Source organism: Mytilus galloprovincialis, chromosome 11 (genome assembly GCF_965363235.1).
Source record: "Mytilus galloprovincialis chromosome 11, xbMytGall1.hap1.1, whole genome shotgun sequence".
In the NCBI taxonomy this organism is placed as follows: Eukaryota; Metazoa; Mollusca; class Bivalvia; order Mytilida; family Mytilidae; genus Mytilus; species Mytilus galloprovincialis.
The window spans coordinates 77,055,244-77,121,280 of record NC_134848.1 but is presented as its reverse complement, the minus strand read 5'-3'; the positions used below and the strand labels follow the sequence as shown (position 1 = coordinate 77,121,280).

Genomic DNA, 66,037 nt, shown 5'->3' with positions numbered 1-66,037 from the left:
ATCCGAGTCTGATGTCAGAAGAAGTAACCAAAGAAAATAAACAAAATGACAATAATACATAAATAACAACAGACTACTAGCAGTTAACTGACATGCCAGCTCCAGACTTCAATTAAACTGACTGAAAGATTATGATTTCATCATATGAACATCAGGCACAATCCGTCCCGTTAGGGGATTAGTATCATACCATCATAACATATATGAGAAGAACATAACCCGTGTCATGCCAACAACTGTTTTTAGAATAAATGTGTTTAGTTCCGATGCAAAGACCTTATCAGTGACTCAATATTAACGCCAAAATATGCAATATTTAATGACTTGACAACAGTATCGTAATTATATCCCTTCTTAATAAGTCTATTCAAAGGTTTTGTAAGTTTCTGAGGTGAATACTGACACCTTTGTGCTTTATAAAGAATATTACCATAAAAAATTGGATGTGAAATACCTGAACGTATTAGAAGTCTGCATGTTGAGCTATATTTACGAATGATGTCTTTATACCGATGATAAAATTTAGTAAATATTTTGACTAGTTTGTGATATCGAAAACCCTGGTGTAATAATTTTTCAGTAATACGTAAATTTCTCTCGTTAAAATCTAAAACATTGTTACATACACGTACAAGTTGAGATATATAAACACCAGTAACTATTATAGTAATGCCTTTGTCTGTGAAGTTTGAAGCTCAGTTTGAAATATTTAGTATACAAGAAAAAGAACGCTCCCTCCAACATCCAAAGCACATTTGTTTTATTTATAAATATTTTTGAAAACAAAATAACATGTGTTTTTTTAATAATGCCTATTGATAGATAACAAAAATATGAACAGTAAAGAAACAAAATTAAAGAACATTTACTTTAAATTAATACAATATTGAACTTAAAGTCAATCATGTTTTTTTTGTAATCATACAGGAGATCTCCAAAAAGCAGCTGCATATACATGCACCAGTAACCAGTAATAGCCAGCAGTGAAGACAATTACATATCTGTGTATGTTGATGTAGGAATCAAAATATCGCATAAATCATATGAAAATAGAATGTAGACAATAGAAATGGGGTTTGTCAAAGGAACAGAAATATGAAAATAGATTAAAGAAAATAGAAATGGAATATGTCAAAGAGACACACATATGAAAATAGAAAATAGACAGTCGAAATGGGGTATGTGAAAGAAACAAAAATAAGAAAATAAAATATAAAAAATGGAAATGGATTATGTCAAAGAGACTAACATATCAAAATAGAATATAGACAATAGAAATGGGATATGTCAAAAAGACACACATACGAGAATAAAATATAAACAATAATGATGGGGTAGGTCAAAGAGACAAATATATGAAAATAGAATATAGACAATAGAAATGGGGTATGTCAAAGAGACAAACATATGAAAATAGAAAATAGACAATAGAAATGGGGTATGTGAAAGACACAAAAATATGAAGATAGAATATAGACAATAGAAATGGGGTATGTCGAAGAGACAAACAAACGAAAATAGATTATAGACAATAGAAATGTGGTATACCAAAGAGACAAAAATATGAATATAGAAGAAACAACTTAATAAAAAAAGTTCTACTTGATATAAAAAATATGGAGCACTGGTATTTTTCTGCATAAAGGAATGCCTGTATACAGTTTTTTTTTTTATTTCTTTGAACTTTTGATTTTGGCATGTATTTTCTGTGGAGTTTGGTATTTTGGGTAATTTATTTTTTAAAGCAACAATTTATCATAATGAATTGTTTACACTTAAAATGAGTTCCTGCCAACAACAAAAAAGACAAAGAAAAACCTATTAAAACATAACACTTAAAAACCTATCGCAAAAAAAAAAAAACAACAAACAGAAGGGTACAGTCCAAACCTGTATAGCAGGTTAACTTGATAACCAGTCATTTGGACTGGTCAAGGTTAAACTGTGACCGGATTTAGGACTGCTCTGACCAGTCCTAGGACCAATATCTAGTAAACTTGAAAAGCGGACTTGGTCCTAGGACTGTTTTTATGTCTGCCAAAAAGTTAACTTGGAAACAGGTCCGCTATTGATATAAGTTAACGTCGAACCAGTCCTGTCATAAGTTAACAGAAGTTAACTTAGAAACCAGTTCTGCCGTAAAATTACCATTAGTTAACTTCGAAACAAGTCCTGCCACACAGTTAACATATTTTAACTTTTGCTTTGACAAATCCGATCAAAACCAATCCTGGTCCCAAGTTAACTTTTGACTGGTCTTCTCAACACTGAGTTAACTTGTAGTCAGGACCGCTCTACATCGACTTTTTAAAAATATATATCTTTGTTTCGGAGTACAAACATCGAAAATAAAGTAAAATTAATACTTCCGTTATATAAACAGGATTAAATGTAAATATTCAAAAATAAAGTACACATAAAACGTTGCTTGTTTATACACAAATTAAATTATTTATCTGTGATCTACCAATCTATAAATTAAAAAAAGGCACTGGCTACGGTTACATGGAAATGTAACAATAATAAAAAAATTATTGTTACATTGGTGACTAAATGCCGGAATGCATGGTTGGATAAGGAACCGATTTAGGCCAGGTATGAAAACATATGTAAAACATTTATTTGTAAAAAAATATGATTTTAAAAACATATGTTTTTCATATGTTTTTCATATGTTTTCCTTTATTTTTATAGATGTTCGAAAACATGTTTTTATGTCGGACCTAAACATATGTTTACAACTTTCTACTTAATTGGCTTTATAACTATTTTGATCTGAGTGTCACTGGTGAGTATTATGCAGACGAAACGCGCGTCTTGGGTGTTAAATTATAATCCTGGTAACTTTGATAACTTTCAACATATAATGTTCCTATTTCAGAAAAAAACACCACATACAGCATTCACTATTACTTGTTCTTATTTTCTTTACTTTTGTCAACTAATCACAATATACTTATCTGGTTGGTATATAACACTTACCAGGCCCTGAAAAATAAATCCAAATTAGTTTGAAATATGAGGAGTAACACAAGACAATCATGATACAGCAAAACCAGTTTACGAATTTTACTAATACGTTCAGCATATTGTTTTGAAGTGTATTTTTTTACTTGAATGTGGTTGCTATTAACACGAAGCTTACATAAATTATCAAACAAAGGGTTGAACATGAATATCTCCTTTAAAAAATGTAAATGGCTGTTCAAACCTTATCATTTTGTCTTTTGGAGATAAATTTTTAAAGATGTTTTAATATTTTTGAAAGACAGAATGATAATGGATGCATAATGAATATGCCGAAATTCGTCTCAACATATGTATACAACACACTGGTAGTATGCAATGTAACGTTAAACGCGGATATGTGTTATATTTAATTTCTTAATAGAGGTATATAAGTGTTTATGATCAATAACAACCTAAAATTGCAGGATTTAAAACATTCTTTTGTTATTGAAAAGTGAGAAATGAGAAATTATAAGTGTGTTGTTAGACATACAACATTTGCTTTTAATTAATTGGGTAACATACATATTATCAATATACTATTGTATTGATAATATGAGTCGCTTTTGCTGACCATCTATTGATGTTTAGGTACTGACTGCATAGTCAAAATAAGTACATGCAAGAGTGTGACATAGGGAACACAATTGAATATTTGGGACGTAACTACCACATTTAGGTTTACAACAACCTGCATAAATAAGCACACGCTTATAGCTTTACAAACTATGTCTCGAATATCATAATCGTGTCAGATTATTTCAAAAGCTGGCACAAATGCTGTGAGTTTTTGGCCGAAAAAATATTATGTGTGATTCCATTTAAACCTAAAATAATAGTTATTTAAGGTAGATAATTGTTTTTTCTGTTCTTTTATGTATTTGGTTTTTACATTATTTACATGGGAGAAACATTTTGACTTAAACAAGCGCTTTATGGAAAACAACAAACAAGTTTTTTAGGGTATGCTGTTATTCAGACTAAAGGTATGGGAGGTAGGAATCACACATGCCTCTTTTTATTATTTTCCTCATAATCTTTCCAAAGAGCCATTTAAAAAAAACCACAGATAATGATAATTAACCAATCAATGTTTAAACAATTTTAGAATATTTCTCCCTTAAATAGCATGTTTATCGTTAATCTTTACTACTCTATTAACACCATTTCATAAACATCGTTATATCATAAATTGCATATATAAGTGAACTATGCTATATTTATTTGTTTGTAACTTAACATTTACCGGCCAAAAAGGGAAATAATTAATCATAGAATACAACATACTATTTAGCAATCAAGTATAATGTAGTATAAAAATAACAGTACAATTAATTGAATAAGTAGTAAGGCGATTGTGAAGCATGTTAAGATGTCAGCTTGTTATTTCAGACTAGTGAGTATTATAGTCCTTTATCAATTATTGAAATGTGATAAGGTATAATTTCAAAGTGTCGATTTATAAATTCAAAAACTATAAAGAAATTTAGGTTTCAACACCCTTTAGGAATTTCAGCTTCTCCCATGCAGTGAAATCTAGGAAATAGTGCACGAAATCGTCCCGTTGGTTTTTCGTTATTTTGTTGTTGTGTATATTGTTGTTTGTCTCATTATACTTTTGCCATGTCGTTGCCAGTTTGAATTTGACTGATGAGTTTAAATCTCTCTTTGGCATCTTTAGCCTCTTTTGTAGACGGAACACGCGTCTGAGATAATCTCTCTTTGGCATCTTTAGCCTCTTTTGTAGACGGAACACGCGTCTGAGATAATCTCTCTTTGGCATCCTTAGCCTCTTTTGTAGACGGAACACGCGTCTGAGATAATCTCTCTTTGGCATCCTTAGCCTCTTTTGTAGACGGAACACGCGTCTGAGATAATCTCTCTTTGGCATCTTTAGCCTCTTTTGTAGACGGAACACGCGTCTGAGATAATCTCTCTTTGGCATCCTTAGCCTCTTTTGTAGACAGAACACGCGTCTGAGATAATCATTTAAAAGGTATATTTATTGATTTACTTAAGTATTCTACTACCACCATTATATACAATGAATTGCATATGCATTTGAACGCTATACTTATCTGTTTTGTATTTGACACTTACGAGCTGAAAAAAATCAAACAAACAATTATAAAATAAAGCATACAATTCAGCAATAAATTAAAACCACGTCAATGGAATAAGTTGAATAAGTAGTAATGTGAGAGAAGACTAAAGGTATGGGAGGTAGGAATCACACATGCCTCTTTTTATTATTTTCCTCATAATCTTTCCAAAGAGCCATTTAAAAAAAACCACAGATAATGATAATTAACCAATCAATGTTTAAACAATTTTAGAATATTTCTCCCTTAAATAGCATGTTTATCGTTAATCTTTACTACTCTATTAACACCATTTCATAAACATCGTTATATCATAAATTGCATATATAAGTGAACTATGCTATATTTATTTGTTTGTAACTTAACATTTACCGGCCAAAAAGGGAAATAATTAATCATAGAATACAACATACTATTTAGCAATCAAGTATAATGTAGTATAAAAATAACAGTACAATTAATTGAATAAGTAGTAAGGCGATTGTGAAGCATGTTAAGATGTCAGCTTGTTATTTCAGACTAGTGAGTATTATAGTCCTTTATCAATTATTGAAATGTGATAAGGTATAATTTCAAAGTGTCGATTTATAAATTCAAAAACTATAAAGAAATTTAGGTTTCAACACCCTTTAGGAATTTCAGCTTCTCCCATGCAGTGAAATCTAGGAAATAGTGCACGAAATCGTCCCGTTGGTTTTTCGTTATTTTGTTGTTGTGTATATTGTTGTTTGTCTCATTATACTTTTGCCATGTCGTTGCCAGTTTGAATTTGACTGATGAGTTTAAATCTCTCTTTGGCATCTTTAGCCTCTTTTGTAGACGGAACACGCGTCTGAGATAATCTCTCTTTGGCATCTTTAGCCTCTTTTGTAGACGGAACACGCGTCTGAGATAATCTCTCTTTGGCATCCTTAGCCTCTTTTGTAGACGGAACACGCGTCTGAGATAATCTCTCTTTGGCATCCTTAGCCTCTTTTGTAGACGGAACACGCGTCTGAGATAATCTCTCTTTGGCATCTTTAGCCTCTTTTGTAGACGGAACACGCGTCTGAGATAATCTCTCTTTGGCATCCTTAGCCTCTTTTGTAGACAGAACACGCGTCTGAGATAATCATTTAAAAGGTATATTTATTGATTTACTTAAGTATTCTACTACCACCATTATATACAATGAATTGCATATGCATTTGAACGCTATACTTATCTGTTTTGTATTTGACACTTACAAGCTGAAAAAAATCAAAAAAATAATTATAAAATAAAGCATACAATTCAGCAATAAATTAAAACCACGTCAATGGAATAAGTTGAATAAGTAGTAATGTGAGAGAAGATGAAAGTTTGTTATGTCAGATTATTAAAAAGTATTTATGTCAGTAATGATGCATAATATTGATATGGGAAATTTTTATGATTTTGCGCCTTATGATAAAGAATTTGTAAATCAAATTTGGTTCATCATTCTCAAGAAAGTTGACGTAAAGACGATAAATTCATATTTTTGTATTTGCTCTATGGACATTTATTTCAACAGTTTTTGTTATTATACGTCATAGGTTTTATACATTTGTGCTATGGGTATTTCCTATGAAGGTTAATCTAGAAAACAGCAAATTTCGCCGTGACGTACATTTTTACATATGACTAATTAGTTTGAACGTCTATTTGGTAGCTTCTACATCTTTTGTAAAGGAATGGACGTCTGATATTCATCATTGTAATGTTATGTGTATTGTTTTACTTTACTACACTAACCACACCTTATTTTGTAGTAAATTAATGTAGAAAATCAAGACATGCAAAGTTGGTTCTTTTTAAGACATAACGCGCGTCTAGCATACTTCATATGCATGGTATACTAATGTTCATACTTTACACCTTTGTTTTAGTATCTTCATATAATGAACTTCATATATATATATATGTGTGTATATTCAGAAATTAATCATACCAGCACCAAAGGAATTTACTGAATGAATAGTGAAGGTCAATGTGCAGTAACTTGGCTAAGTACAGCGACATCTTTGACTCGTTGTAATTTAACTGAATATCGAACAAATGCATTTATCTTTTCTCATTTTTGAAATAATACTGATGAAATTAATTCAAAATAGGTAAAAATGTATTAGAAATCACATAGACGAAAAACGTTCCTAATTTTGTTTTTAAATTTTCAAATCTCTAATGTCTATTCCATATTTTTTTTTTTAAAAAGCTATTTGTTGTTGGTACAATAATTTCTGTTTAAATGATTAACAATAATCAAGGGGCCACCGACTTCGTTTGTACGGTTTATATCAAAGTATTGTTCTAGGTTATTACTCAATGTCAAAAAAGAGTAACATCATCACGTTAGAGGCCAAAACATGTCGATTGTCTAGGTTTTTTTTTTAATGTGGAAATGACATTTCCTTATGTGGAAAAATAGCGGATTGAACCTGGTTTTATAGCTAGCAAAACCTCTCACTTGCATGCCCGGAACATTTGGAATTACAACTTACAACTTGTTGTGTCCAATTATTTAATAGTATACACTACAAACAAAACAAACAGTCTGAAATGGCCTAGATCTGTACTCGACTGTACTGCTTTTTACACGACCAGTCTTAATTGGTCTTAATTTTAATCGACATTACTCGACGCCAGTCTGTACTATACTCGAATATTCATTTAAAATATCACACCCGATCAGAGAGTCAATAATTAGGAATAACATACATTCCAAATTGTAACATCCTGTTTAACTTTTGACTCCACTGGATAAGTAAAACACAAGTTTATAAAAAGGGATTCCTTTTTACCTGTAGAGTACACATATACTGAGGTAATTACACTTTATTTAAGTGCTTCTTGTATGTGATGTCCTTAATTTTAACAACAAAATATTTAAATTCAATTGAAATAAATGTGTACTGCAAAATTAGAACGCATGTCCTTATCTAAAAGGTAATAAATGATTACTATAGTGATGTATGTAGAATCTTAAGAAAGATGTCATTTTCTAAATTGATGAAGTTGCTTAATATACTATCTATAATACTAAAATAACGAGGTCCAATTTGAAAGCCGTCATCGGGTTAAAACGACAAATAAAAGAATTCAACTTTATATATAGTTAATATAGGACAATGGTGTTGATTAAAAATTACACCACTCCAGACCCTTTTGTTTTCCACATAATTAATATTGCAAATAATTAACAAGTTCCGGGTCGAATCCGATACCGATACGAATAATATATTTACCTGTTACCTATTACCTTATCTGTACGTTCCGCAACTGGCAGGCGCACCACTAAACGGTGTATTTATGATGCTATAAACACGGGTCATAATCACAGGGTTGACACTACTAAATTCAATCATTGTAAAGTTGTTCCCTATTGTACTATTTTAATCAGTAAGACTTTCTAAGATAACCATGCGAATACTTAAAATCTGCACTCACAAATAAGGCGTATAGGTACAGTTTTCAATTTGTTAGTGGGCATGACGTAAAACAGCGAATCAAAGAGTTCAACTTTATTTATAACTTATATAGGACAATGCTGTTGATTAAAAAATACTCCATTCAAGGAACTTTTGATTTCCAAATAATTATTATGACCAATAATTGATAAGTTCCAGGTTGAAGGATTCAAGCAGAAAGATTTTGAAAGCAGAGAAAACTGTGCATCTTATAATCGGCATGACTATCAGATGACAATACCAATACTAAAATAAGGCTTACGCATAGTTATATACTTTAAATCATTCACGGCCCGCGATATCACGGGTGTGTTCTAGTATATATTTAAGAATAAAAGATTTTCACTGTATTATTAACTTAAATCAACCGACACCATAAGTATATACTAGGCTTAAATTAATAGTGAAAACTGTAACCATAAAATATATCTGAAACATTCATAAAATTTTGAATAAAATAATAAAATATAAGTCACAATTCAGTTTTGAGATGTTTAAATCAGCTTATTTTATTTTTTATTTTAAATGTGATTTATATATATGTAAATGTTGATAATGAGATGTTTAAGTTATATTATGTTTATCGTGAAATGTTCGGTTCAATACTATATTTAATATACATTTGTTCTTTCAAATTGTTATGAAACTTACTCGTCAGGGGAAATAACTGTTGTTAAAACAGTTCCTTAATTGATAAAATACGATAGATAGATACAAAAAATAGGTCTATGTTGGTTAAGATTAGGTCGAGTATTGTTCAGACTAGGTGGAGAATTGATCAGACTAGGTCAAATATGGTTCAGACTAGGTCGACCATGGTTCAGACTAGGTCAAGCAAAATTTAGGCGCGTATAAAATGGTGAAGTTCTTGCCTAGTAAAGGTCGAGTATAAGTTTAGACAGTAAAGATCAGACTACAGTCGAGTATTAAAAAATCCATGTTAGCCTCATTTAGACTGGTCGACTAAAAACCAGTACAGTCGAGAACAGATATAGTCAATTTCAGACTTTTACTGGTATGTCGTGATAGCTCACAATTTGTTATAATCTACATGGTCATATGTTTTGTTTTATAATACGCCTTCAGCTTTAACCGTTTCTGCTTTGAGCGTTTCCCATTAAAGTATACCTACAGAACAGCACATGGAATAATCGTGGGTTGTTTGATTTTGGTATACTGTTATGTGTGTACATAGGTTCATACCATGGCATTGCGAGTTTAGATACGACTTATATGTTTAAGTGTGTTTGGTATCTTTTACCTCTTCTGAAGACGGGACAACTGTTTGCAATCATCATTTCGTTCATATCTTTTTACAATATACTTATTTGGTACACAACACTTACGTGTAACTGAAACAATAAAAATAAAAATGCAATCTTAAATAAGTATAAAGAACCATCACTTTGTAAATATGGCTAACTATTGTTTTGAAGTTTTAATGATTTTTAGATGAAACATTTTAAGATGTGCTTATATCGAGTTACATGTATTTTATTTGTATCAATACAGTCCCAATAAAGGATAGTGTGTGCAAAGCAATACTATAAGGTTTGTACGAGTTTCAGTATTAACAGTTGTTAGAGAAAATTAAATTATTGATGCAAACATCAAATTGTATTTGATATGCTTCTTGTATCTAGATATACAAATACAGGTACACAAAGACCGTCTGGGGTGTCTTTACAATGGCAAAAAATGTTACAGAGTTGAGTTTATTCTATAATTAAATAAGTCCATGCGTTTAATAGTTATTTGATATTTGTTGAATATTTTGATAGAAAAGAGTAGACCATGTAGACTTCTCTTGATTAATTTTCTTTATCAACTATGCTAACTATATCTTGATGGAAACAAGTTTGACTGGTGTATAGCCAGTCAAGGTCGTTAAAAACTTCCATTTGTTGTTGACTGGTGATCAAATCTCATCAGTCCGATAAGGAGAGGCAAATCAACAACAAAATTGAAGAATTACATGGTCTCTTATGGGAGCCCAATCGATGTACGTCAATGGAGTAAATTATTTCTAATGTACATGTTTCACTTGCAATGCAAATCATAATTTTGTCAAAATGACGTCATCTGGAATACGATACGAAGTGTAAATTTGAGAATCAGACAACTGTTATTATAATTAAAGATCCAGGAAAACCTTGACATGTCGTAAGTGAGATAAGACCCATCAGCCGTAATTGTGACTGTAAAGTTATATGATGTCAAATCAGTATGTAAGTGCTGAAAAATGGGAAAATGATAAATGGATAGTTAAAATTGTGTGTCACAGTTACTAGATGGAAGATGTCAATTCTTAAAAAAAAAATAAGAAGCAGAACTTGTTCTTTCGGTTATATCCTTAATTGTAAGTTCACTGTGATATATGAGAGGTTAGCACACATTGACATGTGGTTTATTGATTTACAAGACATCATCGATATACTCAATTGTTATGTAAAAGAACATTGCATTTTTTTATCAATGCCTTTGAGATAATTTTGAAATCAAAGTTATGATTATTTTTTTCCAGTTAGATCAGACATATATAGCAGAAGGTATAGATCCTACACTGTTCAACTGTTTTATACTTAGAAATGTGACATGAACAGCTAAATGACACTTCTATAATCTGTTGCAGTTTGATATTGTATCACCTTTGTTACATAACTATGGCAATGCAATACATTTGCTAATAATATATCTCTGTACGGGCTTTATAAACCAGGTTTTATCACCCAATTTAATTTTAATAAATGCATTTTAGGATTGCTTCATTGAATTTTTATATAATAAGCAAGCATTGGTTTGTTGAAAGTTAATACACGTCGAGGAAATAAATAAAATACGATTTTAAACACTTAATGCCAATGTAAAATACTTGTAAACACATTTTAAAATTATTTAAAAAACAAACAACAAAGGACAACATAACTTCGAAATCATCATCAGTCCCGAATAAACTAAATAAAACAATGTTAAGTTCCACTCGGATTTCACTACTGTAATAATTGTCACTTTAGTATTCCTTTTTCCTTAAGGATTCAAAAATATATTATTACTTTAAACCAACATACAAGACAACAGATAGTTCAAAATGGAAAGTCCTAAACCAAATGGCAAATCAAAACCTTAAACACATCAAACGAATAAAAACATTTGTTATATTCCTGACTTGGTACAATCATTTCCTCATACGGAAATGAGGGAGTAAATTTGATTTTATAACTAACTTAACCACTTAACCTGTAGTCTGTATGATAGTCGCATATAATTCCCTTAAATTGACAACAATGTGTTGGCGAAACAAATATAATATGTTATAAGGTAACCATCTTTTTTAAGTCCAGTATAATAGATATGAATTGAAAATGTTCTCAAAAGACATTTTCAACAAGATACAATGGGCATTCGAAAATCATTAAAACCAATGAAAAAATACAACACCTGGACAAAAAAGACAACAAGCCAAAACAACAATTTTAAAACAATACATAGAAAACTCAGATGTAGCATTCGTTGTGTTGCTCATGTAAAGATCTAGTTTTTTGGGGAGTAAAATAAGACGAATTGTTGTACTATCAAATGTAACATATCCATGTTAATGTGTCATAACAATATTTCCAACGGCCACAACATTGGATTCAATGTCTTCTGCGCAATCAAGAAAATCATGGTTGAAATTAGAAAATAAAATTGTTGAAAACTAACAAACCTAATTAAACACTTCAAAAACTAAATCGAATGACAAGAAAATATCGTAAACATGGTAATATTCAACCATATCCAGCTGATATCATGATGATCCTGTTTAATATTGCAGCATGTATCTAATAGTCAGTGTTTAATATTAATTCTTTTATAACACGTGTAGTATCGGAACGATCAAGTGATTGAGATACACAAAATGTATTTGTAAAACTTGTCTGTAGTAGATGACCGTTTTAAATATTTGTCATTAGCAATAGACGTAGATAATACTTACTAATCAGATCTCTCTTCCTTTCTGAAAGATTAAACAGATCAATGGTGTCAGTTATATATGTATAAGTGAAAGATGTCTAAACAAACAGACCAGTATATTTGCTTCTGTTCAATGTGAAAATGTGATGTGTCGTTCATTATTGAGGACTGAGGCTGTTCAATGTTGTTCTGGAATTTTCAATCAAACAGACATCAATGGTTTATCAAGAACTGAGTATAGTATTGGACGACCTTTTTCTAAATTGTCCTCGCATCATACATGTTTCCCTTTAAGAATGTCATCTATATAAAATTGAGAATGGAAATGATGAATGTGTCAAAGACACAAAAAACAGACTTAAGAGTAGAAAACAGACGACGACCACCAATGGGTCTGTAACACAGCGAGAAAGTACTGCACCTTCTGTGAAAATAGACGTCATACTAATCTCCAATCACATTAATGAACTGAAATAAAATTGAAAAGACAAACAAAGACCAGAGGCTCCTGAATTTAGAAAGACGCAAAAATGCGGCGGCGTTAGAGAAGTTTAGTGAGATCTCAACTTTCCCTATGCTTAAATATCAAAGTATTTACAAGTTGAGAGGTAGAATAATGCTAATAAACGCTCTTTCTGGTTTTGTCATCCATGGGTTTAAAATATTTATGAAACATTGCAATCATCTACAATGTATATGGTTTTAAATAAGAACAAAGGACAGAAGTTGCATTTTCGAAGACCAAACATATTCTGCACTTCATTGAAGTTAAGGAATAAAAAACGTTATGTCTTCATACTTTGGATACGCCATATGATACATAATATTATATACATCTTTGTGTCATGTCCATAGAAACAAGGAACTTACCCACACTCGTTGCATCTGTACAGGTATCTCCCTCGCTCTTTTGGCTTCACTTCCTGTTTGTAATCACTATAATGACCAACACTAAGCTATTAATAACTGGTAGACACATAATCAGTGCAAAAATAGCAAACATCATTTGAAATATATACAAGAGTCATATACCAAGTTAATAAATCTCGAATTAATTGAAAAAATAATCTATAAGAAAGAAAAATATCTGCTCACACCCAGACATATATTGCTTAAATTCAGAGAGGTTTCCTATGGTTCAGTGTAGTACAGAAGCTGTTTACCCAACAAGAGTATCACAATTCACCATTTGTTGTAAGTGGGGGTTGTCGTTACGTAGTGTTTCTAATTCTTTGACAAGACCTTATAATTAATTTCGACTTTTTATTTAGTCTAATTGGTGTATGTCGTTCCTTTAAACCAAATCGGATGACATTATCAACACAATATAAGAGTTTACACCAACAAGGAAACAATACATAAACGTCATTCTTTTTTATATTCCAAATCCTTAAAGAATTATTCCTGATTTGAATACCCTTTTCCCTCCTTTTCCCTGTCTTTCTTACAGACAATAAAAAACTGAATGTAAGACGAACTATTCTAATTTAACCATTCATAAAACAGCATATTTGTAATCTCGTTTCAACTTATTGAACAACTTTATACGATTATTCCAATCATTTTGTAATGACTGATAGTTCTCATATTATACAATCGAAACCCCTTGTACTAACTTCATATGCATTTCGGAAATGTGACTGATAAAATTATTCAACCCATCACGAAAAGTCGATTGTGAAAGTGACTTCTGGATTCGTTAACCTCTTTATCTACAGTCGATTGTGAATGTGAATGCTGAAATGGTAGAACTCTTCATTGACAGTCGATTGCGAATAACTTTGTCATTCGATAATATGTTAAAAAGAGGTGAAAATATCACAAAGAGGGCAATTCCATATGAGGAAAGATATGACATACAAAGACTATTGACAAAAGGACAAACTACACTTAACAAAACAGTATGACTTTGTTATGCTGTTGTAAAACAGTATGGCGTCTTTTGATAATACGTGCCTCAATAGTCCAGATAATAGTGATTAATGACTTTTATATGTTGCTTATATCGTATAAGTTTAAAGAGATTCTTAATATTTCAACTAGACAAGCAACGAAGATAAACGAAAATTAATTGCAACAAAATCTAAACACTATCGAAATATAATTTATGATACTAGTATGCATTTGCATATCATAAGAAGATTTATTTATTCAAATGCAATCGTGATCGAGCCAGTGTGTTCTAACGTACGTAGTGGAAAAAAGGAGATACATAAACCCTAAAGATATTCTATAAGTATAAAGAGGTTTTAAATATTTCAACTAGACAAGTAGGCACATTTTAACGAGCAGTATATTTACGAAAATTAAATGCAACAAAATCTGAACACTATTGAAAATAATTATGCTTCTAGTATGCGTTTGCATATCATAAGAAGATTTATTTACTCAAATACAATCGTGCTCGAGCCATTGTGTTCTAACGTACGTAGTGGAAAAAAGAGGAGAGTCATAAACCAGAGAGACATTCTGATTAATTTATCGAAAATAAAATTAAACGGTAAACTGGTTTACACAATATATAATACTAGTACAAGCTTAATCAGAACCCTTGCAACGTCAAATGGTGAGGTATGCAAGAAGATAATGTTTAATTCACTAAAACATTTGATAACACGTTTACAATGTAAAATACGTAACTTTAAAAACTATATAATATACAAATATATTTCCCTACCTTTTTGGTGAAGGCAATTCTCTTTCTCTGTTCATGCTTTGTTGTGTACGCATTTCACTGATAAAAGAAAAACTGAAATTTTTACATTTTTTTTTCAAAATGTTCTGTCAAGTGTCAGGATTATGACAGTTGTTAACACATAGTCATTTTATTTGTATGTTGGCGTTTTTATTTGTAGCAGTACAGTGTTAATGTTGTTCCGTTGCTTTCCACTTGTAGTTAATGTGTTTCGCGAAGTTTTGTTCGAATTTTTTTCAGTTTAATCGAGTTATGACTATTGTGAAGCGGTATACTTCTATTGTTTTTATTTATATTATAATATTGCATAAAATGCATGAAATTAGAATAAAATTTCTAAATAACGAGAAAAACAGTAATATCTGTACTAGTTTGAAAGCAAGTATTTTTGCATTTTGTACGTATTGTCATGCTTGGTACATGTACAGTTGGGTGCAGACCAAGCATTACATAAAGTAAACGCAAGTTAACGCCGCGTGCACATATTTCGTTAGTTAACTTCAAATCTCCCGTTTACTAGTAAACGCACGTTTACTATAATTACGTTAACGTGGTCAAAATGGAAATTTCTAATGTCTACCCTAGTAAACGGGCGTTTACTATGTGTCCGTTTAGTCAGTAGTAAACGGGCGTTTACTTCAGAATTCTTCAAATTATTTTTACGTGCACTTAAAAGTAAACGGGCGTTTAGTACAGATTTTACAAGTGTATTTTTACGTGCACTTGAAAGTAAACGCACGTTTACTTTTCGCGTTAACTGATTGGATACATTTAGAAATAAACTTCAAGTTCATTTGCACATTTATTTTATAAAAACGACCATTAGTCTTAATATTTTACGTATATGTGTTTCAAACCAGAACATTTCAAAAACTCTTTTAATTCGAAATATTAAATTACACAAAATCACTTTCATTAAGTCCATTAACTTTACTGATTGGCAGATTTTCTATATTTTCCTTTCATTCGGTGTGTGGTGTGTGGTGTGTGGTGGTTGAAGGTGGTGGTTGTGTTATTTATTGAGAGACAGTTTTACAGATTTTACAGATTTTTACAGACTTGATAGTGTTTTAATGTGAACTTTTATTTCCTGTATTGCCAATGAGAACCCTGAATGATGTTTTAGCAAAGTGAAAATACATTTACTGCCATTTTTTCGAAAGAAAATGAGATACACGAGACAAAGAAATAGCCGATTCATAGTCGCCATCTTGGTTTTATGAAGAAATTTTAAAGAAGTTTTTAATTAACAGTCCTTTTGACTTTTAAACATAGAACACTTTTAATATATAGTGAACAGTTTTATGAAAGCCAATTGTTTTACTTAAACATTTTTTCCAAATAGCTGTTTCTGAGTAGATACAACCAACAGTAAATTCAAAATGTCGAGAAGGTCAAGTAGAGAATTAGTTCCAACTAAAATATATACACCCAGCAAGAGTATTCAAACTACTAAGAATTATGTATTAAATGAGAAAAGAACTTTGAATAAAATTAAGGAAGCTGCAAATAGAGACATTGATATTCAAGCAACTTTGAAAATGGGGAATTTAATTATACAGTTTTCATCGGCTGCATTTTTGCAATTCAATACATGCTTCGACCAGTATTTTAGTTCAAACCAAAGTTTAAAACCAACAGTACATGAAAGGTTCGATTTATCAAAGAAATTATCAGAGAGGTCAATTTCATTTGCAGACGTTAGTAATCCGTCAAAGCAGTTGTATAGGGTGAACATTTTTAATACAACATGTCGTATTGAAGTGAATGGGAAACAATTTATGTCATTCATAGATAAACTTTCTAAAATTGCATCGCAGATGAGTAATGATGTAGACTATAAACATCTCAATACCAAAATTATTTAAAGAGCAATGTGATTTTTTATTATCATCAATTAACAACGGTCATAATTCGTCAGTTGTAGTGGATAATACAAAGATAAGTCAATCTAAAGCTGTTACAAATGCTGCCGCTGGTAGTAATGACATTAAGAACCCTGAAGTATGCCCCAAATGTACTAGAAATTGCTTATCTAGAAGTGTCTGGTGTAATAGGGGTGAACATTGGATACACTATAAATGCGAAAAACTAAAAAGTGAAATGATTAACATTTTAGAGAATAATTTAGATACAAACCATTATATATGTTCAATTTGTGATATAGACTCCATAGATGATAAGCAAGTATTATCTGTGAATTCTCCCATTGTCACTCAAGTATGTGATAGTATCAACTTACCTTTGGTCAACATGATTAATGAAGAATCTTTTTTAGAAGGAAATGAAATAGAATCCGATACTTCAGTAAAACATATAGATAAAGATCAAGTAATACCCAAAGTAACTTTTGCTCAATCTCTCTTATTGGAGGAATTTCCAAGGTCTTGTGCCTTATGTTTAGAGTTGTTAAATACTGATGAACAAATTTGTGAAGTCTGTGATCAATCTTATCACTTAAAATGTATGGGAAAAGAAAATAAAATATGTCTAGGATGTGAAGCAACACATAGTCAAAATTCTGAAAATTTGCATTTGAATATTGAAACTTTAGTAAAGAAGGTTAATTCACCTCGTCCAACTTTAGTCTGTGTAGACAAAAACATTACTGATAAATCTAAAGAAATTCAAGATAAGGATAAGGAAAATAGTGTGTTGAAACAGAAAGAATTGCGTCAATTAGAACTAAAATTAAAGAAAAAAGAAGAAAGTCTGAAATTAAAAGAGTTGTCAGTGAATGAAAAACTTAAAGAGAAAACCAAGCTTCTTGATTATCTTCACCAAATTGAAGCCCGAAATTTAGAGTTAGAACAAACCATAAAAACAATGAATAGGAAAATTATTATATTGGAAGAAAATCAAAATAACTCCTCTCTGCGTAATGAAAAATCAGAATCTGGAAATTTAAATAGTCATAGGGATAATAGTGAAGATTTACTGGTACAAGTAAGGAATAAAGTCACAAAATTTATTGTGGACAAGATTGAAAATGAATTGGATAAATTATCTGACCATATTACTGAAAGCAATGATAAATCAAAGAATACACAAAATCATGTTTATCAACAAAATGTGAAAGATAACTCAGAAAATCAATATTCTCAACATAATTGGGATTACCAAAATTATTATCATCAATATCCATATTATTATGATCATCACAACTCATATTATATAAATAATTATGGAACTGTAAATGAGAGTCATAGTGATTCAGAAAGTAGATGTGATTATGAAAATCAATGGTTTCAAGATACGTCTCCGGACAATACTCAAACTGTTACTCATTCGAAACTTATTGATGTATTAGCGTCAAACAACCAAGTAAGGACAAATTGTGATTCAGAAAGTAATCAACCTAGGAACTATTTGGGACAAAATTTATATTTCCAAAGTAATAACATTGCCAAAACTTTACATGGAAATAGTTTTTTATGGAAAACAAGCCTCAGTGTCCAACCGACATAATGGAACAATTAAATCATGAAAGTAGAGAGGATGATAAAAAGAAAGAACTTAATATTTTAACTTTTAATTGTAAAAATATACAAACATGCGGTATGTTTTTTGATGAACTTTTTAAATCAACAGATATATTTTTAATCCAAGAACATTGGCTGTTTAATTTTCAACTGAATTAACTTAATGAACTTCATCAAAATATTTGTGGAATTGGAAAAGCTGTCGATGATAAAGATCCAATAAATCCAACCAATTTACCTCGTGGTTATGGGGGAACAGGAATGTTATGGAGAAAAGACCTTGACAATTTTATTAATCCGTTAGATATTGGAAATGATAGAATTTGCTGTGTTGAACTTTTAGGATCTTCAAAGCTACTCCTAGTATCTGTTTATTTACCATGTAAAGGAACACCATCTGACTCATTAGAATTTTATAACTGTATAGATCAACTACATGAAATCGTTCAAAGTTATAGCGACTCTCACTCTATTATAATTGGTGGCGATTTTAACGAAAATATTTTAAATAAAATTGATACGAGAAGAAACAAATATTTAGTAGACTTTTTGAATGAAAATAGTTTATATACTGAAGAAAATGGTATTACTTTTGTAAATTGTAGTGGTAAAGGAACTTCAACTATTGACTTTTTACTTTTTAAACAAGATTTTAAAGAGAATGTGATCAGTATGGAAACAATGGACAATGTAGCTACTAACGTGTCTGATCATTTTCCTGTTAAAGCAAAAGTGAAATATATCATCAATGCTAAAGAAAAACTGAAATGTTCAAATTCAAATATTTTACCCTTCGGAAAAACTCCATGGAAAAAAATAGATAAAGACGCATATAAAACTTTAGTTGAAAATGGATTAGATAATTTTTCATCATCTTTAGAAAATAAATATGAAGTGGATATTGCTTTTCAAAATATGAACAGTTTACTCTTCAATTCAGCAAAAAGTTGTTGTCCAACTCCTCGAAAAAGATATAGAAAACCAAAATTAAAAGTAATGAATGAAGATATTTCTAGCGCAATTGCAATGAAAAAAAAGGCTTTTTATCAATGGAAGATTAATGGGCGGTCGGAAGATCCAAGGAATGAACTTTATATTCAGAAAAAAGAGACAACTTATAATTTACGTAAACACTGTCGCAAGGCAGTTGCGATGAATAGAATCGATGAAAGAGAAAAAATAATGGAAGCAAATATCAAAAACAAAAATTCATTTTATAGACTTATTAAAAAACAGAGGGGAAGATTAAGTAATCATATAGATGAACTATCTGTAGGAGACACAGTGTATAGTACAGAAAACAACATTCTAAGTGGATGGAAACATCATTTTGAAAATTTAACAAAAAATTCTATTCATGAACATTTTGATAACAAATATCAACAAAAGATCGAACAAGAATATATTGATATAATTGACATTTGTAGAGCTATGTTTCAACACCAAAGTATTACTGAAAATGAAATAGTAGAAGCTTTGAAGTTATTAAATTTAAATAAATCACCAGATATATTTGGAGTTTCAACTGAAAATTTATTATATGGAGGACAATCTCTTATTTATCACCTTAAAAAACTCTTGTATAGTACTTTTAGACTTTGTTATATACCAGACGAACAGAAATTAGGAATAGTAATTCCGCTCTTTAAGAATAAAGGAAGTTGTAAAGACAGTAAAAATTATCGTGGAATAACAATGACTCCAACATTATCCAAACTCATTGAGGCTGTTTTAAAGATCAGAATTAATCCTGATATTATAAAATATCAAAATCCATTATAACGTGGCTTTACTAAAAGAACAGCACCATTAAACTGCTCTTTTATTATAGAAGAATATCACAAGGAATGTACCGAGTTAAATGATCAAATAATAATAACTATGCTTGATGCAAAATCTGCATTCGATGCTGTTAAACATGCTGGGCTTATCAGAAGATTATATCAAATGAAAATTCCAGAACAATCTATTTTAATTATTGATAATCTATATAAAAATGCTGTTTCTTGTGTTAAATGGAATAATCAAATATCGGACACTTTTAGAATAGAACAAGGCGTAAGACAAGGAGGGCCTCTTAGTGCAGACTTGTACAAAATCTATATAAATACACTTTTAGACATTTTAGCTGATTCAGGATATGGAGGCAAAATTGGATCGATTTCTTGTTGTGCTCCTACTTGCGCAGATGATTTAGCCATTCTTAGTAACTGTCCGTATGAAACGCAAATTTTAATTGATTTTAGTAAACGTGAGGCATACTTACTACAACCAGCAAAAAGTTGTGTTATACAGTCTAAATCACGTCACCATGAGAAAGTAAATGAAAATTTTTGGAATTTAGGCAATTCTGTTCTTCCAACTTCTAATAAAGCAACACATATAGGAATATGTCGTACAGACGATGATTCATGTAAAGCTACAATAGATGAGAATTTAAAGAAAGCAAGAAGGACACTTTATAGTTTAATGGGGGTTGGACTCTATGGCGAAAATGGACTAGATCCACAAACTTCAATGTCAATTATGAATACTTATATTATACCAATAATGTTTTATGGAATGGAAATAGTAATCCCTAGAGGAAGATGTTTAGAAACTTTAAATATCCAATTTAAGAAGTTCTTGAAACAACTGTTATCTTTACCAAAAACAGTAGCAGATCCTGCTATATATATGATTTCTGGGATGTTACCTGTAGAAGCTCAAATAGATGTAAAAATTTTAACTTTTTATGGAAATATTACTAGACAAGGAAAAAATTCTATTGAATGGCAACTAGCGGAAAGGCAATTAAATGTTAAATCTATTAATAGTAATAGTTGGTTTAGTTTACTGAGGAAAATATTTTTGAAATATGAACTTAATGATCCTGCACAATACTTAGTTAATCCAATTAGTAAATACCAATGGAAAAGGGAAATAACTTCCAAAGTTCAAAAATTCTGGATTGAGAAGATACTGAATCAAGCAAAACTTTATACAAGTTTAAGATACTTATCGTTGATATATAAACCAGGACAATGTCATCCTATTGCAAATACAAATACTATGAATTCAAGGGAAATTATTAGAATTCCTACAAAATTGAAAATAGCTACTGGGAGTTACATTCTGCAAACAGTTAGAGCCAAGTTTAAAAGTAATACAGAACTGTCTATATGCAAACTGTGTAATGAAACAGAAGAAACTTTACCACATTTCTTATTAACGTGTAAAAGTTTAGAAGATATCAGAAACCCAATTTTGGAAGATTTAATTAGTTCCTGTAGTGAAGAGTTAGCTGCTTTTAATATGAAAGGTGAACATTTTGACATTTTACAACTGATCATAGATCCCTTTAATTACACGACAATGTTAAGAAATGAAAAAGTTTTAAAGTGATACAGAACATTATAGATCCAAAATGTAGGCGATTATGTTACAATCTCCATTGTGAAAGATATAGACTGTTGCAATTAGATGATATAAAGAAAAAGAAAAGAATGTAGATAATAACATTTTATGAATCCTAAGTGTCGATTGGTTGTCTACTCTCAAACAATGATATCTTTAGATAAATATTTTAGATTTTAAAATATTTAATGATTTGATGATATTGACATTAAGCCCAATTTTATCGTCAAGAATATGATGTACAATGTATATAGTGTATAGTGATATTGGTGGAAGATATTTTTATTCATGATGTGAAAAACCAATACTCGGAAGAGGTGTGCCTACGTTGGCAGAATGTATATTACAGATTACAGATTACAGATTTCAAAAGTTACGTGTGCAAATATCGAAACGGAAAGAAATGTTGTCCGAGACATCAGGAGAATATTTTTATATGATGGGATATAAACATCATGGTTTACTGTGTTTCGTTCCCCATTTATAATTGTCTCTTGGAATTCCTAACTATAACTCGGTGCATTTAATACATTATTTTCAATCGAAATTCACCTTGTTTGCCTTGGATTAGCATGATAAGATTCTGTTTTGACAAATGATGAAAAAACGTAAATTGTACAGTGTATTGAAAGGGATATCAATAAAGTGTAATATAAGTATGTACATTTGTACCATCTCGTCAATTTAAATGTTCAAATATTGCTATCTTTACATGGATATATAACTAATTTACTATGCAGCTATATATAGTGCTAATATGGTCTGTTTTGGTTATAATTCGAGTCAGTCTGAGGTTAGAAAACTACTGAAATTTGTTTCAATATTCAATATTTTGAACAAAAAAAGGACATGCTGGCACCCTAAATTGATGCAAACAAAATTGTTTAGTCATAATATTTAAATATTGCTACCTTTTTCATTATACAATCAATTCTTACATGAAAATATAACTCATTTACTATGCGGCTATATAGATTTACATAATAAAATGATTATATGGTCAGTTTTGGTTGTTGCTGACAAATAATTTTATTATATGAGTCAGTCTGAGGTATGAAAACTACTGAATTTTGTTTACGATTCAATATTTTGAATAAAAAAAGGACATGCTAGCACGTACTCTAAATTGATGCGAACAAAATTTTTTAGTCATAATATTCAAATATTGCTACCTATTTAATTATACAATCAATCCTTACATGAAAATATAACTCATTTACTATGGGGCTATATAGATTTATATAATAAAATGCTTATATAGTCAGTTTTGGTTGTTGCAGACAAATAATTTTATTAAATGAGTCAGTCTGAGATATGAAAACTATTGAATTTTGTTTACGATTCAATATTTTGAATTAAAAAAAGGACATGCTGGCACTCTCAATTGATGCGAACAAAATGTTTTAGTCATAATATTCAAATATTGCTACCTATTTTATTATACAATCAATCCTTACATGAAAATATAACTCATTTACTATGCTGCTATATAGATTTACATAATAAAATGCTTATATGGTCAGTTTTGGTTGTTGCGGACAAATAATTTTATTATATGAGTCAGTCTGAGATATGAAAACTATTGAATTTTGTGTACGATTCAATATTTTGAATTAAAAAAGGACATGCTGGCACTCTTAATTGATGCGAAAAAAAATTTTTAGTCATAATATTCAAATATTGCTACCTATTTTATTATACAATCAATCCTTACATGAAAATATAATTCATTTACTATGCGGCTATATAGATTTACATAATAAAATGCTTATATGGTCAGTTTTGGTTGTTGCGGACAAATAATTTTATTGTATGAGTCAGTCTGAGATATGAAAAATATTGAATTTTGTTTACGATTCAATATTTTGAATTAAAAAAGGACATGCTGGCACTCTTAATTGATGCGAACAAAATTTTTTAGTCATAATATTCAAATATTGCTACCTATTTTATTATACAATCAATCCTTACATGAAAATATAACTCATTTACTATGCAGCTATATAAATTTACATAATAAAATGCTGATATGGTCAGTTTTGGTTGTTGCGGACAAATAATTTTATTGTATGAGTCAGTCTGAGATATGAAAACTATTGAATTTTGTTTACGATTCAATATTTTGAATAAAAAATAGACATGCTGGCAATCTTAATTGATGCGAACAAAATTTTTTAGTCATAATATTCAAATATTGCTACCTATTTTATTATACAATCAATCCTTACATGAAAATATAACTCATTTACTATGCGGCTATATAGATTTACATAATAAAATGCTTATATGGTCAGTTTTGGTTGTTGCGGACAAATAATTTTATTATATGAGTCAGTCTGAGATGTGGAAACTATTGAGTTTTGTTTACGATTCAATATTTTGAATAAAAAAAGGACATGCTGGCACTCTTAATTGATGCGAACAATTTTTTTTGGTCATAATATTTAAATATTGCTACCTTTTTCATTATACAATCAAACCTTACATGAAAATATAACTCATTTACTATGCGGCTATATAGATTTACATAATAAAATGCTTATATGGTCAGTTTTGGTTGTTGCGGACAAATAATTTTATTATATGAGTCAGTCTGAGGTATGAAAACTACTGAATTTTGTTTACGATTCAATATTTTGAATAAAAAAGGACATGCTGGCAATCTTAATTGATGCGAACAAAATTTGTTAGTCATAGTATTCAAATATTGCTACCTATTTTATTATACAATCAATCCTTACATGAAAATATAACTCATTTACTATGCTGCTATATAGATTTACCTAATAGAATGTTTATATGGTCAGTTTTGGTTGTTGCTGACAAATAATTTTATTATATGAGTCAGTCTGAGGTATGAAAACTACTGAATTTTGTTTACGATTCAATATTTTGAATAAACTAGAGGCTCTAAAGAGCCTGTGTCGCTCACCTTGGTCTTGTGCATATTAAACAATGGACACGGATAAATTCATGACATAATTGTGTTTTGGTGATAGAGATTTGTTTGTAGATCTTACTTTACTGAACATTCTTGTTGCTACAATTATCTCTATCTATAATGAACTTGGCCCAGTAATTACAGTGGAAAATATTTTCTAAATATTAACAAAAATTTATGAAAAATGTTAAAAATTAACTATAAAGAGCAATAACTCCTTAAGGGGTCAATTGACTATTTTGGTCATGTAAACTTATTTGTAGATCTTATTTTGCTGAACGTTATTGCTGTATACAGTTTATCTCTATCTATAATAATATTCAAGATAATAACAAAAAACGGCAAAATTTCCTTAAAATTACCAATTCAGGACAGTAACCTAACAACGGGTTGTCCGTTCCATGTGAAAACATCAGGGCAGATAGATCTTGACCTGATAAACAATTAAACCCTGTCAGATTTTCTCTTAATGCTTCGGTTTTTGAGTTATAAGCCAAAAACTGCATTTTACCCCTATGTTCTATTATTAGCCGTGGCAGCCATTTTGGTTGATTGGCCAGGTCACGCCACACATTTTTTAAACAAGTTACCCCAATGATGACTGTGGCCAAGTTTAGTTTAATTTGGCCCAGTAGTTTCAGAGAAGAAGATTTTTGTAAAAGATAACTAAGATTTACGAAAAAATGGTTAAGAATTGACTATAACTGGCAATAACTCCTTCAGGGGTCAACTGACCATTTTGGTCATTCTGACTTATTTGTAAATCTTACTTTGCTGAACATTATTGCTGTTTACAGTTTATCTCTATCTATAATAATATTCAAGATAATAACCAAAAACAGCAAAATTTCCTTAAAATTACCAAATCAGGGGCAGCAACCAAACAACAGGTTGTCCGATTCATCTGAAAATTTCAGGACAGATAGATCTTGACCTGATAACACTTTTATTTCTGTCAGATTCGCTCTAAATGCTTTTGTTTTTGAGTTATAAGTTAAAAACTGCATTTTACCCCTATGTTCTATTTTTAGCCATGGCGGCCATCTTGGTTGGTTGGCCGGGTCACGCCACACATTTTTTAAACTAGATATCCCAAAGATGATTGTGGCCAAGTTTGGATTAATTTGGCCCAGTAGTTTCAGAGGAGAAGACTTTTGTAAAAGATTACTAATTTTTACGAAAAATGGTTAAAAATTGACTATAAAGGTCAATAACTCCTAAAGGGGTCAACTGACCATTTTGGTCATATTGACTTATTTGTAAATCTTACTTTGCTGAACATTATTGCTGTTAATAGTTTATCTCTATCTATAATAGTATTCAAGATAATAGCCAAAAACAGCAAAAATTACCTAAAATTACCAGTTCAGGGGCAGCAACCCAACAACGGCTTGTCGGATTCATCTGAAAATTTGAGGGCAGATAGATCTTGACCTGATAAACAATTTTACCCCATGTCAGATTTGCTCTAAATGCTTTAGTTTTTGAGTTATAAGCCAAAAACTGCATTTTACCCCTATGTTCTATTTTTAGCCATGGCGGCCATCTTGGATGGTTGGCCGGGTCACGCCACACATTTTTTAAACTAGATACCCCAATGATGATTGTGGCCAAGTTTGGTTTAATTTGGCCCAGTAGTTTCAGAGGAGAAGATTTTTGTAAAAGTTAACGACGACGGACGACGACGGACGACGGACGACGACGGACGACGGACGACGACGGACGACGGACGCCAAGTGATGGGAAAAGCTCACTTGGCCCTTTGGTCCAGGTGAGCTAAAAAATGACATGCTGGCACTCTAAATTGATGCAAACAAAATTATTTAGTAATAATATTCAAATATTGCTACTTATTTTATTATACAATCAATCCTTACATGAAAATATAACTCATTTACTATGCGGCTATATAGATTTACATAATAAAATGCTTATATGGTCAGTTTTTGTTGTTGCGGACAAATAATTTTATTATATGAGTCAGTCTGAGATATGAAAACTATTGAATTTTGTTTACGATTCAATATTTTGAATAAAAAAAGGACATGCTGGCAATCTTAATTGAGGCGAACAAAATTTTTTAGTCATAATATTTAAATATTGCTACCTTTTTCATTATACAATCAATCCTTACATGAAAATATAACTCATTTACATAATAAAATGCTTATATGGTCAGTTTTGATTGTTGCGGACAAATAATTTTATTATATGAGTCAGTCTGAGGTGTGAAAACTACTGAATTTTGTTCACGATTCAATATTTTGAATAAAAAAGGACATGCTGGCACTCTTAATTGATGCGAACAAAATTTTTTAGTCATAATATTCAAATATTGCTACCTATTTTATTATACAATCAATAATTACATGAAAATATAACTCATTTACAATGCTGCTATATAGATTTAAATAATAGAATGTTTATATGGTCAGTTTTGGTTGTTGCGGACGAATAATTTTATTGTATGAGTCAGTCTGAGATATGAAAAATATTGAATTTTGTTTACGATTCAATATTTTGAATTAAAAAAGGACATGCTGGCACTCTTAATTGATGCGAACAAAATTTTTTAGTCATAATATTCAAATATTGCTACCTATTTTATTATACAATCAATCCTTACATGAAAATATAACTCATTTACTATGCGGCTATATAGATTTACATAATAAAATGCTGATATGGTCAGTTTTGGTTGTTGCGGACAAATAATTTTATTGTATGAGTCAGTCTGAGATATGAAAACTATTGAATTTTGTTTACGATTCAATATTTTGAATAAAAAAAGGACATGCTGGCATTCTTAATTGATGCGAACAAAATTTTTTAGTCATAATATTCAAATATTGCTACCTATTTTATTATACAATCAATCCTTACATGAAAATATAACTCATTTACTATGCTGCTATATAGATTTACATAATAAAATGCTTATATGGTCAGTTTTGGTTGTTGCGGACAAATAATTTTATTATATGAGTCAGTCTGAGGTGTGAAAACTACTGAATTTTGTTCACGATTCAATATTTTGAATAAAAAAGGACATGCTGGCACTCTTAATTGATGCGAACAAAATTTTTTAGTCATAATATTCAAATATTGCTACCTATTTTATTATACGATCAATCATTACATGAAAATATAACTCATTTACAATGCTGCTATATAGATTTAAATAATAGAATGTTTATATGGTCAGTTTGGGTTGTTGCGGACAAATAATTTTATATATATGAGTCAATCTGAGATATGAAAACTATTGAATTTTGTTTACGATTCAATATTTTGAATAAAAAAAGGACATGCTGGCATTCTTAATTGATGTGAACAAAATTTTTTAGTCATAATATTCAAATATTGCTACCTATTTTATTATACAATCAATCCTTACATGAAAATATAACTCATTTACTATGCGGCTATATAGATTAACATAATTAAATACTTATATGGTCAGTTTTTGTTGTTGCGGACAAATAATTTTAATATATGAGTCAGTCTGAGATGTGGAAACTATTGAATTTTGTTTACGATTCAATATTTTGAATAAAAAAAGGACATGCTGGCACTCTTAATTGATGCGAACAAATTTTTTTAGTCATAATATTTAAATATTGCTACCTTTTTCATTATACAATCAAACCTTACATGAAAATATAACTCATTTACTATGCGGCTATATAGATTTACATAATAAAATGCTTATATGGTCAGTTTTGGTTGTTGCGGACAAATAATTTATAATATGAGTCAGTCTGAGATATGAAAACTATTGAATTTTGTTTATGATTCAATATTTTGAATAAAAAAAAGACATGCTGGCACTCTTAATTGATGCGAACAAATTTTTTTAGTCATAATATTTAAATATTGCTACCTTTTTCATTATACAATCAAACCTTACATGAAAATATAACTCATTTACTATGCGGCTATATAGATTTACATAATAAAATGCTTATATGGTCAGTTTTGGTTGTTGCGGACAAATAATTTATAATATGAGTCAGTCTGAGATATGAAAACTATTGAATTTTGTTTATGATTCAATATTTTGAATAAAAAAAAGACATGCTGGCACTCTTAATTGATGCGAACAAAATTTGTTATTCATAGTATTCAAATATTGCTACCTATTTTATTATACAATCAATCCTTACATGAAAATATAACTCATTTACTATGCTGCTATATAGATTTACATAATAAAAATGCTTATATGGTCAGTTTTTGTTGTTGCGGACAAATAATTTTATTATATGAGTCAGTCTGAGATATGAAAACTATTGAATTTTGTTTACGATTCAATATTTTGAATTAAAAAAGGACATGCTGGCAATCTTAATTGATGCGAACAAAATTTTTTAGTCATAATATTTAAATATTGCTACCTTTTTCATTATACAATCAATCCTTACATAAAAATATAACTCATTTACTATGCGGCTATATAGATTTACATAATAAAATGCTTATATGGTCAGTTTTGGTTGTTGCATACAAATAATTTTATTATATGAGTCAGTCTGAGGTGTGAAAACTACTGAATTTTGTTCACGATTCAATATTTTGAATAAAAAAGGACATGCTGGCACTCTTAATTGATGCGAACAAAATATTTTAGTCATAATATTCAAATATTGCTACCTATTTTATTATACAATCAATCATTACATGAAAATATAACTCATTTACAATGCTGCTATATAGATTTAAATAATAGAATGTTTATATGGTCAGTTTGGGTTGTTGCTGACAAATAATTTTATATATATGAGTCAGTCTGAGGTGTGAAAACTACTGAATTTTGTTTACGATTCAATATTTTAAATAAAAAAAGGACATGTTGGCACTCTAAATTGATGCGAACAAAAATTTTTAGTCATAATATTCAAATATTGCTACCTATTTTATTATACAATCAATCCTTACATGAAAATATAACTCATTTACTATGCGGCTATATAGATTTACATAATACAATGCTTATATGGTCAGTTTTTGTTGTTGCGGACAAATAATTTTATTATATGAGTCAGTCTGAGATATGAAAACTATTGAATTTTGTTTACGATTCAATATTTTGAATAAAAAAAGGACATGCTGGCACTCTTAATTGATGCGAACAAAATTTTTTAGTCATAATATTCAAATATTGCTACCTATTTTATTATACAATCAATCCTTACATGAAAATATAACTCATTTACTATGTGGCTATATAGATTTACATAATAAAATGCTTATATGGTCAGTTTTTGTTGTTGCGGACAAATAATTTTATTATATGAGTCAGTCTGAAATATGAAAACTATTGAATTTTGTTTACGATTCAATATTTTGAATAAAAAAAGGACATGCTGGCACTCTTAATTGATGCGAAAAATGTTTTTTAGTCATAATATTCAAATATTGCTATCTATTTTATTATACGATCAATTGTTATATCAAAATATAACTCATTTACTATGCCGGCTATATAGGTTTACATAATAAATTACTTATATGGTCAGTTTTGGTTGTTGCGAACAAATAATTATATATTACGAGTTAGTCTGATGTATGAAAACTACTGAATTTTGTTTACTATTCAATATTTTAAATAAAAAGAGGTCATGGCCGTCTGACTGGTACAAAAATTGCTGTCAATTGTATTATATGGTCAATTATGGCATAACAATATAACTGAATTACTTCTATATAGAATAAGATAACTTGTTAAAGGGTAAATATTGTCAGTTTTTGTTAATGATATCAAATAATTTTGTTTTACGAGTCAGTCTGTCTAAGATGAGAAAACTGTTTGATTTTGGTGAGGATTAAATTACGTTTTTGTTAATGATATCAAATAATTTTGTTTGACGAGTCAGTCTGTCTAAGATGAGACAACTGTTTGATTTTGGTGAGGATTAAATTTGGTGAGGATTAAATTACATGTATTTGAATAAACATAGTTAAACTATTATTTGCGAAGAACAAGAAATTTACTATAATTATTGTTCAATTAAATACAAATGTGAGACATTTTTAAATAACCGTAATCGTCAATATGTCAAGCGGAAATGACTAGTTGGTCAATTAATTTTGATGATCCTTATCATTTCATATTTTAGGTCAGTGTATCCAGGTTACGATGACAATCTGCGTTAACGGGCGTTTACTACAAACAGTAAACGCGCGTTTACTTATTACGAAAATAGAAGACGCGCATTTTTCCACGTTAACGCGGAGGTAAACGGGAAAGTAAACGCCCGTTTACTCTTTAAAAAATTAGAAGACGCCCCGTTTTTGCGTTAACGCGGAGGAAAACGCGAAAGTAAACGCCCGTTTACTTTTAATGTCTACTGCAATTTCGGAGTTAACGCACAGTTAACGCGGCGTTTACATGAAGTGCACGCGAGTAAACGCCGCGTTAACTTTTTCGGCCCGTCTACATGTAATGCTTGGTCAGACAAGGCGGGTCTGCACCCAACTGTACATGTATCAATACCAATTAAAATGTACACTGCCATATACCCCGTATTTTTCTACTGGAGCACATTTTGAATCCATAATATTAAACAATACATTTGTAATGAACATATATTTGTATTTCATGAATTATCTCCCCTCTTCTGTTATATTATATCCAGACATAAGTTGATATTTAAAAAAACAACATAATTGTGATGTCGCCAAAATACGCGTCTCATTAAGATACTATGGTTATATTAAAGCATGTATTACGACTACAAAATGCTCAGTCATTTTTAGTAGAATTACCTGATTATGTAGTTACCAAACAGCTGTTTAACGTCGTTATCTGTTGCAGACTTAGCAGTATACTTTATGTTCGGAAACTCGGAAATTGGCTTTACCGTCATCTTTGCAATGTCGTCTGTAAGCTTCTGTAGAGACTGTAACAATTTTCCATCGTTTCGGGTCTTGTTGAGTTCATTTGTTTTCTTGTCTAAATCGCTTCCTGCCTTCAAATTAGCTTTAGTATCTGCAAATACAGTTGTTAATTTGTCCCTTTCAATTCTTGATTTTTCTTTCAACGATGCAATCATCTCTGTGATACATTTATCCACCATAGCCTTAATCCTTGTACCTTCTTCTGTGATAGCTTTGACTACTTCTGTCACCTTCACATCAAAGGCCTGTATACCTTCTTCTATCTGTTTAATGTTTTGGGTTGCCTCATTAACCTTTCTTCGTAGGTTATTTTTATTTTTCTCCTTCAGCTGTAATATGTTGTCGATAAGCTTTGAAAATTCATGCCCTTTATGACTTCCGGTGACACAACTGCTGCATACTGCTGTATTACATGTATTGCATACAAAGCTTACGTCTTCATTGTGGTCTTTACATTTCGATTTACCTTCCGGGATCACGCCTGTTGAAGACTGGAACTGGTGAGTTTTTGATATCTTCTGTCTATTATGAAACGTTTTACAATTTTCACAAAAGTACTGTTCACACTCCAAACAGTATTGTGATCCTGGAGCACTTACACAAATCTCACAAGTTTTAGAGGCCGCCTGTGCCATTTTGTCATGTATCGTCTTCGTTGTATCATATACAGGTAAGGTTAATATCCAATGATAACAACGTTCTACATTTAAATCAATGAAGTTTCAATATGTGTGTTGTGTATTTAAATGTAAAACTATAAGGCATAACTCTCAAGTTATAATGTAGATATGCTATACATACTTTACATATATACGTTTTATTGACTACTGTATTTAGTTATTTACGGTTGTATTGCTGATATTAGTTTATAATTATAATCATCAAAAAGAAGTATAATATTATCCTGATAATAATTACAGTATGTATAGATAGACATATCACCCTATGAAAAACATTTTACTGTAGGGTAGGTGTGTACAAAAACCAAAATAAAATATCTGAAGTTCAACAGACTACCTAACATACATTTTATTTTATGCAGAAGTCCCGGTGTTTTTCATTGATATTTGTTTAGTTCTTGTAAACTCAGTTTAAATAAATCATATCTGCTCAAAATTCGTTTCAATGGAAATACATGTATGGTTGAGGATACTGTTATATTAGTCAACACGATATATATATATATATATATATATTAATGAGCTATACGTATTCACGATATGTATGAGGGTCACACAAATTTCTTACAAAAACAGATTGCCTAGTCTGTAGTTATTTTCAACGGAATCGAAATATCCGATGGATATTTTTAGATGGTATCAATGTAAATTGTCATCAAGCATTGGAGTGTACATAAAAACAAGTTATATAAATACATGTGTAAAATTAGATCAATAGTATATTTCAAGCTAACACAAATATTTATAAAAGTCTTCAAGTCTCTTTGTACATGTTGTATCAATCCAGGTCAATATATATCAATATATTTAAACAGATAAAAAAGACCATTAAAGTCCCATTCATCTTTTTATGTATTGAAAATCTATTAAATGTAATTTTTATCCGTCTTTCATTTCAACAGTGTATGGCCTTTGTTAGTCTTGTATTATTTTAATTTTAGTTTCTTGTGTACAATTTGGAAATTAGTATGGCGTTCATTATCACTGAACTAGTATATATTTGTTTAGGGGCCAGCTGAAGGACGCCTCCGGGTGCTGGAATTTCTCGCTACATTGAAGACCTGTTGGTGACCTTCTATTGTTGTTTTTTTATTTGGTCGGGTTGTTGTCTCTTTGACACATTCCCCATTGCCATTCTCAATTTTATGCTATCAAACTAGAGGGATACAAAGAGGCTTACGTTGTTCATTAACAGAATCATCAGAGACATAATAATGGTTTTACACATAATATAATTCATGTCTTGATACACTTTTCAAATTTATCAAGTACACCAGTATATTGAAATATCACGCTCACATTCTCGGATAATAGTCACTACTACATGTAGTTATACCTGGCAGTCTTTAAATGACAGATATAGTTACAAAATTATTAATATATTTGATTATTTATCTATTGATGTAGTATTTATAATATTTTGTAAACGACTGACAATATGCAGTTTTTCTACCTGAAGAATGCCTGAACTTCTGATACTAATGAAACAGGGACCTTCACTGAGATAGCTGTGTCAGTTGAGTAATTGTTAACAGCGAGCAATACTTTTATGAATAAAAAAAAAAGAAAATTAATTCAAATGATTTAAAAAATGCACAATTTGACGTTTACCAATTATGCATGCAATAATCAGAAATCACTTGTTGCGTATATCCCTTTAATGTTCAAAATCAAAGATATTGATTCATTTAATTATTTTAAAAAGTGTTTTTGTTATGAGAATACAACTATTTATTAAAAACATATTTTGACTGCAGATATGAATTAATAATAGAACAACCAGTCATTCATGATATAACAAAGACCCCCATGATGCGCACCAAAATGAATGTCACTGGTGACGGAAGCAGCTATCGAAATTATTTAAAAGTTAAAAAAAAAAGCTAAACCGCTATATAATATCCAAGGTTTCAAAAGTTGCATGTCCTTTTTTTACAGTGGTAACATGTATATAACATGTAACTATAGGTAGATTCAAAATGTTAACCACAACGGAAGATATAGTGTCGGCTCAGTTGTATTTTGTCGATTGAATCAATTAACTCTTCTGAATGTAGACCGTATTTAATAGACTGAAATAGCATGCAAACGAATAGATTTACTTCGTTAAAAACGTTACAATATCATTTTTGATTGATGGTGAAGTAGTGGACTAAAATAACAAAAATTAAAGGATCTGTCATGAAGTTGAATTCGATAGTAAATTAAATTACTGCTCTATGACAGACTTGATGATTTCAACTTTCCGATTACCAACTTCGAATTTCGCAGGACTACAAACTCAACTCTCTACGGCAGAACGTACAGTCAAACTCATAAATCGAGAATAATCTGACAATGCCATGGCTAAAAACGAAAAAGACAATCAGACAAACAACAGCACACAAGACACAACACTGAAAAATAAAGACGAAGCAACACGAAACCCAACATATATTTTTTTTACATATAAATACCTTTGATACTTTACAAACGAGCGGTGAAATATACAAGAGGGACATCCAGACCCATAGAACAAAAATAAACTGACCACACCATGGCTACAAAAGAAAAAGACAAATAGACAAATAGTACAGAAGACAAAACATACAAAACTAAAGACAAAAAACCACGAACCCAAAACACTTGTGCCTCTGAAGGGTAAACAGATCCTTCTCTAAATAAAAATGTGATTACAGACTACATTTGAAGATACATGCATGTCCTCTCTTCCATATGAATGAGGGAAAAAATAAATACACACATATCAACTTCAACGGTCCACGTAGAATACAAAAAAAAACGGATATCGTCTATGTTTTCTGAAAACTAGTCCAGGTATTAAAACAAATGTATTCTAACATAACAAGGACTAAAAAATCAAACAAACAAAACACAGGTAAACTATTTGTTAAAATTAATATTCACCAGCTGTTCTGGATTGAGTTATGCAATTATGGTAAATAGTAATACAAAGAAAATATATATAATATTACGTCCCGTGAAGGAAATGTTTAAAATATAAAATATTAACTTTTAGATCGATTAGCCGGATAATTGGTCGACATAATATACACGTCGTCGGTCAGATGGAAATGGACAATACCACTTTAAATTTAACTCATCTTATTCGTATATTGCTGTTAACACGTTCTGGATTTTTTAGGAAACACATTTAATCACAAATTTGAACCAAAAAAAGACGTCCATAAAAATAAAATTTGAAGATCTGATCAAAGCAAACAATATCTTAAGTATAGCCAGATAGAAATATAATCTTAGGATTAATCCCTAAAAAGTATGGAAACTGTACTAACATGCGGTAGCCAGTGATAGCAAAAGTATATTTCCCGCGTCTTTAAATCGATTAGTATTCATCGTCGAGTAACTGTCCGGATACCATTCAATACTTATGGACTAGTAATAAACTTGGGATGAAATAAAATAATCTCAACATTCTTCAGTCGGTTTCGGTTCTATTGAAGTTCAATTATTTGAAAATGCTATCCAATTACTTTAAAAATGTTCAATATACTATAACCATGATAACTTAGCTAAATTACATATAAAATATCTTACATCATCATAATCAGTTTTTGTGATATTTTGTTCTATATTTGAATTCAAACAAAGCCATACATGTATCGATAAAAACATTGATATATTACGATGCAAATGGAATTCCATCATGCACATAAGAGCCTCTTTAATGTAAAAATATAAAACAACACGTTTAATAATTTATTGCGACCGAAGCTCTGTCCAAGCTTACTATAGATATATAGAAAATATAATCAGGCTGTTGTGTCTACAAAGTTACAAAAACAGTTAATATTTGAATTTGTATCACAATATACCGAAAATGAGCTACTCAATCCATGTCAAATCTTGAACACGACCATCTGTCGAGAGCGTTTGAGATATATCACATTGCCTAGACTAATTTCTCAGGTTTTTATTATATTTAGAGTTTGTGAAACCGTCTATCTTCGCAATATTTCTTAATTGTGCCATCACGTCGTCGGGTTCTATCGTCATATTAGTTTAGAATATCTATTTAGCATCATACCTCTTTTGCTTATACTAACATGATTATAGATCTTCAACCAATATGATAAAGAGTAGCATTTGAAATACTGCCATTGTCAGAAGGTTCGTTATATTGATTTAATTGACATTACAAATTCAAATAAAAATGTTTGATGAAAAATTTACAGCTCATTCTTACTCAAAGGATACAGTGCTTCATTTATTACAAATAACTTGTGTTTAGTTGTGAATTGGCAGATTATATGTTATATTAATGATACCATATCATTTTTCTAGTAGTGTAGTCGCTTTAGTATAATGTTGTTCTCTGGACAATAAAATCCGTCAGTTATTAACACAGAAGCAGTTAATTAAAGAAGTATAATTCTATCTAATAAAATTGAGAATGGATATGGGGACTGTGTCAAACAGACAACAATCTGACCATAGAGTAGACAACACTCTAAGGCTACCAATGGGTCTTCAATGCAGCGATAAACTACTGCACACGGAGGAGTCCTTCAGGCGGCCCCGACACAAATGTGTATACTAGTTCAGTGATAATAGACGTCATATTAAACTGCGAATTATACACCAGAAACTAAACTTAAAATCGTATAGAATAACAAAGGCTAGAGGCTCCTGGCTTGGGACAGGCGCATAAATGTGGCTGGGTTAAACATGTTTTGGGGATCTCGAACCTTTTCGTATACCTCTAGTCAATGTAAATAAAACAAACACACAACAATACGCACAGTAAAACTCATTTTAAGAGAAGTCCGAGTCCGATGTCAGAATAGTTAACAAATAAAAAATTAAACAAACAGACAGACAATAATGCATCAATTTACAAAGGAATACTAGCAGTTAATGACATGCTAACTTCATACCTCAATTAAACTGATTGAAAGATTAGGTCTTCCTTATATGAATATTTAGCACAATCCCTTAAGTTAGGGGTTTAGTATTATAACATTACAAAATATATGAGAAGAACTTAACCCGTATCATGCCAAGAACTGGCTTAAGAATACAATTTTCCGATGCAAAGTCTCTATAAGTCAATCAATAGTAAAGCCACAATATGCAATTTTAATGACCTGACAACAGTATCGTAACAATATCCCTTCTAAATAAGTTTAGCTTTTAAGGTGAATACTGACATGTTTGTGCTTTGTTATGAAACTACCATAAAAGATTGAATGTGAAATACCTGAACGTATAAACTGTCCGCATGTTGAGTTACATTTACGATTGATACCGATGATAACCATTTAACACTTGTTCATTTACTGGTGTAAGCAAACATGATGCATGTAATGCTATAACTTGAATAAGTAAACACAATACGATAAAAAAATGTATAGTTAACCAGTTACATAATGTGTTAAGGTACAACTCAAGACTTTCTTTTTTTAAATCATTCATCTTTATCAATATTTTTTTTCTTACTGTTTCTGCGTTCTCTGGTGTTATTATACACCATGTATATGGTCCAATTACCTGAAAGATAGAGTCAATTTTTGTTTTGCTAATTTCATTCATAATCCTTAACCTTTTACATGTTTTATATACTCTTCGTTGACTATTTGTGATGTATACTCTGAGCATAATTAAGGCTGTCGAAGTGTGAGTCACGTGATGTATCTTGCTTGAAAGAAAACAATCACGTGATATATATAAAATATATCATTACATGCATTTTTTAAGTTCTTACAACAACAATGTCAATTATACTGATAGAGACTATAGCCTGCGTAAGGAATGTGGTTAATATTTTGGAGTTTGACTATGTTCGATATGGTACTATTTAAAAGAGAACTTCATCTTTTTTACGGTATATAATATCCGTCATGAAAAGGTCATATAATTATTGACTTATAGTATGCTAATTAAATGATTTCTTTTATCTTTTGTAATAAATAATGTCCCGTTACAGGTAGCACAGCTGAAATGAGAAAATATTGTAAATAACTAAATAATAACAACATGAGGACCTTCAACATGAGGTCCTTCAACATGAGTAAAAGTTTACTTATACGACCCATTATGGATTTGCAATGTAAATTGTTCTGTTTTTGTTAATATTTGAATAATACAATTGTGCTGTTGTTATGTTTTGTTTTTTTTTAATCAAGGAAAGAACATACTTTGTTTATAGTTCTGATGTATGAACTCTTCCTAACAAGTCTGTACTTAGCACTGTTATAACATGGTACAACATGGCGAATGCTTCTTTTAGAGTCATTCATGTGTGTTTTATGTAACATGCTATGTATTGTATGTATGTTTATGAAAAAGTTTGATAGTGTTGATGAAATCTAACACAAAGGTACATCTGTTATTCATAAAATACAGCTGTAATTAAACTCTCTACTAATGCATTGTGGAATGATTTAAAGACTTCGGTTCAAATCTCGTTCACGCAAAGTTTAATCTTTGATAATTATTGTTTTACCTTTTGACACTTTATAGGTGTGACGGTGGTTATGTTGTTTTATGGAAAATTGAGAATGGAAATGGAGAATGTGTCAAAAAGACAACAACCCGACAAAAGAACACACAACAGCAGAAGGTCAGCAATAGGTTTTCTATGCAGCGATAAACTACTGCACACGGAGGAGTCCTTCAGGCGGCCCCGAAACAAATGTGTATACTAGTTCAGTGATAATAGACGTCAAACTGGTATATAATATCCGCTGTGAAAAGGTCATTAATTTATTTACTTTATTCTATCTTAATTAAATGATTTCTGTTATAGATAATGCATATTTTAAGGTTTTTCTTGTCGTAGAACACCGAGGGATGTCAGGATTGATCAAATGAAAGACCGACCGTAGGGAGGTCTTTCTTTCAGCAATCCTGACACCCCGAGGTGTGTTCTACGACAAGAAAAACCTTAAAATATTCATTATCTGACTTATATACCGTCAAAAAAATATTATTTTTTATAAAGATTTGCAAAACTTAGTATCCTATTTTACCGACAATACTAAAGTGGGATATTCCTTTCTAATGCGTTCAGGTTTTAATACGCCCTATGGCTCATTTAGAATGTGAAATAAAACTCACTAATGAATCTATATATAAACCTTTTAAAAATATTATCCATACACAACAAAAATATTACTGTAACTGCATGAAGTAAGACACAAATGTATTGTTACCATCCGATAACGGTGTATGACAAATACAAGACACATTGTAAGTAATTTATTGTACCACTTAGTTTATGGAAAAGGGGGAGGGGTCTGTTTTTTGTTATATTTGTAATGTCATTTCTATCGCGGAAAAGTGATTATTTTTTTAACAATTTTAATTGAATCGAATGAAAAATTCAGAAAGATTGTCTTTTGATCGAAAAGCAATACATTTTATTAACAGATAATCAGGATATACCCTCCGCACCCGCCCTTTTCTGAGTTACGTTAATGTTATTCAATAGAATATAAGATTATCTTATTAGTTGATTATTTGATAGAGTAAAAGGTATACATCAATTTAAAAAAGTTAAGAACTGACACGAAGACGAATATAAATACATAGGGTCACAGTATGATTTCCTATTCAGCGTTTATGTCCTGAACATGCATGAAATATTTGCCACTGTACGTTAAGCAAGCAACCAAAAATCAATCAACCTATTCAGGACTCAATAAGATTTTCAAAATCTAACACACAAATTTGTTAAATCTGGCTTTTTATTTATGAAGGTCTATATTAAAATTCATCTCACATATATGACAATGTTTCTTTTATTGTAGCGATAAATTAACAAAACTTCACGTTATTTGTTTCTAAAATTAAAATGCGAGCAATGAAGGTTTTTTTTACATCTATCATCGATTGAACTCTAGGAAATAAATTTCCAAATCAGCAACAAAAAACTATCAGACGAATAAAAATTTGAAATAAATTATAGATTGCATTTTTATCAAGGAAAATAATGACCTCACACAGGTCATTATTTTATGCCTTGAAGCATATTTCATTCAAACATGGTAACGTCCGGGTTGATTCTGAAAAAGAATAGCCTGTCGTTCTGAAAGAAAATAACTCCATATAAGTATATAATTTGTGTTAAGTACTTACCCGTTACAGGTAGCACAGCTGAAATGAGAAAATATTGTACATAACTAAATAATAACAACACGAGGACCTTCAACATGAGTAAAAGTTAACTTATACGACCCATTATGAATTTGCAATGTAAATTGTTCTGTTTTTATTAATATTTGAATAATTATTGTTTTGGTTTTTTTTTAATCAAGGAAAGAACATACTTTTATTTATAGTTCTGACGTATTAACTCTTCCTAACTAGTCTTTACATGATAAAGTTTGATAGTGTTGATGAAATCTAACACAAACTTACATCTATTAAACATACTGCTGTTATTAAACTCTCTACTTGTGCATTGTACATGTGAAATGATTTAAAGACATCGGTTCAAATTTCGTTCACGCAAAGTTTAACCTTTGATACATATTGTTTTATCTTTTGACACGTTATAGGTGTGACGGTGCTAATGTTGTTTTATGTAAAATTGAGAATGGAAATGGGGAATGTGTCAAAAAGACAACAACCCGACCATAGAATAGACAACAGCAGAAGGTCAGCAATAGGTTTTCTATGCAGCGATAAATTCCCGCACCCGGAGGCGTCCTTCAGCTGGCCCCTACACAAATATATATACAAGTTCAGTGATAACGAAAGCCATACTAAACTCCACAATATACACAAGAAAATAAAGTAAAAAATAATACAAGACTTACAAAGGTCAGAGGCTGTTTTCTTCAATTATGATTATGAGGTTTATTCAGGTGCCAACACTTTTGACTTGTTTTTTTTTCATATGTTATTTTTATATTGACATGAACATAAATAACTGGTAAGTTTCAGATCATACTAGTTTAGAAGACTGTAAAAGAACACTGTTATGATGGGACCAACATGTTTAAAGATAAAAGAGATGGGATATACTAAGTGACATGAACTACTCTTAAATGGAAAGAAATGACAATACAATGCAAACAAAACCCACCAAAATACAAACGAGTTTACAAAACCTACGTAAAAACCTGTGATCATCACAGCTTCTCCAAAACGGTATCAGATTAACAGGAATGTTATTAATCATATCAGCAGGGAAAAACGGATTATACCCACAGAGACAATAGTAAATATACCCCAACAGTGGTAATACTGAAAAACGTTGGTAAGAATTTTTTAGTTAGGATATATTAACAAATAAACAGTTTTCTGTCATAAAATGAAGACGACATAGTTTGCTGGATGTCTGCTATCACATGATATGATGACAGAGTGGTTGGATCATCTTTCAAATGTTTCATTCTAATGGCTTATAAATATTTTGAGCTGCCAACGATGAGTCTATGAATAAAATGCAGTAAGTTGTCTTTTTATCTTTCAAAAATCCCTCTCTGTAGGTAATGATGTTTTCAAGTATGTTCAACAAAATATAACGATTGAAATTTTGGAAAGTCGCTTCTTCAGTTGATATCGAACAGATATAGTTCACAAGTATTATCTTGCAACAGGTTGAAAACGGAATACTAACTTAGATATATAAATAGTAAGGTTATGCATTACGTATGTAATTGTAAGCTATACTTATCTGTATAATTTTCGACACTTACCCGCTGAAAATATAAATAAATAAATCATAGAACATAGCATGCAATATGTAAACAACAGTGGCATTACTTGATTAACACATCAACTGATGGTAGTATACTTTGATGTGGCGTTTGTTTTTCCAGATTATTTAACTTTATATTCGTTAATGGTCATGCCATGTCTCTGCCATTTTAATATAAATGCAACATTTATTGAAGAAACATCAATGGGTGTTGTGTGCGATGACGTTTAACGTTTTGCACTTCTGATCGGTAACTTTATTACTATTGGTCATGTATTTTCCATTCTGTCAACTCTAATTTCTAGATCCTCGCAACATGCGAATCAATTCAAAGATTTTAACAGACAAGGTTTACAATTGTTTGTCAATACTCCATTAACTGGAGTTTAAGACACTGCTTCAGTGTTGATATTGATAACACAAATAGTACATTGAACTCTTGTATGATATGATGTATCCCTTTAACAATGTCATTTATGATAAAACACATATAATGGTTATTGATAAAACATTTGAAAAGTCCAATTTAGATGTGTATTGTCTTTTTTTGCCAGTTGCTTGTATCTTAATTTTTATTACATTGTCTATCACTATAAAAATGCCTCATTTAACCATGGTTTTAGTTACATCGACAATCAATGTTGGTATTGCTTTAAAACTGCTTTATTTAAGTTTTTCGTGAAACCTACGTCTAACAAACACAAATTGTACAATACATAATTTTATTAAACAACAAGGACATCAGTTATAGGACACCTACTTCAAGCAGCTATTTCAACGACATTGGCAGGATATACAGCCCTTGGTTAGTCGGACTGACTACCAAATACTGAGTAAAGATCTATATAATTCAGGGCAGGTGTTCATCTGCGATTTAATAATGGTATGATATGTGTACTTTATACCTGCAAATGATGTATTCACCTGCGATTTAATAATGGCATGATATTTGAACTTGTTTCCAAGTCATGCATCGCATAGCCCCGAATGAAGAATAATCGATATTTATTTATATAGTTTTAAGTAATGTACTCACTAACACATTTTTGGTTGCTCTGTCTGTCATCGCATTTACAAAACGCTTCCCTAAAACCTGTAGGTTGACAAACGTTCAATTAAATGCATAAGTTACCCTTTAATCGATATCCTTACTTGTATGCTGCTTTGAATTTACCTATTTGTTTAAGTCGAGTATAAATGCCAGTTCTTATCACGTATTGAAAAATTACATAATGTACAAATGCAGAGTAGAAAAGATTTACAAGAAGAGGATTCGTAAACCATAACATCGTTTTCGAGTCAACTACTCCTTCGAGGTTCTCAAACTTAACACAGTGTGTTTATACTTATCACAGTAAACTTATCTGTGAGATACATAACACTTACTATCCACTACAAAATAACATAACACTTACTATCCACTACAAAATAACATAACACTTACTATCCACTACAAAATAACATAACACTTACTATCCACTACAAAATAACTTAACACTTACTATCCACTACAAAATAACATATCACTTACTATCCACTACAAAATAACAAATATATAAGTTCGGTTAATGGGAACATCTTATCACTAAACAGTTGTTAATCATCTCATTATTTCAACAAAATATTTACATTCTTAGAACTCTAACTACGGTAGCTTCTAAATAAAAGTATATATGTAAGGTTATTTATGTCGTATCAACACAAACCTCATATAAGATATTAGTCGATAAGATATAATTGTTTTACAAAAGAGACACTCTGACACATCAAGTTCGTTATGAAATTTGATTGACAAGCCTTGGGATAATGGAATGATACATTATGATATCATCGAAATAGGACTATAACTATTCTTTCTATTTTAAAATTTTGTATGTTATTAAAAACAGGAAGTATATGTCACATACAAAGGACTGAAAAAAGAGGGACAAATGATACAAGAGGGACAGTCAAGCTCATAGATTGGAGACCATTGAAAACAAACTGACAAGGCCATGACCAAAAACATAGACAATCAGACAAAAAAAAGTACAGAAGACAGATTTTAGAAAACTAACGACTAAGCAAAACGAACTCCACCAAATCTAGTAGTGATCACAGGTGCTCCGGAAGGATAAACGGATTCTGCTCCACATGTACCACCCGTCATGTTGCTCATGTCATTACAAATACTTACCGTTTAGATCTTTCCTCCCATCTGAAAGATAATACAGACCAAATTGGACAGGTATATATACATACAATATATCTCCATTCTCTTTAAAAACACTAAAATTATGAGCTTGTTGCATTTAAACTTGGAATTATAAAGTAATTAAAATGTTTTTATAAACATAATAAAATGAATTTGATTCTTGATAATATCTGAGGTAAATAGTTTGACTACATGTTCTTTTACATAAAGGCAACAGTATTATACCGCTGTTCGAAAGTCATAAATCATTTGTGAGAAAACAAATCCGGGTAACAAACTAAAATAGATGGAAGAAAAAGTAAAATCACAAAAATACTGAGGAAAATCAATTCGGAAAGGCCATAATCACATGGAAAAATCAAATTACAAAACGCATCAAAAACGAATGGACAAGAACTGTCATATTTCTGACTTGGTACAGGCATTTTCAAATTTAGAAAATGGTGGATTAAACCTGGTTTTATAGCGTTAACCCTCTAAATTTGATGACAGTCTCATCAAATTCCGTTATATTTACATTGATGAGTTAACTAAACAGACACAGTAAATAAAATAGTCAAAATATGGGTACATCAGTCATCATCGTATAACAATTTTAAAAGGAACAATTTTACAGAACACAAAAAACATCTATCTACAAACACCTTCATTGGTGTGTGTGTCTGACGTCAGACAATTTCATACGTCACATAAATTTGTCGTTCAATGTGCATACAGACAATTTTAAGATTTACATAGGCAATCTTAGCATATAGCATGTATAGGGTTGAAAAATCAAAAGTATGTAAGAATTGATTTCAGAAATAGACCAAGATTGAAAATAGTCCAAAAGTTATATATAGAATTTATAAGAATCCACAAATAGTTAATTCCACTATCAGTCATCATCGTATAACAATTTTAAAAGGAACAATTTAACAGAAAACAAAAACATCTATCTACAAACACATTCATTGATTTGTGTGTCTGACGTCAGAAAATTTTATATGTCACATTAATTTGTCGTTCAATGTAAATACAAACAATTTTAAAATTTACATAGGCAATGTTAGCATATAGGGTTAAAAAATCAAAAGTATGTAAGAATAAATTTCAGAAATAGACCGAGATTGAAAATAGTCCAAAAGTTATATATAGAATTTATAAGAATCCACAAATAGTTAATTCCACTACGGAACACATCAATAATAATAGGAAAGCAACTAAACAACAGGAACACCAAAGTACAACACAAACTAAACAAAAATGTAACACACACACACACACACACACACACACACACACACACACACACACACATATCTAGATACGAACTACAAGATAACTATTGACCATTTTCCTGACTAGGTACAGGACACTTTAAGAAAAAAATGTGGGTTGAACCCGTTTTTTCGGCTAGCTTAACCTACATGTTTGAATATAGTAAATATGTTGATAGTTTCAACTAAGCATAACACTACACTGGTGTATTTCAATTAAAAAAGTAAATTTCTCGACTAGGAAAACAATTACAATTAAAGAATTACATACCATCGGGGATTTTTTGTTTTACTATAACACATATATAAACAATAGATGTCACGTCAGGGTACCTAAATTGCACCGAGTACCCAAACTGCACCTATTAGTAAAAGTAGCAGCGGTAATCTTGCATATCTTTTTAGGGATGAAATAATTTTTTTTTTATTATTTGACAGTATGCACGTCTTTGAACATAAGGAAATACATGTATATTTAAAGATGCACAAAACTTTAACAGTATCATCAACAGATGAAGTATAACTGAAAAAGGTAAGATGTTTAGAGATGGAATACCACAAAATTATGGTACGTCACATCCTGTTATATACGAAAATAGGTCGAAAAAAATATTTCCTTGAATTTGACAGTTATAGGTAATTAATCCTACATTTTATTGCAGTAAAACATTTCTCTTCCATAAACATATGCCTTGGGTATTTCAAAGCACCATATTTTTTTTTATTTGGGGTTTCTATATATAACGACCAAATGGACAAATAGCATTATTTTATATAGAATCACACTGGGGGGGGGGGGGGGGGATATACTATTAAATGTACGTTTTTTTTAATTTAAAAAGAAGAATTGATAGTACTTTTTATCAACACAAACACAAGATTAAGATCAAATCTAGGTGACTGAAGAAAACAGAAAAGAAAGAAATTATTTTTCCCGATTTTCTCCAGTATTTTCTACATTTGAAAATGCCTGTACCAAGTCAGTAATATGACAGTTGTTGTCCATTCGTTTAATGTGTATTATCCTTTGATGTTGCCATTTGATAAGGGACTTTCCGTTTTGAATTTCTGAACGCCGAGGAAAATTCAAAACGGAAGATCCCTAATCAAACACATGAGCAAACATGTAATAAAACATATTTAACTTTCATAATACAATAACACAATGACGGGATGTATTGATACCGAGTCACGCCAAAAAGATATCTCGAAAAAATGAACATAACAGTAAAAGTTAAATTTTTAAAATAAAAGGAGCACTATACATTTACCACGTACATACGATGATTAACAACTGTTCCTTCTTGAAAATCAAGCCCATCATTTCTTTCAATCGACCTTATTTTGATATCACCAAAACCAGGAATTAATATCACAAATGTTGCCTAAATAATCGATAACGACCTGAATATGGATGCAATGAGAATGGCAACGTCCCAGACAAAAAAGCTCCTGGTACTCAATTAGGTAATACAATCCAAGGTTCTTTCAATTTTAAACATTTGACTTTCTTCGATCACTTCACACATGTATTCCCATTCAAAACTAAAAGACAAGTTGATAGAGTAGTTATCCTTTGTTTCATAAAAATGGAATGACCAAAGTAGTATCATGTATAATGGAGGAATACATCGTTCTTTGTTAGAAATAACTCTAATTCAATAAAATATTCTCTGAAAAAATGAAGATCTTTTCTAGATTTACTTTCATAAGGAACGGTAAAGCCGACAATTTTGAAAACTAAGGATGTATAAGGACCGAAAACGTTAAAGAGATAAATCAAAACGGACATTAATAAAGCTAAATATCTCTAAGGCAAACGTTACCCGAGGTAGTTGAAATCTTAGTGTCTCTATGATTTCAAAATTTGAAAATGGGCAATTGAAGAAATTAAAAAAAGATGTGGTATGATTACCAATGAGATAACTCTCCACAAATGGTAATTTAAGACAGTGTGTTATAGATCATGTCAGTACCTAATTTCGGATTACTGATGTCTGTTCTGGATTTACCTTCATCAAGCACAGACATAATCATGATACTTTATATCTTAATTGACAGCATATTTGTTACGTGTTTTTTTCCTGGCAGACAATCGACATTCCTATTGGAACCAACAGTGCCCCTCTTCGTGTCGACTTGTTTTGATTAATCGGGTCCGTGTTGGTGAGTCTTAATTTGTCTATCGAATATTTTGTAAAATTGTCTATCGTTTCGTACTCGTATTTTTGTACCTTGCAGTTGTCACTTTCTCTTTGATCGACACATTTCAAATGTTCCCTTTGTGACGTGAGCCCCTTTTTGAACAATGGTTGGTATTTGTACATTGACAGTCACACAACATCTCCTTATTGTAACTTAATGATTATTCTGTGTTGAAAATTGATCAGACGTTGCACTTTGTAAATACAGCTGTTTTGCGAACCACGCCTCTTTTGGGGAGATATGTATTATTCATATACATTTTGTTTTGTTTTACGTACTGGTTCCCATATATGATCTCTATGTTTCATCTCATAGAGACTTAACTTAGGTATGTTACCATTATAATTACAAATGAATGGCGGTCAAACTGGATTCTGAGGAAGATCCAAGTCAAGGGAGGGTTGTAACATTTTTAAATATAAGTTTAAACTTTTAGGAGTTTTGGGCATATACATGTTGAAAATATGCCGAACAGTCCTATGTTTTGACAAATGAAACAAAATTGTGAATATGAACTTTCCGTTGTAGTAAATATTTTTACGAAACTTCATAGTAAAAATGCTACAGTTTTAGTCATAACAGAAGATCCTATGTGAAATTGAATTGTCTATATTTACAGAAGTCAACCAATAAGGGGGTGTGCGCTGTTTTTTATCCATTCATTTGATGTGTACGTGAGCTTAAGATTTTGAAATTTGATTATTGACTTTCAATTTTAAATTGAGATTGTAAGGCCAATTAAAATTAATTGATAGATTTTCATCCCCGCCCGCCCCTATGAAATTAGCCCGCCCCGAATTTTTTTATTTTATAAAATTTACAATTTCCGGATTTTGTTCATTTCCGTTACCGGTAACCGTTTAAATTTCGTTTCATTCGAAGCTTCCTGTTTCAAATTTCGGTTTTGTACCTCGAGTAAATCTAACCAAAATGATTAAGTCGACATATTCTGCTGCTCTCATGATGACAACATCATCTTCCGAGAGTAAATATTGATTACGAGAATGACGTAAAAATATTCGTGTTACGAGAAACACTCTGTTTCCAAGACCGCAAATCGGGGTATGTCACAAATTTATGTGATTTATAGAAAACTGTGGATTTTTTTATTTATGCAATGGCTTTGTGTCAGGAAATTTAAACTGTGAATGATACCCAAAGCACAAGAATCGTGGAAACCATTGATACAGAAAACATGACTGGATTAAAGATATTGAAACACAAGCACGAACTTGTTAGATTTATGACCGTATTTTGAATTTAAAAAGTCGACAAACATACGCATTTTATTTTTATGTTGACAAACAGCAAATGTCCCAATACACACAAAAGAGTCATTAAACAATACTTTTTTTTTTATTAAGTTCATGTTTTACATGATAATTATAATTTCAGCTTGCATAAGTACATGTACCAACCCTATTATTTCAACACTATTCGAGTTTTCATTTTATTATGTACTCATAATAGATAATAAATGTATTGCATACCATTGCATTTGCTTTATTTTAAGGGAATACAAACCATCGTTTAGAAACCCAAATACATTTTGTGAAGGTAGTTCAACTGAAGAGAGCATTTCTCACACGTTTTCGTTGTTTAGTTTTTAAAGCCGCAATTAGATAGTATAATTTATTTATGGATTTGAAAAATTATGTAAGATTCCTCATACTTGAGTTGAGTATACATGATATAAGCTTATTATTACACTTGCATATATAAATAACTCGTCACAAAAGGGTTTCATATGAAATAAAATTTAAAAAATAAAATCCCCCCACCCGCCCATTATTTTTAAAAAAATTGGATGAAAATCTACTAATTAATTTTAGTTGGTCTAATTTTTGTTATTTTACTTTTAATAAAATATGTGTCAGAATATTTATTTAACATGTTGTGTTTAACTTAAAACAGGTTAAATTACAATTTTTTCTGCACATTTGTAGTCTGGTTTCGAATCAATTGATTATCGAAATACCCGACATATAGTTATGCTGTTTTCATTGCGTGTTTATCTACAGTAATAATGATTATATGAATACCAGGAAGCTGAAATCAACTTATGGGTTGCAGTTTTATATATATACCAAAAGATACTAATGCATAAATTTAGCTGTGTTACATTTATATACAATCAATTGAAACTAGAAAATTCTAAATAGAATACAGCCATGAGAGTGGATAAAGTTACTAATATAGGGAAACACCAAAAAGTTTGAATGACTTATATAGTGCAACGAGTAAAGCTTCATACAAATGTGGTTAAAACCTCAATGTAGCTAACTATTTGAAATGTTTTCATATATGTAACTAGAAACATATATATATATTTATATCATCAAAATAAACATGCAAGCATACACAAGCTTCAAATTGTGTTCTATTGTTCATGAAATACGTTTATGTTCCTTTTTCTAGTCAATGATACAGGCTTCTTCTTAGCTATTTTGTTATACGCTCATTCCGTCTGCAATAAAATGAATGAATTAATATTATTTGATGCTTCAACATGTTTAAATATGCATCAAAATAACATCATTATGGTTTTTTTTATTTCAAAATAAAAACAGTTGTTTTAGATCTTATGTGTAGCCTTTGCTTTTTGAATGCAAATGGTTCATCCTTCATGTATCTGAGTTCGATAATAGATTATGTTTGCATGTTTTGCTAGAATATTAGGAGCATTTTTAGTCTTCAAAATTATTTTCATTTTTTTTAGTTTTTAAGTGACAAACTGACTAGTGATTAGGCTGTGATGAAAACATGACATAAAAAAACCCACTCAAGTTGACAATGAATATAACATTTGTTTCTTTTTCCTGTGCTAGTAATTCAACTTATAATTATGTTGAAATGCATGAGAATGTAAAAACTAAGAAGAGCTTACTCTTAATTTTTACTATCATGCTAACTAAAAGTTATCTATATATTTCAGGAGTTACCAGACACGCAGAAATGAAAGACCTATCAATAGTGTCATTCAAAAGAAATAATTTGTAATTATATACTGAGTGCCAATGAAAACGCAACACTTGGTTTTTCAAAAATAAAATTTATATTAGAAATGATAATCTTTCAAAATAAATTGTTCTTGAAAATTAACAATTTTAACAATAGATCGATGTCAAACAAAAATGTTTCATTGTCATCTTTCGGGCAAAATTGGTAAACGAAACATCAAATGTCGAATCATCAACTCACAGTCCTAACAAAAAATGTTACAACCCCGTGGTGCAGCGCAATCTCGACAGCGCCGTGGAAATGATCATCCCGGACGTTTAATGTGATCCCGAGGAATGTTATTCCACTTGTCCCGCAAAGCAAACTCAAGCTGACTTTATGATATTGGTGGTGGTTTTCATCGTCTCAACCATGTCAAATCTGATGCAAAATTTGCTCGATCGGGCCAAAATCCGGCGAAAAGCATGACTATTGGCCAAGGCGGGTGCCAAATGTAACCACCACTGACGGTTTATGGTACATAATGAATGATTTTTGGTTTACAGAATTCGATGTTTACGCCAGACGGCCGTTTAGATGTCACTACGGGAAGACTGTGGTGCTCTTTAACAATTTCTGCGCAAATGGTGCTTTACTGAAATTGCTCCAAAGGTTCTACTGTGACCACCATTGAACTCTCGTGACCTTTGGACAGCCATCAGAGTCGATATCGGATATGTTAAAGACCAAATGTATCGGTCTTGCTGAGCGTTTCTTGTTTTTTGTACCCCGGGATGTGGCTTATCATTAAATGATCAATTTTGGTTGAATTTGTTGATGATTTGGGTTATTGTAGAGGCTACAACTTCAGTCTTCTCGTAATTGTATGCTGTGAAGGGCTTCATTTGATCATGCCCAAAACTGCATGTCGCTGGTTCTCAGAAAGTCCTGGCATTTACTCAGATGTTTATTACAGTTTCTTTACAATGAGGGCGGGAAAATTCATGACATTAGCCAAGCTTTAAATGACAAAATCGTGAAAATGGTGCGTATGTTGAAAAGCGGTGAAATCGGTTTATGTCCATTCAAAATAACCCTTACTTCGCATTTGTTCCAAAAATCACTCAACCGTAAAGTTGTCGATAATTGTCTTAAAAGTCTTTTTCAACCAACTATACAAAGTTCTAATATAAATTAAATAAAAATTAAAAGATTTTTTTTGAAAAACAAAAGTGTTGCGTTTTCATTGGCACTCAGTATAGTATAACTAATCGCCGTATTTGAATATCAAAAAATAAGACAACGCGTGACCGAACGACGCATGGATTAGACGAGTGCGCAGCACGAGTTTAATCTATAGCGGCGTTCGGTCACAAATTGCTTTTTTTTATGAAATTAATGTAGAAAATGTAAGGAACTATATGTGTTTCCTACGCATGTTTTGTTTCGACGTTATCGACGTCATGACAGCGCCTATTGTTGTATGACGTCAGAGAGTGAAATAAACACGTTTATTTCACACGTGAAATTATCGGTTTTTATCTAACTGGGAAAACAATGTAATTCATCGCAACCAATGTAATAAATAAGTTTAATCTTTCATGAACCCTTACAAACAAGTTTAAAGGACTACTGCAGGACAAGTCTATTCTCTCCACATTCCTGTCGTGCCGTTACATAACTAAATTCAATAATGCGTAGTAAATGCTAATTGGAAGATTCAAAAACAACTCATAATAAGCATGTCCAATGTCGTTTAATTATATTACTAATACTTTTAAAACTACGATCTCCACGTCTTTGTATGACTTATTCATACTACTGCCAAGCAATAGAATAAGAATATGGATCGTAAGTTTTATCTAAAGTACTTACCCTCCACACAGACAGCTAAAATGAGAAAATATTATATTATGTAGAGCGAGTAGCTCGGACTTACTAGTCGGACTTATCAGTGAAAGATTACACTAAAACAAGTCTTTAAAATTACTTCACATACTGTCATGTAGGGATCTCTAAAACTTATAATACGGTATTATAATGCCAATTATTAAAATCAGTAGGATGACTTTTTGTTACCACCTAATTTCATTATGCTTCTTCTTGATAGCTGCCTCATTGGAAATACTTAATCACATGTTCTTAATTTTACTTCCTGTTGTTTTTTCATAAAGGATTTATAATCAAGGCGTAATCAATCTGATTAAAGTATCCACGTTTATTTGATCCCATGGAATTCACAGTAACATTGTTCTGCATTTTGAATTCAATTTTGAACATTACATCATACAAATGCACCACATCTTAATATTGGCCGTTTGTCATATATTGTCTATAACAACAAATGCTGAAAGCTATTATTCATACTTATCGGTTTGCTAAGTGACACTTACCGACAAAAGGTTATGAACATTAAAACATTGAAATTGTCAATTATTTAATACTTGTTCTAGAGAATGTAAAGGACGAACACGTTGTGTGGTCAACCATGAATATTTTAGTATCGCATTTATTTAGGAACGTTGTCATTTATTGTTTTAATAAATGTAGGCAACATCTTTAATTTGTTTTAATTTGATAAAGGTGAAGTTGATGATAATCTAATCTCTGAAAGACTGCTTGGTTATTTTTCATTTAGAAGCTATGTTCCTGATGGTTTTCCCCAGTTTGTTGATGTATGCATATTCAATCTTTGTGATCGATGATTATATAAATTGACAAATAGGTGTAATAAAGATACTCCGAGGGCCGAACAATAAGTTGTGTCATAAAACCAGTGGGTATAATAAGTCATACATCAGTAATATAATTAAGAAAACTCTGCTGAGATAATGTTTGCCCCAAAAAGTGGTAACATTTTACAAAACAAACTGTAAAAATTAGTTGTAAAATTGACATATTTGGTCAGTACATGTTCATGAACAAACTATAAACACTGTATTGCAGGTGGTGGATTTGGGGAAAGTTCATAGTTATGTGGCTTTACGTCTCCCTAGCCTTGGATTGCCAGCATAATTAATATGCCAAATGTCAAAGACAACTGTAAAATGCTTTATCTATATCAATACATAGCAAAGCAACAAATAACACGGTCAAATGCCTTAAAATCCCGACCAAAGAATACAAAAAGAAAGCTAGTACATGTATCAAGCTTAAAGTATGAACTTATTAATACACACATGGTTTTGTAAAGCTAAATAAGTACGAATCGACAATTGTGTGTTAAAAAAAACATACCATATGCAGTGCCAACATGAAATGCAAGATTTAAGATTTATTATATAACATAATGCTTAAAATAATGTTTACAAAAGTAGTTGCTACATTAACATGCCATATCAAGGCGCATTCAATATATAACGTTGGTTCTTGAAAATGGTTTGTCATATATCAAAGCAAAACTTTGAATTTGTATAAGAACACTTAAACTAATAACAAAGCTTTGATATATACGGATATTTCAGAAAAATGTCATGGTTTACATGCCAGTATACAGTATTAACCATGCACAAATAGACATACATCGGATTTAATGCTTTTGTAAAGCTACATGCATGAATGTACTTTCATTCGTTTTAATAAACACGTACTAAATGAACAATTACAGTCTCGTAATGTGAGACATCATCTGAAATAACATAAACAATACCAATTTTTCTACAATAGATGCGCATTCCTACAATCAATCTCTGTTCAATGATAATCGAGGCCAAACTATTTGAAAATCTAAAGATTTTTAAAGATATAAAAAGCTTTAAACAAAACAAAAGCTACAAAAAAGTATTATCCGAATAGGTTTTGTTACTTTTATATAATTATTTCTTTAATCATTGAATTTTTTTTTTATATTTTCCCATTCATAAATTCGACAGATACAATTTCACTATCACTTATTCTTTTATTCTTCATTTTTCTTAACTCATCACAATATACTTATCTGTTTGGTGCTTTACACTTACAATGGACTGCAAAATATAAATATAAATACAAATACAGTTAAAATCTCATAAACAATTTGAGAGAACCACAAAAGGGAAAATACTCATCTAAAACACAAGATGTAACGTTTTACTTAATTTGTTCAGCATATTGTCTTGAAATGTTGTTTATATTTAGAAGAAACTGTGATTTCCTGAATGTAGGAGCTGAATCTTTTAAACGTTTTTTTATTAGTTACAATAAACGGTTATTTACTTAGACATAACTGTCTTCCATAAAGTACGGACACTTGTTTTGTATGTGTAATCTTAATAAAATTGAAAATGGAAATTGGGAATGTGTCAAAGAGACAACAACCCGACCATAGAAAAAAAAAACAACAACAGAAGGTCACCAAGAGGTCTACAATGCAGCGAGAAAATCCCGCTCCCGGAACCGTCCCTTGGCCCCGAAACAAATATATATACTAGTTCAGTGATCTCTCTAGTTTATCTCTATTTCATGTCATTATTTCGTCCCCGAGCGTATCACCAGCCCAGTAGTTAGCACTTCGGTGTTGACATGAATATCAATAAAAAAATTTCCAGTTTACAAAACTTTGAATTTTTTGAAACACTAAGGATATTCTTATCCCAGGAATAGATTACCTTAGACATATTTGACACACAACTTTTTGAAATTTTGGATCGTAAATGGTCTTCAACTTTGAACTTGTTTGGCTTTATAACTAGTTTGATCTGAGCGTCACTGATGAGTAGTATGTAGCCGAAACGAGAGTCAGGTATATTTAATTATAATCCAGGTACCTTTGATAACTATTAACGCCACTGGGTCGATGCTTCTGCTGGGATGCGTTTTGTCACCAGCCCAGTAGTCAGCACTTCGGTGTTGATATGAATATTAATCATATGGTCACTTTTATAAATTTCCTGTTTACAAAACTTTGCATTTTTCGAAAAACTAAGGATATTATTATCCCAGGAATAGATTACACAGGGAAAATTGTAACATATGTTGTTCATATGTTTTCAAAAAATATGGAAAACATATGATATTCATATGTTTTTAAACATATGAAAACATATGGAAGCAAGCACATGTTTTCAAATGTTTTATAAATCCTGTTTACATATGTTTGTAAACATATAAAAAAAAAAACATATGATTTTAATATTTTTTCATATGTTACAAAAGACATTGAAAAATAAATGTTTTGAGAAAATGTCAAAATTTGTAATATGACTATCACATACATTTATTCATTTATTATCTATATAAATAAACTCATCATAGATACCAGGACTAAATTTAGCATATACGCCAGACACGCGTTTCGTCTACAAAAGACTCATCAGTGACGCTCGAATCCAAAAAAATTAAAAAGGCCAAATAAATTACGAAGTTAAAGAGCATTGAGAACCAATGGATTTCTCAAACATGAAAGTGCAATATTCTACTCTTCCCACTAAATGCCACATGCACTGGTGTCAACGTGATGATGGTAACTGCAATTGCGATCATCACAATATGGTGGACACAAATTAAAGGGAATTTTAAAAGGCCGATTTTTCTACTTTAACAGTTTTTTTCATATTTGTATTAGGTCAAAAAATATCCTTAAAGCATTGGCATTGAAATAGTTCTTCGTACATGATTGAAAAGGAACAAGAAGAATGAAAATCGAGATTCAAGAAATCTCGATGATCCTAACTTTTATTTATTTTTATCAACGATGACTGTAATTATTATTAAAGATGATCGTAACTATCTGTTCCAACGAAGCATGTTTTTTTAAAACACATCAACATAATGTAACTGCATGTCTTATATAACTTATAGTTATTTCTAGAATATTCAGTGAAAGTTTTGGCCTGGCCTGTATTCCCAAACTGTATCATGAGGATGACAATTATATTGACTTTATATAAACGTAATCCATTTTGAATGTTAACTAAATTACTAATAGGAAAAAAACATCAAGCATATAAGCCTGCTAATTCCCTCTTATGTTACTTCTTTTTGACAAATAGCGGTGTTCCAGACCCTCATACTCGGGGCTGGGGGGGGGGGGGGTAGATGACGCTCCAATACTTAATTGATAGCGGTGCTGCTGGGGTTTTGTTACCCCACCCTTTTCATATAATTTAGATTTTAAAATGTATACCGTTTCCCATATTGTTAGAATTATGTGTGATGTATAATGTACAAGTTGAATATCAAAGTACCAAAAGGGAGAAAATAGGTCGGTAAAATACAGCCCGTAACACCAAAAAAGATGACACACGAAGTAATTGCAACTTTATTGATGTTATCATATACGCTTTTTTCAAGCTTGAACAGTTAACCTATTCCAGCGGCACGTCCTATCACCTTGTATATCGGAAGTGGACCCATCGAGTCCTAATATAACGTAAATGTACGAAAGCTTGCATGGTACGTCGAATACGAAAAGCCGGAAATCTTTTCACGGTTACCGTTTTTTTTTTTATATTATGACGCAAAATACATCGACGCTCACGCGATCATCTGCTGCTGTTTTTTTTTTTTAAGTTTTGAAGAATGCTCTGAAATAGATGACACAAAGTACTTTGGTTTGTCACACTGGTGAACCAACATTTACTATAAACAGATGTATTGAAATGGGTGATTTGGTCGATTAACTGGATGAAACCGGGGAACGAATTCACAACATAGACAATTTATGAAATTCAACGCAACGAAAGTGTTTTTGTTTTGATGGATAATTTTACGTACCCTAAAAGCACAACGAAAGGTAAATATTATTAGGCACATTTTGTTTGAATATTGGATAAAAGCGGGAAGATTTGTTTTTCACGAAAAACTATAATCCAACTAAGACTGTAGATATTCATAAACCTGAGAACGATATTGTAGTATACATATAATTCCATTGGGTTATCCATGTCATTACCTATTTATATATCTCATGATGAGGATGTTACACAATTAAGACACACATACATACCAAATAACCATGTAATTTGTAAACCCTTTAGACAATAAGACAAACTTGGAAAAGGGGGGAGGACATCATATACTTGATTTAATGTATTGAAATTGTGTATCTAATGTCACTACAGAACTTAATTACTTTTACTGATGCAGACCTGTATAATCGTGTCTGATGATGTGTGGTATTTGTATTTGTTTATCAGTTGTTTTAAAACCATGAAACTGTGTAAACAAATGTATTATCTCTCTAGCAACAAATACCTAGCTATTTTACATTTAATAGATAGGGGTTTCCCTGGGGATCAATTACACCCCTTTTTTCATATAATATAGATTTAAAAAATGTATATATACCTTTTCATACATTGCGTAGGTTATAATGTACATTTGACATTTTCCCAATTTTGAGTATGAGTCATTCTAGGACATGCAGGAGCGGACATGAATCACATTCTGGTATTACCGAGAAAACCATCACATTTGCTTACAGCTCAAATCTGAGGCTCCATGCTATGTTTACTTTAAGGCCAAACGAGACTTGCAACTAAAAAAATTACAGGGCTTTGCATATGACAATTTAAGCACAATCAGCCTTAATCAACCCGAGTCTGAGACTACTATTACTGAGTACTATAAAAATAAACATCTATTAATTATCAGCCTTATCATACATGTATTATACTTCTGATAGTTTTTCACACCTATTCTTATATTTTTAAACTGAAAAATATGACCCAGGTTATTAAAGCGGCAGGTCTTATCACCTTGTAAATTATAAGAAGTTGACTCTTAGTGTATGATTGGTCTACTTTACATATACTTAAATGTAAATATAGAAATAAGAAGATGTGGTATGATTGCAAATGGGAAGAGTGCTATTCTCCACCAGAGATCAAACGTCATAAAAGTTAACAGCCATAAATTATGATACAAGTCTGAAGATGGCTTGAACAATGAGCAAAGCCCATGCCACAAAGTCAGCTACATGTATTATACAAAGGACATCTTGAACTGCTGAATTACAGGCTCCTGACTTGGGACAGGCACATATGGCATTGTGCAGGATTTGGTGGAGTCAGACTAGTTAATTGATGCCAAACCCTCCCCTTAAGGGAGCTATAATTTCTTTTGTATGTGTGTTGGGGGGGGGAAGGTTTTGCCTGCATGAAAGGCAAGATGAAACACTTTGCCAAAAAAAAATGACAGGATGACAATTGATGTTAAAAAAAGGTCAGGGTAAACTATACATAGAAAAAAAAGACTTTAGACCGTTGGTTTTCCCGTTTGAATGGTTTTACACTAGTAGTTTTTTGGACCCTTTTTTTTTAGTTTGCTGTTAGGTGTGAGTCAAGGCTCTGTGTTGAAGGCCGAACCTTGACCTAAATAAATGGTTTACTTTTAAAATTTGTTACTTGGATTGAGAGTTGTCTCACTGACACTCATACCATATCTTCATATATCTAGGACTGAATAGAATGGAAAAATAAAAATGCAGGACAACATTTTTCATCACTTCATACAACGGTCATATGGATTTAATAAACATAAGATGAATTTAAAAAAACGAAGATATAGTATGATTGCCAATGAGACAACCCTCCACAAGAGACCAATAAAATAATTCTTGGGGTTCTTTGATATGCTAAATCTAAACCATGTATTTATATTTTGGATATTGGGCCATATAACTAAAAGTTTAATGTCCAATTTCAAATTTTTAAGCTCTTAGACCACATTCATTCTGTGTCAGAAACCTATGCTGTGTATATTAAATTTCTCTTGATTTGGCCTTTTTTTAGATGCTAAAAGAATACTATTATTAGGTGAACTACTTTATGTTGATGGAATGATTGTAAGGTGTTTATATTTGTCTTGCCAGATTTAACTTATTTTATAGGTTAATATATGCATATTTCCAGTCAAGTTTTATAATTTTGGCCGATCAATTTTTTCCAAAAGAGATATGCCCCATGGAATCAATGGATATATTAAGTTTATGGAAAATGGTTGTAAATGCTCTCAATTTTCTTTATAAAACTTATAGTAACTATTATAGTAATGTCTTTGTCTGTGAAGTTTGAAGGTCAGTTTGAAATATTTAGTATACAAGAAAAAGAACGCCCCCTTCAAAGCACATTAGTTCTATTTATAAATATTTTTGAGAACAAAATAACATGTTTGTTTTAATATTGCCTATTGATAGATAACAAAAATGTGAAAAGTAAAGAAACAGAATCAAAGAACATGTATTTTAAATTAATACAATATTGAACTTAAAGTCAATCAAGTTGTTTTTCTTAATCATATAGGATATTTAAAAAAAAGCAGCTGCATATACATGCACCAGTAATAGCCAGCAGAGAAGACAATTACATATCTGTGTATGTTGATGTAGCAATAGAAATATCGCAAACATCATACGAAAATAGAATATAGACAATACAAAAAGGGTAAGTCAAAGGGACAAAAAATATGAAAATAAATTTTAGACAATAGAAATGGAATATATCAAAGAGACACACATATGAAAATAGAAAATAGACAATAGAAATGTGGTATACCAAAGAGACAAAAATATGAATATAGAAGAAACAACATATCAAAACAAGTTCTACTTGATATAAAAATAATGGAGCACTGTTTTGTTTTGCATAGTCGACAGTCGAAATGGGGTATGTGAAAGAAACAAAAATATGAAAATAAAATATAGAAAATGGAAATGGATTATGTCAAAGAGACTAACATATGAAAATAGAATAGAAACAATAGAAATGGGATATGTCAAAAAGACACACATATGATAATAAAATTTAAACAATAATGATAGGGTATGTCAAGGAGACAAAAATATGAAAATAGAATAGAGAAAATAGAAATGGGCTATGTCAAAGAGACAAACATATGAAAATAGAAAATAGACAACAGAAATGGGGTATGTCAAAGACACAAAAATATGAAAATAGAATATAGGCAATAGAAATGGGGTATGTCGAAGAGACAAACAAACGAAAATACAATATAGACAATAGAAATGTGGTATACCAAGGAGACAAAAATATGAATATATTAACAACTTAACAAAAAAAGTTATACTTGATATAAAAATTATGGAGCACTGTTATTTTTCTGCATAAAGGAATGCCTGCATACAGGTGGTTTTTTTTCCATTTCTTTGAACTTTTGAACGGTGGAGTTTGGTATTTTGGGTAAGTTACTTTTTAAAGCAACAATTTATCATAATGAATTGTCTACACTCAAAATGAGTTCCTGACATAAAAAAAGACAAAGACAAACCTTAAACACCTATCGCAAAAAAGAACACAACATATGTTATGGCCAAGTATGAAAACATATGAAAAGCATATATTTTTTAAAAATATGATTTTAAAAGCATATGTTTTTCATATGTTTTTTATATTTTCCTTTTTTTCTTATAGATGTTCGAAAACATGTTTTCATGTCAGGCTTAAACACATGTTTGTTCCTATGTACCTTAACCGTATTTGACACAACTTTTGGGAATTTTGGGTCGTCAATGCTCTACAAGTTTGTACTTAATTGGCTTTATAACTATTTTGATCTGAGCGTCACTGATGAATATTATGCAGACGAAACGCGCCTCTTAGGTATTAAATTATAATCCTGGTACCTTTGATAACTTTCAACATAAAATTTTGCTATTTTGGGAAAAACACCACATACAGCCTTCACTATTACTTGTTCTTATTTTCTTTACTTTTGTCAACGGAATCATAATATACTTATCTGGTTGGCATATAACACTTACGGTGTCCTGAAAAATAAATCCAAATTAGTTTGAAATATGAGGAATAACATAAGACAATCATGATACAGCAAAATCAGTTTATGAGTTTTACTAATACGTTCAGCATATTGTTTTGAAGTGTAATTTTTTACTTGAATGTGGTTGCTATTAACACGAAGCTTAAATAAAATATCAAACAAAGTTGTGTACATGAATATCTCTTTTAAAAATGTAAATGGCTGTTCAAACCTTATCATTTTGTCTTTTGGAGATCAATTTTTAAAGTTGTTTTAATATTTTTGAAAGACAGAATGATAATGGATGCATAATGTATACAATTGCCGAAATTCTTCTCAACATATGCATACAACACGCTGGTAGTATGCAATGTAACGTTAATCGCAGATATGTGTTATATTTAATTTCTTAATAGAGGTATATAAGTGTTTATTATAAATAACAACCTAAAATTGCAGGATTTGAAACATTTTTTTGTTATTGAAAAATGAGAAATGAGAAATTATAAGTATGTTGTTAGACATACATCATTTGCTTTTAATTGATTGGGTACTACAAAAATACAAATTATCAACATACTATTGTATTGAAATTATGAGTCGCTTTTGCCGACCATTTATTGATGTTTAGGTACTGACTGCATAGTCAAAATAAGGACCCGCAAGAGTGTGACATAAGGGATAAAATTGAATAGTTGGGACGTAACTACCACATTTAGGTTTACACCAACCTCCATAAAAAAGCATACGCTTATAGCTTTACAAACTGTGTCTCGAATATCATAATCATGTCAGATTATTTCAAAAGCTGGCACAAATGCTGTGATTTTTGGCCAAAAAATAATATGTGTGGTTCCAGTAATACTTAAAACAATAGGTTATCTTAGGTAGATAATTGTTTTACTTTTCTTTTATGTATTTGCTTTTACATTATGTACATGGGAGTAACATTTTGACTTAAAAAAGCGCTTTATGAAAAACAACAAAAAAGTTCTTTAGGGTAGGCTGGTATTTACACTAAAAAGTACGGGAGGTAGGGTAACTGGAATCACACATGCCTTTTTTTTAAATTATTTTCCTCATAATCTTTCCAGAGTCATTTAAAAAAACACAGGTAATTGTAATTAACAAATCAATGTTTACACAGTTTTAGAATATTTCTCTCTTAAATAGCATGTTTCTAGTTAAACTTTGCTACTCTATTAACACCATTTTATAAACATCGTTATATCATAAATTGCATATATAAGTGTATGCTGTATTTATTTGTTTGTAACTTAACATTAACTAGCCAAAAAGGGAAATAATTAATCATAGAATACAACATACTATTTAGCATTGAAGTATAAAAATGACAGTATAATTATTTGAATAAGTAGTAAAGCGATTGTGGAGCATGTTGAGATGTCAGCTTGTTCTTTCAGACTAGTGAGTATTATAGTCCTTTATCAATTATTGAAATGTGAAAAGGTATAACTTCAAAGTGTCGATTTATAGATTCATAAATTATAAAGAAATTTAGATTTCAACCCCCTTTAGGGATGTTGAACTTGGGTTGATTTGACCAGTTTTATATATGTTCTGTAAGGTCATATTGTTCTTTAAAATGATGGTTATTATTCGTCCTTGGGTTTCATCATCTCAGCTTTCAGCGTCTCCCGTGCAGTGAAATCTAGGAAATAGTGCACGAAATCGTCCCGTTGGTTTTTCGTTATTTTGTTGTTTGTCTCTTTATGCTTTTGCCATGTCGTTGCCAGTTTGAATTTGACTGATGAGTTTGAATCTCTCTATGGCATCTTTAGCCTCTTCTGTAGACGGAACACGCGTCTGATATAATCATTTAAAAGGTATATTTATTGATTTACTTAAGTATTCTACTACCACAATTGTATAAAATGAATTGCATATACATTTGTACGCTATACTTATCTGTTTTGTATTTGACACTTACTTGCTGAAAAAAATCAAACAAACAATTATAAAATAAAGCATACAATTCAGCAATAAATTAATACAACGTCAATGGAATAAGTTGAATAAGTAGTAATGTGAGAGAAGAACATTTTAAGATGAGAGTTTGTTATGTTAGATTATTAAAAAATATTCATGTCAATGTTGATATGGGATATTTGTATGATTTGGCGCCTTATGATAAAAAAATGTGTAAATCAAATTTGGTTCATCATTCTCAAGACAGTTGACGTAAAGACGATATAATCATATTTTTGTATGTGCTCTATGGACATAAATTTCAACAGGTTTTGTTATTATACGTCATAGGTTTTATACATTATACATTATACATTTCTGCTATGGAGGTTAATCTAGAAAACAGCGAATTTCGCCGTGACGTACACAGTTTACATATGACTAATTATTTGAACATTGATTTGGTAGCTTCTACCTCTTTTGTAAAGGAATGGACGTCTGACATTGATTATTGTAATGTTATGTGTATTGTTTTACTTCACTACACTAATCACACCTTATTTTATTGTAAATTAATGTAGAAAATCAAGACATGCAATTTTGGGTTTTTTAAGACATGACGCGCGTCTTACATACATCATATGCTTGGTATATTAATGTTTATACTTTACACCTTTGTTTTAATATCTTCATATAATGAACTTCATATATCATGTATATATACATATGTATATTCAGAAATAAATCATACCAAAACCAATGGAATTTACTGAATGAAGAGTGAAGGTCAATTTACAGTAAATTGGGTAAGTACAGCGACATCTTTGTCTCGATGTAATTTAACTGAATATCGAAAAAAATGCATTTATTTTTTCTTATTTTTGAAATATTACTGATAAAATTAATTCAAAATAGGCAAATATTTATTAGAAATCACATAGACGAAAAACGTTCCTAAATTTGTTTTTAAATTTTCCAATCTCAAACGTCTATTCCATAGATTTTTCTTTATAAAAGCTATTTGTTGTTGGTACAATATTTTCTGTTTAAATGATTTACAATAATCAAGGGGCCACCGACTTCTTTTTTACGGTTCATATCATTCAATGTATTGTTCAAGGTAAAAAAAAAGTTAGGACCTCATGTCAAAAAAGAATAACATCATCGTGTTAGAGGCAATAAAATGTCGATTGTTTAGGTTTTTATCAAGCAACTTGATAACGGATTGGTAAATACCATAAAACAAAGTTGATGACCCCATTATTATTTTACATATCAATTAAAATGGAAATTCATGTTCCAACAACATAAGGTTTTTGTGGGAAAATCTATAACGGAGAAATTTCAGTTGAAAGGATTTTAGACAACTTAAAGAACATTTTTGCGTCTTTTAACTGCTTGCTACATGTTCTATACAAATATTCTTTTATTTATAAAGAATACAATTAGTATTATTTCAGACATTACAAAAGAGAAAATGCGATTTTTTGTTTTCAATTTTCAGTTATATTTAAATGCAAAATTATACCACAATCTGTGACATAGCCAATTTACTAGTTTACTAAACTCACAAAAATACTGAATCCAAAACGGAAAGTCCTTAACCAAATTGAAAAATCAGAAGCGCAAACACATCAAACGAATGGATAACAACTGTCATATTCTTGATGTGGGAAAGACATTTTCATTTTGTAAATTCATAAATTATAAAGAAATTTAGGTTTCAACACCCTTTCGGAATGTTGAACTTGGGTTGATTCGACCAGTTTTATATACATTTGTATGTTCTCTATGGTCATATAGTTATTTGAATATGATGGTTATTATTCGTCCTTGTGTTTCATCATCTTAGCTTTCAGCGTCTCCCATGCAGTGAAACCTGAGAAATAGTGCATGAAATCGTCCTATTGGTTTTTCGTTATTTTGTTGTTGTGTATATAGTTGTTTGTTTCTTTATACTTTTGCCATGTCGTTGCCAGTTTGACTGATGAGTTTGAATCTCTCTTTGACATATTTAGCCTCTTTTGTAGACGGAACACGCGTCTGATATAATCATTTAACAGGTATATTTATTGATTTACTTAAGTATTCTACTACCACAATTGTATAAAATGAATTGCATATACATTTGTACGCTATACTTATCTGTTTTGTATTTGACACTTACATGCTGAAAAAAATCAAATAAATAATTATAAAATAAAGCATACAATTCAGCAATAAATTAATACAACGTCAATGGAATTAGTTGAATAAGTAGTAATGTGAGAGAAGAACATTTTAAGATGAGAGTTTGTTATGTTAGATTATTAAAAAATATTTATGTCAATGTTGATATGGGATATTTGTATGATTTGGTGCCTTATGATAAAGAATGTCTAAATCAAATTTGGCTCATCATTCTCAAGACAGTTGACGTAAAGACGATATAATCATATTTTTGTATGTGCTCTAGGTCTTATACATTATATAGGTTTTATACATTTCTACTAGGTTTTATCATAGGTTTTATACATTTC

At 30.7% G+C, this 66,037-nt stretch overlaps 1 protein-coding gene across 1 annotated transcript; it reads right to left on the bottom strand.

Moving 5' to 3' along the window:
• Nucleotides 1-12,553: 12,553 nt before the first annotated feature.
• LOC143050909 (transcription intermediary factor 1-beta-like) lies at nt 12,554-32,638 on the bottom strand. The gene is made up of 4 exons (XM_076224014.1): nt 31,815-32,638; nt 15,210-15,266; nt 13,403-13,468; nt 12,554-12,575 (listed from the first exon to the last, which is right to left on the bottom strand). Exons 1-4 carry the CDS (start codon nt 32,579-32,581, stop codon nt 12,554-12,556), a joined length of 912 nt encoding a protein of 303 aa, XP_076080129.1. The 5' UTR covers nt 32,582-32,638.
• Between the last annotated feature and the right edge of the window lie 33,399 nt (nt 32,639-66,037).

Coding starts and splice junctions, on each gene's coding strand:
- LOC143050909 (XM_076224014.1), bottom strand. CDS start 32,581: ATGGCACAGGCGGCCTCTAAAACTTGTGAGATTTGTGTAAGTGCTCCA. Junction 15,267..31,814: donor TTTGGTAACTACATAATCAG/GTAATTCTACTA, acceptor TTCTTTTATCAG/TGAAATGCGTACACAACAAA. Junction 13,469..15,209: donor GAATTGCCTTCACCAAAAAG/GTAGGGAAATAT, acceptor TGGTCATTATAG/TGATTACAAACAGGAAGTGA.